At 42.6% G+C, this 60,948-nt stretch overlaps 1 long non-coding RNA gene across 2 annotated transcripts; it reads right to left on the bottom strand.

Annotated features, from left to right (window-relative positions):
- Nucleotides 1–38,043: 38,043 nt before the first annotated feature.
- On the bottom strand, nucleotides 38,044–53,639 carry LOC133369925 (uncharacterized). 2 transcript variants are annotated; one of them, XR_009759027.1, is made up of 3 exons: nucleotides 53,439–53,639; nucleotides 41,537–41,608; nucleotides 38,044–38,980 (listed from the first exon to the last, which is right to left on the bottom strand). It is a non-coding gene; the product is annotated as an uncharacterized LOC133369925 (long non-coding RNA). The 2 variants fall into 2 exon arrangements; XR_009759026.1 differs by having other exon boundaries at nucleotides 41,537–41,611.
- Nucleotides 53,640–60,948: the final 7,309 nt, after the last annotated feature.

The following is a 60,948-nucleotide window of genomic DNA, read 5'->3' on the forward strand; positions in this document are numbered from 1 at the left end:
TGCAACTTGGGTGTTTTTGCTTGGCTGGAATAGGCCCATGAACTCTGATAGTGCCTCTTGCTTGTCAGAGGACAGAGAGGGGATTGTAAGTGTGTGTAGCAACTAGCTTATGGCATAAAGCTGAAACTAACCATGGTTGCTCCCCCCACCTTTGCCTCGGGTCCTGCCCACCATTGGCATGTAGTCCTCAGAAGGCTGCCTGGAAGGGAACGCGGACCCTCAGACTAAATAAGGTTCCCCAGCCCGGCTGTATGCTAAGTATAAAATATCTTATAAATGGCATGACTATCAAGGAGGGGGTGTCAGTCAGCCAGATCTCCTGGGGCTGGAAGTTTCATAGCTGGATGCCACAGCAGAGAAGGCCCTTGCCTGTATCCACCAACCATGCCTTTGCTGGCAGTGAGGAACAAAAGTGAGGCCCTCACTTTCAAGGGACTCGGCTGAGCTTCCCTGATGACCTCAGCAGATTGGCAGGGTGATGTGGGATTGTCACCCACATCAATGGCAAGAGAAGTCAGCACATGATGACCTTATCATTGTAAACTGGTTGTCCATCCTCTCCCCATTCTCACTCGTCTGATTCCCTCTATCCAGAAAACCTGGTAAAGAAGGTGCTTGTTTCAAAGCTCAGAAAGTTTATGAGCTAACTTTAGGCAAGACACAACAAGTGAGCACAGCAACTGTTCGACACAGATTCGAAATGTAAACATGCTGTAGACAGTAAAATGGTCATAAATTCCTCCACCGCAGATAGCTCCTATCAAAGTCTGTCTTGCAACGTAACGTGAAGCATGTCAAACTGAATGTACATAGCCAATGGAACACATGTTCCGTGGCTGTCACTGCTGGGAAGCAAAATCTCATCTGGCTGATTAAATAAAAAATGTGCAAGGCAGAGACATCAAACGGGAGCAATTCTGAGCAAGGGGCTCATCTTTCTGTGCTTGCCTGTAGGTTATAGCTGGCACACATTTGCACACACCGATTACTGTAGCAAGGGGTACTGGGGAATGTATAAATGCATGTGGCATCTGATTAGCATGCAGCAAATCATTTGTCTCATTTGCAAAAGCTCCGATTCTGATTCAGCATTGTGTGTACCCAACTGGTGGAGCTACACACATATAGCCCTTAAAAAACAAAACCTGAGATCATAATGTTTGGCTGTTTGGTCGGGAAAGGTAGCAGAGGGGCCAAATCCAGCCCCAGACGGGAACTTCCTTCCTATGTATGACTGGCACTAAAATATTTTACTACCTGAAGCAAAGGATGACTTAGAGCCCCCACCTTCCACATGCAGAGCCCAGATGAACTGGCAGATAGGGATGGGTCAATCTCTCAAATTCAGTTTCTCCCAATTTCTAATTTTCCAATATAAATTTCAGTCATTCACATTGCCACATCAGTTTGTGATTTTTTTAAAAGAATAATAGCTTGCATGAAAATCTGTCAGCATTTTTGCACAAATTTCTCCCACTATGCATATTTTTTGTATGCAATTTCTCCCAGTATGCACATTTTTGCAAAATATTTTTCCCTAATTTTGTAGGTCATATAAATGGTTCCCTCTCAAACTGGGGGGAGGTAACGAGCAGGGTACCATAGGGCTCAGTCCTGGACCCAGTGCTCTTCAATATTTTTATTAATCATTTGAATGAGGAGGTGCAGGGAATACTTATCAGATTTGCAGATAATACAAAATTGGGAGGGATAGCTAATATCCTGGAGGGCCAAAACAAAATTCAAAGTGATCCTGATAGGCTGGAGCATTGGGCTGAAAACAACAGAATGAAATTTAACAGGGATAAGTGCAAAGTTCTACACCTAGGAAAAAGAAACCAAATGCACAGTTATAAGATGGGGGACACTTAGCTCAGCAATATTACATGCAAGAAAGATATTAGGATTGTTGTTGATGTAAACTGAATATGAGCCAACAGTGTGATGTGGCTGCAAAAAGGGCAAATGCTGTTTCAGGCTGCATTAACAGAAGTATAGTCTCCAAATCATGTGAAGTATTAGCTCCCTTCTATTCAGCAATGGTGAGGCCTCATCTTGAGTACTGCAACCAGTTCTGGATATCACACTTTAAGAAGGATGCAGACAAACAGCAACAGGTTCAGAGCAAGGCAACGAGAATGATCTGGGGACTGGAAACAAAGCCCTGTGAGGACAGATGAAATAACTGGGCATGTTTAGCCTTGAGAAGAGAAGACAGAGGGGAGAAATGATAGCACTGTTCAAGTACTTGAAAGGTTGTCACACTCTTCTTGATCATCCCAGAGTGCAGGACACAGAATAATGAGCTCAAGTACAGGAAGACAGATTTCAAATGAACAACAAGAAAAACTTCCTAACTGTTAGAGCGCTACGGCAATGGAACCAATGATCTAGGAAGGTGGTGGGCTCTCCAGCACTGGAGGCATTCAAGAGGCAGCTGGACAGCCACCTGTTAGTATGCTTTAATTTGGATTCCTGCATTGAGCAGAGGTTTGGACTCGATGGCCTTATAGGACCCTTTCAACTCTACAATTTTATGATTCTATGAAATATATGCCTTTATATGCACACTGCAGTATATGTATTTTTGTACACATTTACTTAGCTGGAGGGCTGCACAGCAAAATTCGGCGAAATGCAGATTCTGAAGGGTAACTGTCTTTTGGTTTGCATACTGTTTCAGAATGTGCAAATTATGTTAATTTGCCTTTCAATGTGACCTGGATCAAATTTCTCCCCTCAATCCCAGCTGGCAGTCCAAGCTTATTTCAACTGAGGATGTGACAACATCCTTCATTGTACCTGCAGGCAGCAAGCAAGGTAGCACTCCCAGCTTTGTCCCCCAACACAAGGGAACTGGTTAGGACTAAGGATGAACCAGCCTGATGTGGCCGCCTCACCTTCCTATGTCACAAACATACAAGATTTTAACATCTTCATTTGGATATATCTTTATTTCAGAGGTGTTGTGGGTTATAAAGGACGGCAGCCTCCCCCTGGTGCTCAGAGGCATTGCCTGTGGACACAGCCTGCTGCCAGGACACTGACTGGGACCTCTCTCACTGCAAACCATGGTAGATGGAGTTGTTAAAGCAAGAATGTGCACACAGAAGTGACTCTGTCATTGTCAGTCATGGCAAGCCCTTTCCCGAGGGCCCAAAATGTTAAGGATTTTTCCTGCCCCTGAGAACTTTACCGAAAATGCCTTTCCATCTACATGGTCTGTGAATGGGTGAGTGAAAGGGGGCAGCATTTTTTGGCAGAGCTTTAGAGTTAACCCTCTGCCCTTGCCATGGTCCTGATTTCAACTCACCACCACCACAGGAGTTGCTTTTTGCCCCAGGGGCAATGATTGCATCCTGGGGCTACAATGATGATGATGATGATGATGATGATGATGATGATGTCAATTTCACCCTTCCTCCCAAAGGAGCCGGGGGTGGCAAACAACAAAATGTTAAAACAATATCATTAAGAATGAATGAAAAACACATTTAAAACTTCTAAAGACATTTAAAAGCAGTACTGGTGGTGGCGGCAGTAATAAACAAAGATGGTCACAAATTTTACCACTGCAAGTGACAGCTCTCTCTTGCAATCAAAAACAGGTAGGAATACCAGAGGGAATGGCACCATCGTTTCTGAAATGAGTACCCTGGACAGAAGCCCCTTCTCCAATCATTGCAGGTTGCTCTCTTGTCTGTGCTCTCCCATCCTGGGTACATTCTGCTTTCTCTGAGGAATGCTTCAGTCAGAATAGGAGGATTCTAAATTACAGGATCATTTTTAAGAGGTGAAACATTCTGCTATTCCTACAGTACCAGCCCAGGTGCTGGGACCACTGAAGAAATTTGTAGGAAGTCCAGTGGAGCTGGGTGGTGGTGGTGGTGATGATGATGTTGATGATGATTTAGTCACTTGCTACCCAAAGATCTCCAAGCAATTTGCCACAGTGTTAAAACAAAAATAAACAAACAAAAAACAAAACCATAGAATAACAACACAGCAACAACAACAACCCCCCCAATACAGCCACAGGATGCTTTAGCAGCACAACTAATAACAGACAACGTCATCTCAGTCTATCAAATGCCTGTGTAAAAAGGCAAGTCTTAACTGGCACTGAAAAGAAGTCAATGAAGGTGCCAGGTGGACCACATATTCCACGGATGGGGAGCCACAACTGAAAAGGCCCTCTCCCTTGTCACCACCCTCCAAGCTTCCCTCAGAGAGGAGACCTGGAGAAGGACCTCAGAGGGCCCAGGCAGGGTCATATCGGGAGAGTCATTCCAGAAGATATGGGGGTCCTGAGCCGTAAAGAGCATTATAGGTCAAAACCAGCACTTTGAATTGGCCTTGGAAAGATACAGGCAGCCAGAATTGGTGTAATATGATATGTTCGTCTTGACCCTTCAACAACCAAGCAGTCGCATTCTGCATTAATGATCAGCCACATTCTGATATGATCCAGCATCTGATCATCTGTGGCATTAGGCTTGATCACATGTTACACTGCATGCAGGTAGAAGCTGTCCCTACTCATGTACAAGTGTTTATGTGACACAGTATATACTTGTTGATTTGTACAGCTTAGCTGTTGGGTACACAGGCATGTAGACTGTACATTCATTGAACATTACATGTAAATAACTGTCTAAGTGTACAGCCCAAATATTTACAGGCACACAGATTGTACACTTGTTGTATGTAACATGTGAGCATCCCCATAAACACAACATGTTTATAACATAAAAGAGTGCCTTCCCAGTATCAACCGTCTTAGATCCTATGATCATCAGGTGAAGCCTTGTTGGTGGCACCATTCGTGACGGCATTTTCAGTGGTGGCTCCCTGTTTGTGGACTTCCCTCCCTAGTAAGATGCATCTGTTTCCATCATTTTTGACATTTAGGAAGAAGTTGTAAACAGTCCTGTTTACCTAGGCACTTGATGGCTGAAGGAGACTGTTATTGGCAACCCGAAGGTCAGTGGATGGAAGAGTGTTTTTAATGGTAGCTGTTTTTAGAATGTTTTTGCTATTTTTAGAGTGCTTTAAAAATTGTTTTGTTCATGTGTTTGCCGCCCTGGGCTCCTTTGGGAGGACAGGTGGGATATAAAATCAATAAACAACATCGACAACAACTTTGATTGAGGGAGTGGACAGAGGGAGAGAGTCCCTACCCCCATTGAACTTGTCTTCCAACCACCCAATCTATTCCAGCCACCCAACTTTCCTTCAAAAAGCTCAGGGTTGCCAGTCAGAATAAACAGTGAGTTAGTTCAGTCTAACTCGGCATAAGGCAGCCTTGTATTTTTCTATCCTCTGAATTAGATTGGCTTGGGCAGTGTAGATATCATCTGAACCTATTTACAGAGTTGTTGCTTTTTTGAAGGGTTATATATTTCTGTCGGTTTCCAACCTCTGCAGAATAGAAAAAAACACTCAGTACTTGCCAAAGCAACTGGGGTCCGTTTCCTAGTGTCCCCAGCCGTCAACATGCTTCAGACTGTAGAGGCTTGGGTGGCTTTAAAAGAGGATGAGACAATTTCATGGAGGATAAGGCTATCCATGACTGTTAGCCTTGATGTCAGTGTACCACTTCCAGTATTGGATGCACAATGCCCCTGAATACCAGTTGCTGGGGAATGCAAGGGTCAAGAACGCTGTTGCACTTGGGACCTGCTTGCAGGCTTCCCATCAGGGCATCTGGTTGGCCACTGTGAGAACAGGATGCTGGACTAGATGGGCCCACTTTGGCCTGATCCAGCAGAGCCCTTCATATCTTCTTATAGCTATGGAGCCCAAGTCTATGCATAGTTGCTCAAGTTGGAATGAAATCCAACTGCTCCCAAGTTAAGTATGCCTAGGATCATTGCAGCTGTGGACATCCAGGTTATGGACTGACTCTTTATGACACAGAGATCTGACACTCACCCATATGCAGCACAGGGAAGGAGGGAAGGATGTACAGTTGAATGGAAATTGGTGGGACAGAGAGACAAGCACGGCATGACAACAGAAAGCATGAGAAAATATTTCCTTCTTTCTCTCCTTCGGCAGGAGAAGGCATGTGCAGACACATTCCTGAGACTGAGGTTACATTGCCATGCACAGCAAATGGATATGCACAACCTTATGGAAAGATGTTATTTGGGGAAATGGTGGTGATCTGGTCACAGTAAAACCCAGCTGCCCCCTACGATGGTGACAGGAAAAGTTTCACCACTGGAAGTTTGAAAGACAAGGCTGCAGCTAGGATGAACCTGCTGGGTGCACCACCTTACCTGGAGCACTCATTGGCCCCAAGTAGCCTTGGCGGGGGTGGCGGGAATTCAATCCAGTTCGCATTTAAAGCCGAACCTATTAAATTTGCACTTTCTGAAACAATATGAGAACTAAGACACTGCCATCTGTTGAAATTTGCACTTATCCGAATTTAGTGATGCAGTTCTGCAACCAAGCAGTGTTTACAAAAATGCATATATTGGGGGCAAGTGTGCATACGAATGAATTTATTTATTTATTTATTTATTTATTGCACTTGTATACCGCCCCATAGCCGAAGCTCTCTGGGTGGTTTACAGCAATCAAAAACATTAAAACAAATATACAATTTAAAAACATATTTTAAAAACAATTTAAAACACAATTTTAAAATTCAAAACAATATAAAAACAATTTTAAAACACATGCTAAAATGCCTGGGAGAAGAGGAAAGTCTGGACCTGGTGCCAAAAAGATAACAGTGTTGGCGCCAGGCGCACCTCGTCAAGAGAATCATTCCATAATTTGGGGGCCACCACTGAGAAGGAGAAATTGCTTGTAAAAATGTGTTTATTAATAGGGATGGAAAAATCTGTCTGTTTCGGTTCTCTCAGTTTCTCATTTTTCCAGTGTTAAATTCAGTTCTCTATATTTCTATAGTGATCTGCAAATTTTTTTAAAAAAAAATCCTCATGAAAATTCTCCAGAATTTTAGTGTGAATTTCTCCAAATAAACATATTTCTATAGGCAGTTTTAACAAAGGTACACGTTTCTGCAAGCCATTTCTCATCATTTCATGCCTTTTTGCATGTTATTTTCACTCATGTATTCATTTTTATGCACTTTCCCTGATATATGCATTTTTGTAAATGTTTTTTAGTTGGCGAACTGCATCCCAAAATTCTAATAAATGTGAATTTCGAAGGATGGTTGCGTTTCGGTTCTCATATTGTTTCGGAAATTGCAAATTTGATAAATTCTGCTTGAAATGAGAATCAAATCAAAATTCTCACCCAGCCCTACACATTGGTCAGAACTCCATATAAAAATATGTTTATTAGAACAGGGGTTCCCAAACTGTGGTTTGTGGACCACCAGTGATCTACAAGCTTCATTCAGGTGCTCTGTGGCATGTCTGCATTAAACACTCATATTGATTTTAATGGTATTGTATTGGTTTTTTCCTTTCTTATATTTTATTGTGTTTCAGTTCGAATTCTATGGGATGCAAACTTCAGCACAATAAAATACAATATAAGAAATAAAATAAGCCATAAAAATACAATTACAAATCACACAACATCTAGCACAGTCTGTTACAATTGCTGTACCGGCAGAAGAAAAATTCTTAAGTGGTCTGCCAAGACCATCAGCAATTTTCAAGAGGTCTGCGGGGAAATAAAGTTTGGGAACTACTGTATTAAGAGACTTTGGCATAAAAATGCTGAAACATTTTCATGAGTTTTTAAAGAAAAATTTGCAAATTGCTGCAGCAACATGAAGAACTGAATTTATGACAGTGCACTTTATTCTGTTATTCTGATTATTTTTTGCCTGCGGATTATATTTGATCTTTCACACTATGTACAAGCTAGTTCTAGAATTCTATTTATTTATTTATTTATTTATTTGATTTATATCCTGCCCTTCCTCCCAGCAGGAGTCCAGGGCAGCAAACAAAAGCACTAAAAACACTTTAAAACATCATAAAAACAGACATTAAAATACATTAAAACAAAACATCTTTAAAAACATTTTAAAAATGCTTTTAAATTGGTTAAAAACATATTTTTTTAAAAAAAAAAGATTTAAAAACATATTAAAAAGCAATTACAACACAGACGCAGACTATATTCTAGGTGATTATAGTGCAAGTTAGCACTAATTTTCATGATTAATAATACCAGAAATAATCCGTTGGCAAGCTTGGGAACCCGGAAAATCGTAAGAGTCAAAGGCACAAATCCCTTTGTTGCAGCAACATAAAGGTTGACCATTTGATCTGTTTCAATATCATCTGTAGTTAGAATGAATTTGTTCACATAATGCTTTTTGGTCATTAAATCTTGAATATATCCAAGAGAGATCTTGTCAGTTTTATTGTCGATCTCTCTCTCTCTCTGTCTGTCTGTCTGTGTCTTCCACCTTCACCCCCAGGGCTTGTCTTCTCTACCTTCAGTTCTCAAACCAGTTTTTCTTGTCATTTACAAAATGTGTCACTCTCCCCGGGTTACATATTTGTTCTGAGAGCTAGACATGTATACAAAGAACACCTAACAGAATGCTTCTTCACAAATAGTGTGTGTGTAAAAATGCATTTAAAAATGAATATGCAAATTATGTAATCAAGAAAAACAAAATCTATTTCTGTCATGATCAGTGTGATCCTATACATGCCTACTCAGAAATAAGCCTCACTGAATTCATAGGACATAGGCCCCATCTACACTATATATTTAAAGTAGTATTATACCATGACAGACATGGGTTCCCCAAAGAATTCTGAGAAGTGTAGTTTGTGAAGGGTGCTGTGAATTGTTAGGAGACCCTATTCCCACCCAGAGAGCTACAGTTCCCAGAGTTCCTTGGGAAGAGGGATTGATTGTTAAACCACTCTGACATTTGTAGCTTTGTGAGGGGAATAGGGGCCTCCTAACAACTCTCTCAGCTTATTATGTTCCTATAAGAGAAACATTATGAGCAGAGCTTGCAAAAGTTACTTTTTTGAACTACAACTCCCATCAGCCCAATCCAGTGCCCATGCTGGCTGGGGCTGATGGGAGTTGTAGTTCAAAAAAGTAACTTTTCCAAGCTCTTCCTGGATCTTTTTGTTGGGGGGGAGGGGAGAAACCCATCTGAGCTCATTTCAAGCAGAAAAATGGGGAAAGGGTTAAGTTAAGCAGGTTTTCCCTGCCTTCCCTTTACCATCTCTCTGCTCAAACTTGCAATCTTCCAGAGCTGCCTTTGGTATATTTTAAAAAATTAACAAACTGATCGGGGGAAAGATCCGTGAGACTGCACATCATGTCTACTTCAGGCCTAAATAGAAGGTTTGTACAGAGTGAGGGGAGCCCCCTTTCTTCAGGTAAATACAGATTTTGGTATGTAATACATGACCTAATGGGTTCTTCAAAAGCCATTATGCTGTATAAAGTAAATACATATTTTGGAATGAGAGCTAATTCTGAGAGTACATTATTCTGTTTACATTACATTCCTCCAGGTCTGAAATCTCCTCCGCTGAAGCGCCTGACTAGTGACTCACAAATGGATCCTTAATCCATAGCAAGGAAATCACCTTCTGAAACCAGACGGGCTGTCTATAAGTTTAATAAAGAGATAGTTGTAAAGGGAAAAGAGGAAACAGAGTTATCCCAATTAAATGTTAACCATCTGAGTGCTGAGCCTGACCAGGAAAAAGAAGTGCAGAGGGTGTGTAAAGGTGTCTTGCGCATTGGCAGCCGTGGCAGGGAGACTCAGAGCACAACAGACAAGGCAAGAAGCACCGGCTGTCACAGACTAAGGAGCTTGAGTCAGGACCCTAAGAGTCTGAGGCTGGACTCCATCAATTGTGGATTATAGCTACCGGGTGTGTAGAGGCTTCAAGACCCTTCTCAGGTGTAGAAGAGAACAGGGTGTTTGACACCAGCTCCTGCGACTGGTAGGCAAGCCTGCTGCCTTTCCTTGGTGGGAAAATGACTATAGCTCAGCGGCAGAGGATCTGCTTTGCATGTGGAAGGTCCCAGGTTCAATATCCACCAGCTTTAGATACCGCTGGGAAAGATGTGGAGCACCGCTGACAGTCAATGCACTGTAGACAATAATGAACTAGGTGGGCCCATGGGGCATGCCTAACTGTAAGGCAGCTTCCTGTGTTGGTCAATGAAGCCGTACCTACTCCTTGCTGCAACTCACACTCAGCTTCCCTATCTTCTCCAGCTTCCAATTCAAGTCACTGACCTCACAAAAAGCAGGATTTGGAGAGCTTGTCCTTCTAAGTCTGGGTTTGGGTATAGCCAACCTATAGTCCTGGCCTGACCTCAGCCAGGCTTCATTGGAGAGGTGGCTTAGAAGCATAGAATAGTAGAGTTGGGAGGGGTCTATAAGGCCATCGAGTCCAATCCCTTTTTCGATGCAGGAATCCAACTTAAATAATACCCGACAGGCTGTCCAGCTGCCTCTTGAAGTGCTGGAGAACCCACCACCTTCCTAGGCAATTGCTTCCATTGTTGCACCGTTCTAACAGTTAGGAAGTTTTTCCTGATGTTCAGCCAAAATCTGGCTTACCATAACTTGAGCCCATTATTCTGTGCCCTGCACTCTGGGATGATCGAGAAGAGATCCTGGCCCTCTTCTGTGACAACCGTTCCAGTACTTGAAAAGTGCAATCTTATCTTCCCTCAGTCATCTCTACTCAAGACTACACATGCCCAGTTCTTTTACTCTCTCTTCATAGGGCTTTGTTTCTGGTCCCCTGATCATCCTTGTTGCCCTCCTCTGAACCTGTTCCAATTTGTCTACATCCTTAAAGTGTGGTGTCCAGAACTGGTCGCAGTACTCAAGATGACGCCTAACCAGTGCCAGATAGAGGGGAACTAGTACTTCATGTGATTTGGAAACTATACTTCTGTTAATGCAGCCTAAAATAGTGTTTGTTTTTTTGCAGCCATATCACACTTTTGGCTCATATTCAGCTTGTGATCAACAACAATCCCAATATCTTTCTCACATGTAGAATTGCTGAGCCAAGTATCCCCATCTTATAACTGTGCATTTGGTTTCTTTTTCCGAGGTGTAGAACTTTACACTTATTCCGGGTAAATTTTGTTCTGTTGTTTTCAGCCCAATGCTCTAGCCTATCAGGATCACTTTGCATTTTGTTTCTGTCCTTTATCATGTGGACACGAAAACAGCCATTCTGCCACCAGATGGCATCAGATGGAGAGGTGAGACAGTGAAGCCCTCTGCCATCAGCTCACCTGAGACCATCTTCTATGTGGTTCTTCACATTTAAGAACTTTCTCCGCCTACCCTTCTAGCAGTCTGTATCAGAGGGTAAGGAGAAACAGTGAGGCCAAACTGCCATTGGATTTCTGCTCTCCCATTGCTCTCCTGCAATAGCCATGGTACCTGAAATTACTTGTCTTCCTCTTCCATCTCTAAATATTTTCCTTTTTATACCATGTCTTCAAACGGAAAGAGGGATTGGACCAAGATGAAGGAGGTGTGAAAATTGGAGGGAGAAATATTAATACTTTAAGATCCCATACTACTAGCAGAAACTAGTAATGATTTGAAACAAATGCTGATGAAAGTTAAAGAGGAAAGCACAGAAGCAGGACTACAGATGAACATCAAGAAGACTAAAGTAATGACAACAGAAGATTTATGTAACTTTAAAGTTGAAAATGAGGACACTGAACTTGTCAAGGATTATCAATACTTTGGCACAGTCATTAACCAAAACGGAGTCAATAGTCAAGAAATCAAAAGAAGACTAGGACTTGGGAAGGCAACTATGAGAGAACTAGAAAAGATCCTCAAATGCAAAGATGTATCACAGAACACCAAAGTCAGGATCATTCAGATCATGGTATTCCCGATCTCTATGTATGGATGTGAAAGTTGGGCAGTGAAAAAAGTGGATATGAGAAAAATCAACTCATCTGAAATGTGGTGTTGGAGGTCAGAGAAGAGGACAAATAATTGGGTGTTAGAACAAATTAAACCAGAACTATCACTAGAAGCTAAAATGATGAAACTGAGGTTATCCTACTATGGACACATCATGAGAAGACATGATTCACTAGAAAAGACAATTATGCTGGGAAAAACAGAAGGGAGTAGAAAAATAGGAAGACCAATCAAGAAATGGATTGATTCCATAAAGAAAGGCACAGACCTGAACGTACAAGATCTGACAGAGTGGTTTACAACAGATCCTATTGGAGGTCGCTGATTCATAGGGCCATCATAAGTCGTAACCTTAAAAAACAATTCCAAGACAAACACAGACTTGGATAGGATCTCTACTTAAAAGGCTTGTTGAAAGAGGAAGGTCTTCAACAGATGCTGATAAAATAATAGATATTTAAGGGGAGGGAATTCTGAAGTGTCGGCACTACAACACTAAAGGTCTGCTTTCTCTTTGTGCAGAACGGATCTTCTGATAAGATGGTATCTGCAGGAGGCCCTCACCTGTAGAGCACAGTGATCGACTGGGTATATAAAGGGTAAGATGATCTTTCAGGTATCCTGGTCCCAAGCTGCATATTTACAAATACACAGCTCAATAGACGCCCTGTTTTAAAAGTCCCACATGATTTATACTAGATGGAATGACCAGAGGCGCAAGGGGGAGTATGTGTGAAGCTGAAGGAATCAGTCCAAATGTTCAGAAAATGAAGCCATAAAAACCTTTGTCAGGCATTTCTTAGCTCTTCAAGCCATACGGAGCTTGACTGCTGGACCTTGAATGTTTTTCATTTTCTACTCCACCGTTCACAGGGAAGAAGCAGGAAGCATTCTGATCTCATCCTTCCGTTAACTACCAATTGTTCCTTTTGCCAACCCATTTGTTTTAAAATATCATTTTTTATGATGGATAATGTTATATGGTGGGAAACTGTAAAATAAGGGGTCAGGGAGAAAAGGATAGCCTTGGTACTGCAAAGAATGTACTTGGTCTGCAGTTTTGTGTTTATATATATACTCACATCCCTACAGGCTGTGTCCAGCATTTTCTGTCCGCTAGCACAAGGTCTCTTGCGCTAGCGGATGAATGGGTTTCAATGTTGCGCAGTGCAACAGAGGAACCCAATGCAACCATTGCACATGTGGAAACTTGTTGTACAACAGATTGCACAATTATGCTCATGCATTCTCCTGTGCAAAGATGTTCCACTACTGAAAAACATTTTGCCAGCAAAACAAGTATACTGCCAGCTAAGTGACTTTTAACATAGGGTAAAACCGTCAATATGTACACACATATGACTCATTGACACATGTTGCTCCTTCATATCTATGTGTCCCATACATCATCCTCAACAAAAAAAGTAATCATGTTAACAGTCCTATCATTTAGAAATTAAACTCAACTTTCTTTTTTAAAAACCTTTAACTGGGAAGAACAGTGGTTTTTTTTCCTACTCAGTAACTCTCAGTACATGATATTAATATTAGGTGACCCCCGAAAAACAAATGTGTCTCCATCACAACAGTACAAATGGGGAAGAAATTTGATTTTGTTTGCATTTTATCGAGAAACAATGTAATTCACAATTCTTGAACCAATCTGCAAACTGAAACGCAATTAACCTTAAAAATTTGCACTTCTCTGTATTTTGTGATGCAGTTCTTCAACCAATGTGTATGAAAATGCATATATCAGGGGAAAGAGCAACGGTGTAGCGACAGGGGGGTCAAATGAGGGCATTGTCCCCCAAATGATAATTCTGCCCCCCCAAATGAAATTTTCCAGCTCCCACCAGGCCCAACAGACATGGCCGGTGGTCAAGCTGCAGTTCAACAGATAACTGATCAATGGCACATTCTCGTTTTCCTCATGAAAGAGATTCAAAAGAGCCAATTCAGGGCTTTTACTTAAGTTGTGGCCCATTTATACCCCCTATGAATAATCCTTCAATCTCAAAAGTCTGCTACTCTGTCACATGACCATCGCATACGTTGGTAAGATATGGCTGCTTCACATCCCCTCCAACAACAAGGGGATAGTGCTGGACTGATGCAGGACAACCAGAGTGGGATCAACTACCACTTCCGAAAGATCTTTAACATCATTTCCCTCATAGAGGTTGAAACTGAGGAAAATGGAAATGTAGTCCATAGCTTTATTCAAAGAGGTATCAATAGCAGTAGTGTAGTGGCAAATTCAGAAGTGGAGGATCCTTTCACAGCTATCCCCCTTCTAAGATTATATACAAACTTCTAAGATTATAGAATAATCTGGCCAGGTTTGAATACTGCTTTCAGCTTCTCTATCCTTGTTAATGCCTTCTCCCAACAGATGTCCCTATGAGCTAATATCATGAAAGGGGTGCGTGTTAGCTGCTGAAAAGAGTCTTCTTAGTGGGTGACTCATCTTCTTTCACTCTGATTGACTCCAATCAGCAGGAAAGAACAAGGAAGCATGTTAGAAGACTCTTATCAGTAGCTATCACATTCCCTTTTCATGCTGATTAGCTCAGAGGATGCTGGAGACATAGGGACCCCCTGGGACCTGGCTCTCAAGAAAGTAAAGAGTCTAAGACCCCCTGAGACCCTGGACGACTACAACCCTGATCAATAGTCCCTTTCTGATCCATTTCCCACATTGTTTTCATTCCTTCTACTGATCCAGAATCTTAACTGATTTACAGCATGGATTTTAGAAACCAGCCCCCTTTTGTCTTGTTCTATGGAGGAGAGTAACAATTCAAAAGGTGTAAGTCCTCTAAGTGCTTGCTCTATAATATTTGGCTTCAGGATAAAGCCCCCTATTTGATACCAGGCCAACCAGGTTATCTCTGAATTCTCCATTAGATGTCTCCACATATTGCTAGAGAGCGGAAGACTGTTTACATAAAAATCTGTTTATTAAGAGAAATGCACACTAAAATCCAGATGCTGTGTGTGTGTGATCTGACTCCATCTCCCATCAGCCCCACCCAGCATGACCAATTGTCAGTGATCATGGGAGTGGTAGTGTTGGGTCTACTTTGAGTAGGACTAGTATTAAATACCACCCAATACTTCCCCCCAAAAAACAGTATTTTGCAGGCAGGGTATCATCTACTTCCCAATCCATGTTCATACCGAGCACGCTCACTTGAAGCTGAAGCTTAAAAAAAAAGATGCTGCATGTTTCACATATTGTTTTGTTGACCTCTCCCTCCCTCCCTCTCTCTCTCTCTCCCTCGTATCTGTTGCTATGTTTTGCATTCCCTCCCAAGTAGAAAGATGACCCTTATGGGATCCAAACACATATGTTCCTAGTAGTAGCTTTGCATTACAAGCCAAAAAGGGTTGGGGGTTGCAAGGAAAGGCCCCCAAGAAAGCAGGGGGATTTTTCTTCTTCAGTACATGAAGAGAACAGCATGGGCTTTGGCTAACGGTGGAATGTGAGCCATAATAGAAAACATTGATTTGGCTACAGCTAAACATCCTCGCACATGCAAGCATATGCTGCCAATGTACTTCCAAATTAAGAACAACATCAAATTGTAGGAAATCCTGCATCCTTCTCCTTATGCAGGACAGGCTTTCCTGGAATCTTTGGTGGCCCTGGCTCTATTTCTCAAGTAAAAACAAAAACAAAGCCTGTGCAAGAGCAGGGGGAAAACAAGGTTAATTCAAAAGTAATGTTTTGCCAGCCATTAACTGTGTTGTCATTAAGAAGATTAATGCACATTCCTCTGTGCATAACTGACTGCAATTTCTGCCCACCCACCCCCTTTTAAACAACTGCTCCTATTAAAACCTAATGAGCGCAACAGCACCGGTTAAAAGAAACAGTCCGTTCCTGCTGGACGAGGTGTTGCCTGTAATGCGGATAAAGCCCATTGGATTATTATAGATCTAATTGAAGGGCAGCTGAAAAAACCTGTTCTCTCCTTGGACCGCAAACTCTTGGCAACCCCTGTCTACTTTATCACAATGAACCGATTATTCTGGGAGGAAGGAGAGAGAGGCATCTGCTTTCCTTCCTCACTCTTCCCGTCCAATCAACACTCTTCCTTCATCAGACACTCCTGGGGAAGCCTACCAAGCGTTCCTCCACCCCCCTCTCTCATTAGAACCAAATCATCATTGAATTATTACCATAGATGTTAACACTTATTTGGATCATGCCAAGCGACTGCAGGAGACATGTTTGCCAGCTGCTTTGCTTGGAAAGATTCAGATCTGAGTGGCAGAATGTGGGTTTCTGAGAAATTCTCTTATTAAAAAAAAAAACACCAAACACATATCCCACAAAAGAGCACAAAATAGATTGGAAACATGCAGGACCTGTTAAAATCTCCAAAATCAAAAGGGACCCAGCCATTCTAACTCTCCCCCTTTGAGAAGGAGGCTGTGGTTGCAAGTTTGGTACAGGCTGATCCTACAGTTTATACAGAAGTAAGCCCCACTTTGTTCAATGGACCTTGTTTCCAAATATATGTGCTAAGGATGGCAGCCTGACAGCACAACTCGGTGCAGGCTTATTCAGAATTAATTCCCCTGGAGTTCAATGAGCATCACGGTCATCAGCACTGTTTCTAAGCCACCCATTAAGTTTACTCCCATGACAGTGCACATAGGACAGAAACCCTAGGCTGCAATTTTACCCGCTCCCTTTACCTGGGAATAAGTCCCATTGAATTCAACAGGACTTACTTCTGAGTAGGGATGGGCAATCCTGTTAATTTTGGTTCTCTCAGTTTCTCATTTTTTCCAATTTTAATTTCAGTGCTCCACATTTCTGCAGCAATTTGTATTTTTCTTTAAAAATACTCATGCAAATATGTCAGCATTTTAGTGTAAATTTCCCCGCATAAACACATTTTTGCAAAGCCATTTCCTCTAATATAATGCATTTTTGTATGTTATTTTTGCGAACAGATGCATCTTTATGAACACTTTAACCTGGTTACGCTCATTTTGCACCACATTACTTGGCTGAAAAAAAAATGCTTTGCAAAATTCAGAGTAGTGTGGACTTTAAAGGATGGCTGCCTTTCGGTTTCACGGACTGTTTCAGAAAGTGCAAGTCTGGCATGTTCGCCTTTAAAAGGTGAAATGAATTGAATTTCTCCCCCTACTTCTGAGTAGACATGGTTAGGATTGTACTGTTAGTATACTTAATTGCCAGTGTGCAGCCTTCCCGAATGTCCATTCAAACAACGAAACAAACAAAATGTCCTTGACTGGCTCCCTGCTTCCTCAACCATGGTTTAGGAAGATGGGGTCAATATGTCCAAAATGAAGAAGACAATTATGCCAAGGAGGGGGAGGGATAATCATTAACAACCACCACAAACAAAAATGTATGTGACTGCACACTTAGAACAAGCCAGGCTGCTGTGGTCTTTGACCATTTCCCCCCTTCCCAAGCTGATTCCTCCCCTGCCCCTATTCTTTTGCTGTCACCAAATGCATCCACCCCTCTTTAGCCAACTCAGCCTGGCTCAGGAACTCCACTGAATAAAGATGAGTTTATGTTTAAAAAGGAAACAGCTGGATTGCAAAAGCAAAAGGAGCCGGACAGCTCTAGTTTCATTAGCTCAGGGAAACTCGGGGGCCTCAGAGGAGAACAACTGGGAGAGGAGCCACGAAAGAAGAGGAGTGGGGGGGGGAATGGAGGGCTGGTAGGAAACAGAAGATCATAAAGGACTAATAATGAAAAATGGAAAGTGAGAAGGAGCCAAGAAAAGCAAGCAATAAATAGACTGAAAGGGGGGAAAGGAGGAAACCAACGTGAAGCGATGGAGGAGGAAGAGAAGAGGGCCCGATGCATGTGTTCCATTGTGCGAAAATACTAATATTTCCAAACAGGGCTTGAGAGGCTGATGGTAAACGTATAAAGAGGGGGTGACTTCTTCAAAGCAGGACCTGGTTTTAGATGTCATTCTCTGGCTGGGCAGAACAGGACCAAGATTACAAGGAACTTTCCAGTGGTTTCCTCCCCCACCCCCCACCCAGCAAGCCAGGTCAGAAACTCCCTTGCCCCAAAAGCCGGATGATTCCTCTTTGTATGCGATTCTTCCCAGCATGTGAATAAGGCATTTTGAAATCTGTGTGAAGAAGGTATAGGCACACTTTATGGAGGGGAAAGAATCATGGCATCAAACGTATTTCGTTGTTTATCACATTGATATCTCTCATGTTTAGGAATGTAGGAAAGGTGCCTTATACTGAGCCAGATGGCTGGTCCTACTAGCTCAGGGGTTCCGTTGCTTCTGAGTTCATTGAGCCCTTGATAAACGTATAACGTTATCATTGACCCCAACCCAGATTCTTAGGAACATCAATGGAATAAAGTTAAGAAATGTCAATCAACATTGATTAATCATCAGTCACCATTTCTAGGAAACAGAAAATGTGAAATTAAATCAAAATAAGGAATACTGTTGCATTGTGGAATCATCTTATTAAAAACAGAGGTTCCTCATTGGCAACAGAGGTGCACTCTGTACATGCCCATGCCCTTTATTTCCAAGGCTTATCATTCCTAATTTTTTGCAATACAAATCGTAAACTTCTTTTCCACCCCAGGCCCTTTTTGAACCCCTTTTGATCTCTATTCACCAACCGTAGAGTCCCAATGACCCCTGAAGGTTAATATCGACTGCCTACACTGACTGGCAGCAGCTCTCCAGGGTTTCAGGCAGGTGTCTTGCCCAGCCCTGCCTGGGGATGCTGGGAGTTGAACTTGGCACTTCCTGCCTGCCACTGAGCTATAGCCATTCCCCAAGGAGTTCAGGGCAACACGGTGGAATCTCCCTGGCCCTTAATTTTCTCCTGTTTATCTCTTTTCTTTTGCATTTTGAAGGGAGGCATCATCACTCAGCTGCTTACGGAGACAGCTCAGTCCTTGGTTTCTCCAAGAAAAGGCCCTGTATGCCAGGGCTGATAAGAAAACCTCTGACTGAGGTCTACGGTGGTCTCACCCCAAAAGACAACAGAGGGAAGAGATTTGTATAAAATTTCATATCCTAATAAATGTGTCTAGAGGCAAACTGAGAAAGGGTTGCTTCAATTTAAGTAGGAATGCAAGCTTCTCAGCAAAGAGGAGGAGACTGTGAGTAGGTGAGCTGTGTGCCTGCTCAATCCGCTATCCATGCATCAACTGTTATGGGCAACTCCAAGCCCTCTCTTCATAGAATCATAGAATAGTAGAGTTGGAAGGGGCCTATAACACCATCGAGTCCAACCCCCTGCTCAATGCAGGAATCCAAATCAAAGCATTCCCCACAGATGGCTGTCCAGCTGCCTCTTGAAGGCCTCCAGTGTCAGACAGCCCACTACCTCTCTAGGTAATTGGTTCCATTGTTGTATGCCTCTAACAGTTAGGAAGTTTTTCTGATGTTCAGACGAAATCTGGCTTCCTGCAAGTTGAGCCCATTATTCCGTGTCCTGCACTTTGGGATGATCGAGAGGAGATTCTGGCCCTCCTCTGTATGACAACCTTTCATGTACTTGAAGAGTACTATCATATCTCCCCTCCTCCAGGAGAAACATGCCCAGTTCTTTCAGTGTCTCCTCATAGGGCTTTGTTTCCAGTCCCCTGATCATCCTTGTTGCCCTCCTCTGAACCTGTTCCAGTTTGTCTGCATCCTTCTTGAAGTGTGGAGACCAGAACTGGACGCATACTCAAGATGAGGCCTAACCTGTGCTGAATAGAGGGGAACTAATATTTCACGTGATTTGGAAACTATACTTCTGTTAATGCCACTGTTTCCTAAGTGTAGAACTTTGCATTTATCCCTGTTGAATTTCATTCTGTTGTTTTCAGCCCAATGCTCCTGCCTATCAAGGTTCCTTTGTTTCTGTCTTCCACGGTCTTGCTCTCTTGGACTTGGACTAGCAGCCCTTCAAACAGAGGACAGCCATCCGTGATTAGCTTGGGACATATCACCGCCCTAGTGAGGCCCAGGAGATGTCTGCCTGATGGAGAAGACAACTATGTCTCTCTCTCTCTCCATCTTCATTTAGGCCCCATCTACACTATACATTTAAAGCAGGATCATGTCACTTTAAACAGCCATGGCTTCCCCAAAGAATCCTGGGAACTGTAGTCTGTAAAGGGTGCTGAGGGTTGTTAGGAGACCTCCTACTCCCCTCGCAGAGCTATAATTCTCAGAGTTCCCTGGAAAAAGGGATTGATTGTTAAATGATTCTGGAAACTGCAGCTCTGCCAGGGGAATCGGAGTCTACATAACAATGTATCATGCATAGTATACAGTCCAAATAGAGCCTTGCAGTGTAAGCCCCATGGAGCAGAGGTCTGTCTTCAGTGAATTCTGGTTCATGAAAGCTTATGCCATAATAAAAGTTGTTAGTCTTTGACTACTACAAGACTCTGTTGTTTTTGCTGCAGGAAACTAACACAGCCAACTCTCTGGAAACTCCCTCTCCACTCTACCCATGAGAGGGGTGAACTGAGTCCTTCACTGTTAGCTATTTTTAATCCAGTTTATCTGTTTACTTGCACTAGCTCCATTTATTTATACTCTGCGTTTTGATGGAGCCAATTCTCAAGGCCATGTCTGGGTTTTACCTTGGTGCCTCCAAGAGGTCTTCCATATCTTTAAAAGTTGTGCAGGGGGAAAGGAGAATTCCACCTTCTGGTTTTTCCCATTACAGTGTTGCAAGAACACCTGCACTTGGCTGACTTTCTCTTCTCCTAAAGATACAGGATCAGTCTCAGGCCCTGAACTTGGCAATCCTAGTTTTACCATTTCAGATGGCAGGTTGCTCACATTATAAACTGCACCCAACCCCACCCTACCCCCAAAACTAGCATGCCAGAGAGGAGACTGGTCTAGCTTTCTTTTCTACATGCCAGTTATCTGTGCAATATAGGAGCATTCACATCTTTCAGTCTTTCCATCTTTTGAGTCCCCCACTTTCAGTTTGAGATGATTCAGTCCAGAAAAAAGTTGACTACCTCAGGGAGAAGTAGGCCAGTTGTACCGTATCACTTGCCGCTCCTCATTTGTTTGCACCAGTGTGGAGTTACCAATATGGGAAGTGGCATTCATACATTTTTACTGTCCCTTTAAAAACTGTGATGGTGTATTGGCTGAGACATATAAAAATCTGTTACTCCGGCCATATAAAAACAAAACAGGTTCTTGTATTTGCATTTTTACCATTTGTGGCTCGCCTTGATTTGAATTCAAGGAAAGGCATAAATAATCTATTAAGTGCAAAAGGACCAGAGAATCTATTAAATACTGCAGCCCTTTAAAACACACGCAATTGGGATACAATAAACATGCACAAGGGGGTTCGGAAACAGCTTTTTGAAGATGATGCAGAGCTGAAAAATGTCAGGAGGAGAACGCTGCTCTATCTTCTCTCAGATAGGAGTGCATTTGCCCCATCCTAATGAAGGAGGAAGCCTTGAGAGTCTTCCTCCCAAAGGGAGGCGGGAGAATGGGAGCTGGTGGCCCTAGTGAGCCAATCAGAAAGCAGCTGGCCCAGGCCTATCAAGATTGACACCACCCCTATGTCATCCTCTTTCTTCATTCCTTCCTTCTGTATTTTTCTACCACTGTCCTTCAGTGAACAGAAAAGACACTGCATTTGAAAATGATCAAATTTATCAAATAATATACAAAAAAATCAGTGACATTTTCATGGATATGGCAGGTTTCCCCCCCTGTGCTCATCTTACTTTCAAGATGGCCGAAGAGTTCTGCGACTGCCATTTTTTTTTATATGTCCAGTGGTCTGCATTTTGAAGCCTGCCAGAATGTCCACACTCATCCTTGGCTGAGCTTTCCTGTAAGTGCAGGAAGCCAAAGAGGCTGTCTACCATGCTGTTCTTTGGATTATTTTTTTATAGAAAAAACTCTTTATAATTTTAATGAAATCAATGTGCACTTTGTTCAGTATGTGTCTGTTTTAAAAGAAGGGTTTCCCATTAAAAACAAAATCAGCAATGCACCGATTTTATGCACTTGGTAGTCAGCGTCTCTGGCTTCCCACACTTCAGTTAAAACCCAGGTGAGGAAACTCCTCCCATGAGCCTTTTTCTGATCAAAAAGCATGGGCAGCTAGGAAAGTTGCAGTGTGATAGAGAAATGTTAAATGGAAAGAAGCACACACATGCCACCCTCAGCTACCTCACAACAGTAAGCTAAGCTCAACCCCTAACCACTGAAATGATAAAGAAAATTTAAATAAATTCTAAATGACCCTGCAAATGAGACAGAAAATCAGAAACTTCTTTAGTGAAAGTAGAAAACTTCAGAGAAAACTGAAAGCCTGGTTTTGGCACAGCACTACTGGGAAGTGGTGGTAGATTTGTCACCTCAGACACATAGGCTGCATAGTGTACTCATCGCAAATTGAAAGACTTTCCCCAAAGAATGCCAGAAACTGTAGTTTACCCCTCACAGAGCAACAGTTCCCAGCACCCTTAACAAACTACAGTTCCCAGGATTCTTTGGGGATAAGTCATTTGCTTTAAATATATGGCGTGGCCACAGACATGCCACTTAGGACTGCATTCTAAGAAAGGCAATGGGCCTCCCTGGCTAGCATCAGAATGGAGGCTACTCATTTCTTTGCAGGCTAGTAACTCTGCAGGCTTCTTTACAAGGTTGAATAGGACTATCAATGGCTATTAATGTTGATAGTTATATGGGCCCTCAATGTTCATTTGTTCCTTTTATATGCCACTAAATCTCTAACCCTTCAAGGACCACCTGAGCTCTTATATCCCAGCTTCAGTGGAGCCTGGTCTATTAAAGCAAATGGGACACTGCCCCACCAAGTTCAGTCTGCTCTGAGCTAGTCCCCACCTGCCTGCTTTCTTATTTAACAGTAAGTCCAGGGAGCGGCCTTGGCTGTCAACTTCCTCCATCTTAGTCTCAGTGTTGCCCTTGTAGAACTCAGTAGGGAGGAGGTTGGGAAAAGAACTAGAATTAGTGAGCTCTGCCTGGCATTGGCTCTCGCTCCACCTACTGTTGGGCTCCCTGGCTTCCGAGCCCACCCCCACCAGTCCCATTGGGCACCAGCCAGCCCTACTCAGCTTGATCACTGAGACCATCCGGAGGAGTGCTATTAATTGTCCCCCATGTTACAGAGGCCTGACTGGCTTCAACTAAAATTCAGGCATGCAGCATCTCTGGTTCAATCCTATGGAATACTCTTCCCGCAGAGATCCAGAAGGCGTCCTCGCTATTGCCTCTTGAAGACCTTTTTATGCAGGCAGATCTATGCAACTGTTTAATCTTCCTTGATTAGCCAGCCATTTTAATGAATGTTTTCTATTGTCCTTATGTTTTGTTGTACTTGTGTACATTGTTGAATGACACATTGATGTGTTATATATATATTTTAAAATAATAACAACAGTAGCGTCTGCTGCCTGATGAATCAGGGGCATGAATCTAGTGGTCAGAGTGACTGGTTAGCCAGCCAGATGGGTGACTAAGAAATCCAATAAATAAATAAATAAATAAATAAATAAATAAATAAATCTTTGGCCACTGAAGTGCCTTTGACTGATTAATCTAACAGACTGAGGCTGCAATCCTATGCCCACTTTCCTGTGAGTAAGCCTCATTGAACTTGAGGGGTCTTGCTGCTGAGTAGATAGGTATAAAATTGACCCTATAAAGGTTGCAGTAATAGGCTTCTTGTCACTGTTAGAATGCCGATTTATCCTGTTTGGGTATTACTAGTCTCCTGTTTCCTTTGCAATCCTAATACCGATCTGCTCAATGGATTGGCATCCCCTGTTAGCAAGGCTTCAGCTGTTTGTGGCAAAACCCCTTTTCTTTAGACCAGAGGAAGAGTTTAAAAGGGCATCCGCCTTCCTAATAACTCTGAGCTGTTTGTGACTTCTGCTATGTAAATCTCTTTATCCAATCAATCAAACTTGAAATAAAATACACATCAACCTGGTGCTTGGATGGCATCGAATCATACGAGGCATGGTGAGCGGTAATGAAGCAGAAGACTTGCTTTCTTTTGCCCTCCTTCTGTCCCCCACCCCTTCCTGGTCTTTCCACCCCACACGTTTTGCAAGACAATCACTGCCAAACTCATTAGAGTGAAAATATTGGGGGGAGGGGGGCTTTCAGTAGCACACTTTTGGATGGACCCTTCCAGAGCTAGTGTAGAATACTGGTATAAATTGGTCTGGAATGAAGCATCGTTAGATAAACTAACACAAAGACTTAAGAGTCTCTAGTGGTCAAAATAAAAAAGATACATTTATTTTGACTCGGAAGGATTTTGTACAATACACGAACCAGGAAGAACATGATAGAGTTCTTTTGCCAGCATATGAATGGATATGGTTTCTTCAAGTGGGCCTTTCTTCCTTTCTTTTCTGGTTTATCCCATACCCAGAAAGAAAACGGGAAGAGTAAGCACAAGTAAGGTAAGCATCATGAGAAAAACTGTAAATGAAAATATCCTGGCTTTAATAGCTGAATTCCATAAATGCACTGTAACACCAACCAATATGAGTTTATTTTCAATTATTTTTGAGTGTTTAAGTTTGCTAATGTTGTATGATTTATATATGGTTTGATTATGTTTAATAATGGTGTAAAATTAGTAAAGAATGATTTTTTAAAAAAATTGGGGGGCTGTGACACATCCTTTCTGGTTGTGCGAAGGAAGTGTCTGTGGGTGGGTAGGGGGAGTGTGTGTGGGAGGGAAGGTTTCAGCAAAACGGTTAACACAGCTCATCCGATGACATTAGCTTTGTAACTGCATTCCATCATGTCAAGGGCACAGTGGAGATTACAGAGGGATTAAGGTCTTCTAGCAGAACCAAGGCATCACAGTAAATTGACTTGACTTGGCAGCCTGCAAACTCACGTTGGCAAGTTTTCACTAACTAATCATATGAAATCCAGGTTGGCAGTATGAGTTAGGCCAGGCTTTTCCAGAGGCCAGAAATATTAAGCTCTCAAGGTGGGAGGTTTTGCTGGAGGTTCAGAAAGCAGGGAGGGGCAGAGGTTTGAAAAAGCCTTTGGCAGTATCAAGGTGAGAAAGGGGGCGGGTGGAATAACTGTCAAGGGATGTTCTCCCATTGTACTTAACAGCTACAGAAGCCTCTCTTTTTTTTAAAAAAAAAAGTCATTTTTAATTGGAGTGAACACTAACATATTACCAAAAGGGAAAAATACATCATCAAAAAAAGAGAGACAGAGATGATCTATTTGCATATTTTGCACATGCTAGTGTGTGTGTGTGGTGTGTGTGTGTATACACACATATGAGAAATAGAGAGAGAGAAGCATCTGCACGGCACATTTAAAGCAGTATCATACCACTTTAAACAGTCATGGCTTCCTCCGAAGAATCCTGGGAACTGTAGTTTGTTAAGGGTGCTGACCGCTGTTCGGACACCCCTCCTCCCCTACTCACAGAGCTACAGTTCTCAGACTTAAGAGGGATTGATTATTAGATCACTCTGGGAATGGTAGCTCTGTGACGGGAATAGGGGTCTCCTAACAGCTCTCAGCACCCCTCACAAACTACAGTTCCCAGGATTTGGGGGGGGAAGCCACAAATGTTTAAAATGGCATGATGCTGCTTTAAACATATAGTACTGATGGGACCAGAGAGAGGGAGAAAGAGAGATGCAAATTTAGAAACAATTACTGTAATTTAAATAAAAATATATCTCACAATTGTGGGGAATAAGATTGTGAGCAAGTGGCCCAGGTGTTTGTTCAGTCTACTCTCCAGGTGCTGCGCACTATTGATGGAGCACTTCAAGGCCCCCCTGTTCTCCCTTCTTTTAGACTCATAGAATCATAGAGTTGGAAGGGACCTATAGGACCATCGAGTCCAATCCCCTGCTTGATGCAGGAATCCAAATTAAAGCAGACTCAACTGGTGGCTGTCCAGCTGCCTCTTGAATGCATTCAGTGTTGGAGAGCCCACCACCTCTCTAGGTCATTGGTTCCATTGTCATACCAATCGTTAACATTTAGGAAGTTTTTCCTGATGTTCATCTGAAATCTGGCTTCCTGCAACCCATTGTTCTGTGTCCTGCACTCTGGGATGATCGAGAAGAGATCCTGGCCCTCCTCTGTGTGACAACTTTTCAAGCACTTGGAGAGTACTATCATATCTCCCTGCAGTCTTCTCCAGGCGAAACATGCCCAGTTCTTTCAGTCTCTCCTCATAGGGCTTTGTTTTCAGTCCCCTGATCATCCCTGTTGCCCTCCTCTGAACCTGTTCCAGAGGATTTTTTTTTATCTTTAAATCAGATTTGGACTGGGCAGCCCATTTGGACCTCTTCAGGTAGAGGACTATCTTCTGTAAAGCAGGACAAATGGCATTCTGTTCAATGTTAGTCCTACTCAGTAAACCAATTGAAACTGTTGGACATGGCTAACTTAGTTTCATTAATTCCATTAGGTCTACTCTGCATAGGTCAGACGCAACCCATGTCTCACTCTGTCTGTTTTGGATGTAGATTTTATTATTATTTTAAAATGTTTTATTTTTATTATCCTGTCCTTTGTCCAAGAAGCACAGGCAGACATGCATAATGATCGGCCTGCATTAATCTTCACATCATCCCTGTGGGGTAGACCTATTCAAGGTGTAGGAGCCCTGTACTCTTTCACATCTGTAGCAGAATGAGTTGGGAGGATACCAAGGTAGTCAATTGGAGTGCACCACTTCAGGATGCAACAGGAGATGCCATTTAGGAATGCACCTCTACATTTAGAGTTGGGCAAATATGCCAGTTTGGCTTCCTCTCAGTTTCTGATTTTTCCAGTCATAAGTTATGTTCTCCACATTTCTGCAGGAGTTTACATTAAAAAAAAACCCTCAAGAATTTTCACCAGCATTTTAGCCCGCATTTCTCTGAATACACGTTTTTGATGCAATTTTGCCTGTTCATATTTCAGCAAGCAACTTTCTCAACTACAATGCATTTTGTATGTCATTTTCATTAATATATGCATTTTTATGCACCCTTCCTGTGATATACTCATTTTTGTTTACATGCTTTGGTTGGAGAATTGCATTACAAAATTCAGAGACCTGCACATTTCAAAGGGTAGCCGCGTCTCAGTTTGTGCATTGTTTCAGGATGTGTGAAATAGCCAGGCTTGCAATAAGATTTGAACCAAATTGAATTTCTGCCCCATCGCTACCTACATTACAAAACAAACTCCCTGCAAGTAAAAAAACAGCACCACAAGCTAATGGCTGGGCTAGAACTTTTTCTCTTGAGATGCTAATTTTCTGTTTCAGGGAGTATGCTTATGTGGAGGAGAATTCAAAAGTGGTATCCTGCCATCTAGTCCTGAGAGTTGCAGTCCATTCTGGCCCCTCATTCTGCCATATGTTTAGATCAGCCAGGCCTTCATCTTGAGCAACTCATCCATTCAGGCTTCCAAGATGTTCCTTCCCCTTTCCTCAGCTGAAAGGAATGGCCCTGTCAATCAAGCTGAGGCACATTCTGACAGATTAAGGAATCCCAGCTCCCCTCAGTGTCCTGAAGAAACTGATCCTACCTGGAATTTCACTCACAGTCCTCAAAGATCTGTGATCAAGCTCTCAGGGAGCCCAGAACATATCAGCTGTATCATGTTGGCTTTCAAGGTTATATGGGGAGTCTAAGGACACCAGGAACTGTCCATGTAACCTGAGGCCACATCCACACCAGACATTTATTCCACTTTAAACAGTCATGGCTTCCCCCAAAGAATCCTGGGAAGTGTATTTTGTGAAGGGTGCTGAGAGGAGACTCCTATTGCCCTGACAGAGCTCCAGTGGCCAGAGTGGTTTAATAGTCAGCCTCTCTTCCGAGAGAATTCTGGGAATTGGAGCTCTGTGAGGAGACTAAAGATCTTCTAACAACTCCCAGCATCCTTCACAAAATACAGTTCCCAGGATTCTTTACAGAAAGCCATGACTGTTTAAAGTGGAATAAATGTCTGGTGTGGATGTAGCCTTAGTCTGCTGGGAGATCCCCAAATCAGGTATTGCCTCAATAGGGAACCCTAGCCAAGTGACAGGCTGAGTACCCTATCTACAATAAGGGGTGGGGAAAACAAATACATGCCTGCTGGCAGAGTTATCCAGGGCCTAACTTCACATTAAACCCAAATATATGTAACAAAACCCAGACAGGAGCGGGAGATTTATAACAGAAGCAGTGACTGTGGGAGGAATCACCATTTCTCAGACCACCACTTGACCTCTCCAAATGGCTTCTCCAAACTGGGCTCCATATTCCATGTTTGGAGCCTAGAGGAGAGGAACCTATTTGGAGAGAGGGTGCTACTTGGAGTGGGGGGAAAGTGCAGAGCTTGGAAAAGTTACTTTTTTGAACTACAACTCCCATCAGCCCCAGCCAGCATGGCCACTGGATTGGGCTGATGGGAGTTGTAGTTCAAAAAAGTAACTTTTCCAAGCTCTGGGAAAGTGGCAGGTAGAGAAAGGGTTAAGCATCTTTTCTATGTTACACACCCCTTCCTCCTTCCCTTTGAATTTAAATTGCCTTCCAGAGGGAAATATCCCAGTAATCATGTTATTTATTACTATAATCTATATGCTGCTTATTATTTCCTGGGAAAGCCCCCTGAAGTGGTTCACACAGCCATATAATCTCAATAAAAATACAATTTAAAGCAAATCAATAAAACAGTGGGTCCCCTCTGGCACTAGGATCCCAATCCCAGGAGGTATAATAAGCCTCTTACCACAGCACTCATCAATGAGGGCAAGGTGGCAAGTGTCATGCAGTCCAAACAAACTAAGGTCAAGTGCAAAAGATCAGTCTGGGTCCAAAATGTGATCTAGAAGCAAGGTCAGGAAACAGTTCAAGGACAATATCAACAGGGATCACACATAAGGTACAATACCTCAAACAGGGGAAACAAAGCCAGAGCCCTGTGTGGTTTCCTGCAACTGGAAGGTTCCATCTCCTCATCCAACAACTCCATGGGTTCTTCAACAGAGCTGCATTCAGACTTGGGGGTTCTTGCATTAGTTTTATGGCTTATAATGGTAGTGCTTCTATCCTGATTTCTAAAATTCATTTCACACTGGAGTACCTGTTGCATTATGGAACTGCGACTTTTAAACTAATATGCCATCACATTGTGTTAAATTTCATTCACAGCAGTGGGCATGGCATGACACAACAATGAATGTCATTGGACATGTTGCTACTCTCCCACCCTTTCTGCACATGAGCACTTCTGTTCTCCCATGATTCCCCCATGAAAACAGCAGGGAAGAATCATACGCTAGTATAATGCCCCAAATGTCATCACTTTACTGCAATTTTCTGGGTTAATGGGATTGCAAATGGATTTTTTTCTGAAACCAATTAACACAGAGATAAACACTAAACTTCTGCTAGATTTCCAGAAGTGGCTTTTACATTCTGTGAAAAATCAAACAAAATGCTGAAATAATCAGGTAAGAAAATGTTGGGAAAATGGGATAAACAGCCATATGAATGCAGCCCAGGTCTCCGCCTGGAGGGTCCTACAAGGGAATCCCTAGCACTGGTGCAAGGGGGCCCTGCCTGTTCCTCAAAGTGTCTGGTTCATCCTCTGAGGACTCCATGGTTGGTACCAAGTCAGTGCTAGGCATGACACCCAACCAAGAGACATCCAGAATCAGCATTATTGGTCAGGGAAATGCCTGGGTCAAGAGATATATGTTTAGTTGTCATCAGAAACACCCCAAAGTCAAAAGGGATCTCAAAAGGAAGATCATTCTATGTGCTAGGTGTCACCACAGAGAAGGCCCTTTTCCTACACACCGCCATCAAGTGAACATCTGTAGGCCTTGGTAAGGCTAAAAGTGATGTTTTGGACTGATGCTGGATCCCATGGAGAAAGCAGCTAGGCTGGTCAATGGTTACTGGTTCATGGATAGCTCCAAGTAAGCAACTCACTCTTGACAAATGTTGGGACAGACTGAGGCCTTTAAGCCTTTGTCTCCAGATTCCCTCCTCCAGGCCCCTTTGTAGAGAACTTCAGAGCCTTAATGGGCCAACACTCTAGCCTGAAGATGGGCACTCCTCCGCTGCCCCATAGCCTCCCGCCTGGTATAGTCTGAGAGCTGCTGGACTGGTAAGTTCTCTGGGAAGAGGGATTGATTCTTAAGGCACTGGGAATTGCAGCTTTGTGAGGGGGATGCGGGGGGTTTCTAACATCTCTCACAAGCTACAGTTCCCAGGATTCTTTGGGGTGAAGCCATTACTCTTTAAAGTGTTATGATATTGCTTTAAATGTATAGTGCAGATGGGGCCTCATTTCCAGCAAAGAGTAGTTAGGAGTAAATATACACACATGCAAATCACATGTAACTTTATTTGGGGAGCAGGTCAACCCAAGCCATTTTGCTGCCTGCATAGCTGCCAAGGCTGGCCAAGTTATTTTGGCACCTGAGGGAGAAAATCCCACAAGTGCTTCTCTCCCTCACTGAGTGATAGTGTAGAAACAATAAATCAAATAACTAAGAATTTTCTGCCCTTTCATGACACTCAAAACTAGCTGAAGCAGCCACCTCACTTTGATGCTCCTAGTTGGAGCTGTTGTTGATAGTACTGGTTGGGACATGAACATTTGCTGTTGTTGCTGCCACTGTTGCTGTTTGTCTGTTATCTTAAAGGGAGTTATAGTTCATATGGATATGTATGCTGCTAATGTAACTGTTTTTATATGTATCGATGACTGTCCAATATTTTATTTATTGTTATTATGTGATTGCATTTGAAATTTTTGTATTTTATCTCATTTTAATGTACGTCGCCTAGAGTGGCTAATTGCCAGATAGGCGACAAACAAATTAAATATTATTATTATTATTATTATTATTATTATTATTATTATTATTATTATTACTATTTTAATTGCAGATCTTCTCTGTTGTAAACACAAATTTCAATAGATATGTTTGTAGCTGTTTCAGAACCATTTTTCATCAAGGAGTTTCAAAGGAAAGAAGTCTAAGTATATAAATACGTGCATGCATTGCAGATGGAGAAATCTGTCATTGTTGGTTTCCTCCCGTTTCTCATTTTTTTGCGATGTTAAGTTCACTTCTCCACATATCTGCATCAGTTTCCTCTTTTTTTTTTTAATGAAAAGCCCTCATGACAATGAATCAGCATTTTAGTGTGAATCCCTCTTAATGTGCACATTGTTGCAAGCAATTTTCCTTAATGCAATGCATTTTTGTCTGTTATTTTCACAAATATATGCATTTGATGCACACTTCCCCTAATGTACACGTTTGCACGCATGTGGTTGGAGAACTGTGCTGCAAAATTCAGAGAAGTGCGAATTTCAAAGGATTGCTGTGCTTCAGTTTGCCTATTGTTTCAGAAAGTGTGAATTAAGGAGTTTTGTATTAAAATGCAAACCAAACCAAATTTGGGCTCCTTCTGGGAGAAGGGGTGGGATATAAATTTAATAAACTAACTAACTAAATAAATAAATTTCTCCCCTATCCCATTATTTTTCTTGAGGGGAAAGAGAGAAAGGGGATACACTGACAAGGAAACCAAATTTTTCTTCGGGAAAAACTTAAACAATTATTTAAGTCAAATGACTGTGGGTTTTTTGGGGTGGTGGTGCAAGGTTTTCTGTAAGTCATCACTGATGAACCCCATGACACAAGATCTCTCTACCCCTTCATTTGGAGAGGTCTGAAGGAGGAGGGCAGCCTGTGATTTCTGAAATGAATGGCATTGCATTGTGGAGATCTTCCACAGCCAGCACCTGTGCCTGCCATATGATACAGGCATTTATTTTCCCTTCCTCTCTCCCCTCCCTCCTTCCTCTTCCACGCCTAAAAGAATGGCTATATCAAGCAAGCTAAGAAGCATTCCAACAGATTATGAAGTTCAACTATTCTGGCTCCTGCTGCTCAGAAGTAACTGAACCTGATAGGAATTTCACACATGGTCCTCATAGACCTTTGCAGATCATGGGCTGGGGTGCGCAATGTGGGGGGAGGGGGCAACGACCCACCAACTCTAAGTCGGTAGTTCTTCTGACAGATGACGCGCTCCTGCTCATCTGTGACCAGGGCTCAACATGGGGCTTTTAAATGCTATGATTAGGTCAAGGGGTAATGATAGCAGCAACTGCTAAGAGTAAAACTGTGGGTCAGTGAAATGGCTAGAGCTGTTGGGACAGGCAGAAAAAAGGTTTTGAGCAGCCAAAGAGACACTTGGTGGGTTTTACTAATCCATTTGAGTGGCCTAGCCATGTCCACCCACTGAGTTTGCTGCGGAATGATGCTTTTTTTTTTGGTTTGGCTGGGTGTTGTATCTCCGCCAAGGAAAAATCTAGAGACAGAATGCCAAATTCTGCCAATGTTCCAGCCCAATGTTGCTGAATTTTAGCAACATTGCTAAAAACATTGCATCTGATGTTCATGTGAAATTTGACCCTCAAAATTTAGGAGCCATGTTTCAGAATGGGTAAAAATGACACCAGAAATTGATTTTTTTTAACTTATTCAAGTTATTTTGCAATTGGATGGATGGATGGATGGATGGATGGATGGATGGATGGATGGATGGATGGATGGAGTTAAGATAAAATTTGCAAACTTTCACTGCAAGTCATCTGTTAAATACAGACTACTATTGCATAGTCACATTCTGTCAAAGGCTGACTGTTGCATGTCCAATGTTGTTAAAAACTGAATGGGTGCATGTATACACCTTGCATGTATCCTAAAGCTTTCCCATGGTCTAAGCATTACCCCACCTTCTAACTTTATTCTAAATATTCCATGAAACCCAGGCCTCCTTTTATGAAATTCAGATGTTCCACACACAAAAATCCAAATGAACTGTGCAAGCAAAACATGCACAAATTCACCTAAATTGTGAGAAGGATTTTGGAATTCTCTGTTTCTCTCTCATAACAAAAATTTGGAATTTACTGAGGTTTAAAAACTTAATGAGTCTGGGAAGCTTTGGGAGAAGATTAGGCCACTTATGATTGCTGGATTGAAGAGATCTTCTGTGAAGTGACTAATTACATTAATTGCAGTTGTTGTTGTTGTTAGTAGTAGTAGTAGTAGTAGTAGTAGCAGCAGTAGTAGTATCTTAGTAGTAGTACTTTATTATTAGGAGCAGGAGGAGTGGAATAGCAGCAGTAGAAGTATTTATTATGTTAGTAGTAGTGCCAGTGACAGCAACATTGTAGCAGTAGTAGTATTTATTGTTTATTGTATCAGTAGCAGAATTATTCATTTAGACAATTTATATACCGTTTATATTTAAATAAAACTCTAAGCGGTGTATAACATAAGTTAAAAGATCTTAAAAAGCAGATACTAAAAAACACCACACAATCTATAAAATACAATTTATAACTGAAAAGAACATCCTCTTTAGTATCAACATTTAGTATCAACATTGCATATATTAAAAAATGAACTACAAAAAAAGACAAGGAAAATCATAACAAACATAATATACCAAACAAAATATTCCCGAGGCTTTAAGAAAAAAATAAAATAAAAATCAAGTTAGTGAAAGATCAGGACTCCAGAGTCAAATTTGGCACTAAGGACACAGATTTCCATATGGCCATTATCAATCTTATCCAGGATGGAGTTCCAGCCGTTTCTGTGGAAACTTGAGTCTTACATGCATGTTCCTGATTTAAGTCTGATCCCAGATAATTCTTGGATTACTGTCCAGGAAAGAAAGAGAAAAAAATGCCCGTCATGTTGATAGAACTGGGAGTACACACCATGGTGCCCAATTAAAAGATGGGTCTTGCAATTTAGTCCCATTACTATAGAAATTATGCTCATGGCATGAACTGCACTATTTGAGTGCAATATGAGAGCAAGAAAGAGGAGGAGGTGGTGGTGGTGGTGGAGGAGGAGAAACAAAAGGCATGATGTGCCCCCACAATGCAGGGAATTTCATGTATATGACCTACCTCTCAGGGGGAGGGAGAGAGTAAGCTGTGGGGCTTTGCAGCAATGAGCAGTGCCCCCCTACAGCTAGACATGCCAGAAAATGACACATGCCATTTTTCAGGAAATATCTGCAGGCTTGCTCTTGTTTGCAGCTGGGCTATTTTATGTTCCAGTGTGACCTTTAATGGCACTAGGGCACTCATAGGCTTTCTGGCAATGTAAACACACTCATGCATCCACCGAGAAGGAAAAGGTCCTTGCTGTGCAACGTCTTAATTGTTATTGTGATTGGGAATTGGCAATACCTTGGTTTCCACAAGTATTTGCAAATAATAATAATAATAATAATAATAATAATAGAACTAGTGGTTCTGGCTGGCTGTGTATTGCATGGCCCTCTGCTTGTGTGACCTGGGAAACAGAGACAAGCTGCAGCTGATTCCTCCAGGCCACCACCGTTCAAGTAAGGAATGAGAGGAAAGTCATTCCTTTCATAACGCGGCTGACATTTTACAGGTCAGGAGCAAATGTATCAGCGGGAGCTGCAGCTCTGAGAATCCTGTCTCTTTGGCTCAGGCTCGGACCAAGGCTCCATGATCCCCCATGCCTGCCGGTTGCTCTCATCCAAGAGCAGAGCGGGTGATTTGCTCGACAGCTGAGAACAGTTGGAATCAGAGCAAGGGGGGACAGTTTCAAAGTCATTCTACACTTGGCTGAAGGAGGGATGGGCGAATCTGTCCATTTTGATGTCTCCTTTTCCCCCAGTCTTAAGTTCCGTTGTCCACATTTGCATATCAGTTTGCGATTTATTCATTATTTTTTTAAAAAAATCCTTATGGAAATTCATCAGCTTTTTAGAGCAAGTTGTTCCTAATATATACATCTTTGTGTGCAGTTTTGCCCAATGTAAGCATCTTGCAAAGCAATTTTCCATAATGGAATGCATTTTGTATGGTATTTTCATTAATATATGCATGTTTGCACACATTACATGGCTGGAGAACTGCACTGTAAAATTTGAAGAACTGCAGATCTTGAAAGATGGCTCTGTTACACTTCACATATTGTTTAAGAAAGTGCAAATTAAATGTGAACTGAATCTAATTTGTCCTCTGTCCTTAGGCTGAAGGCTTCAACTTCAACTGGCTGCCCATTTGCTACTGGGCCAAGTTCAAGGTTCTAGTTCTGGTGCACAAAGCCCTATACAGCTCAGGACCAGGATACCTGAAAGACCATCTTACCCTTTATATAACCAGTCGACCACTGCGCTCTGCAGGTGAGGGCCTCCTGCAGATACCAGCTTATCAGGAGGTCCATTCCGTACAACATAGGAAGTGGAGCTTTAGTGTGGCAGCACCTACACTGTGGAATTCCCTCCCCTTAAATATTAGTCAGGCGCCATCTCTGCTATCTTTTCGGCGCCTTTTGAAGACGTTCCTCTTTCACCAAGCCTTTTAAGTTGAGACCTATCCCAGTCTGCGTCTGGGTTAGAATTGGTTTTAATATGTTTTCTTTAACAATATGTTTTTAACCCTTCTTTTAAAAAAATGTTTTCAAAGCTTTTTAAAAAAATGTTTTCAAAGCTTTTTAAAAAAATGTTTTTGTTTTGTTTTAATGTATTTTAAGGTCTTTTTATGATGTTTTAAAGTGTTTTTAGCATTTCTGTTTGCTGCCCTGGGCTCCTGCTGGGAGGAAGGGTGGAGTATACATTAAATAATAAATAAATAATAAATAAATAAAACTTCCCCGAGGATTTGAGCCACAACATAAAGGTGTCATTTACTTTCGGGACCTGACCCAGCTGCAGCACGATCTGTGGTGTTTCTGAAACTGTGAAACAAACAGGGATGTCAGAGGATTTTGATCCAAGCCATATTTTGCTCCAACTCATCCTGTCAAACCAGTACCTTATAAATGGGTTGTAGATTCATGGTTTAGTCTGCAGAAATATGAACCCTTTCAAGGGCTGGTTGAACCACTATGCTTATGAGGTGAACCAAGAGATTGCTCTCCTCTCCCCCATCTCCGGGTATTTGTTTGTTGTGTTAAATATTTATAAATTGCACCTTCATAGAAATTATAACATGGCAATGTACAACAGAAAAAAACATGATGCTACACTAGCAACAGTAAACACTTCAAGAACATATCAATGTAAAAACTGGCTGATTAAAAAAACACATTCCAAAGGCCTGTCTGAACAGTACGGTTTTTAAAAGGCATCGGGGAGGGGAATCAGGGATGACTCCTGCCAAATTTAAATTGGCAATGAGTTCCACAGGGCTAAAGTTTCAGCCCCTGGTAAAGGCCAACTGAACTTTAGGGGCATGGGGAGGGAACCACCAAAAGAGCCTCATCGGATCTCAGGGATTGCAGTGAAGCATAAGGAATCAGGCAGTCTTTCATGCGTCTTTAACATTAAGCTGCTTAGAGAAGCTTCGAAGCATGGCACCTCTGCCAAGGGGGGGAACTTCTTTGAATGGTGCAGGAAGTGACTGCATGCCATTTCCTGTGTAACTGCACATGCAAAAAGTGGTTGCCTATGTCAGCACAACATGGGCAATGGTGTGCAGTTGCTTTCCTGTGCCATTATGAGGCTGCTCCAGAGAGTTTTACAATGTTAAAATGGGGGGGGGCAGAGAGCAACCCTACCCTTCACCTTATAAGTACTCCTCATGGTGTGTGTGTGTGTTTCTGACTATTTTTATGCATGGATTTCCCTGGAATTACCTTTAAAAAATCTGCACAGGAACGGGGTGGGACATACTTTAACGCATCCAAATGTGGAACCAAGATAGTGGACTGGGAGAGAGGGGTCCATCCCAAGAAACAGAGAGACCATTTTCCCCCTTTTGCTACATTCTCTCTGCCTCCTCTGCCCCCCAATCCATATACTTTAGGCAGGTCTTGAAATTGGGGAATGGGGGGCTGAAGGGAGAATTCACACAGTTCAGTCCCCAGAGCCCCACCTTGAGTTGGGTCCAGACTACCCCATACCCCGATTGCTTCAATATCTGCCCCTTTGTCCTGTTTTCTCTGTGCGATGCCAGTTCGCTCTGTTGATTGACAGCTCAGGGGCCTAATGGAACAAGTTCCTTATTTTCTCAGCATTCTCCCCCCCCTTCCATCACTTTTCCAGTGTCACTCTCTAGAAGAGTTTAATGAAAGCCAATGGCCATGCTGGTCATGGTCCTTTGCTTTTCTATTGATTTCCCCTTGCTCCTGCTTCTGCTGGCTCAGTGGGCAGGAATAGCTGAGTAGTCTTCATTTTATCTTAATTACACTCAAAAAGGCATGAACCATTTTCTTGTTGACGTGCGGAGACTCTGCACGAACAAAAAAAAGGTTTTTAAAAACTCGCAGCTTGGGGGGGACGGTACCACTAACTTACACATACTCTGAAGCCTCCGTAGCTTCCTAGCACCTAATGAGTGTGAGCCCATTTGTGTTGCAGGGACGCCTTTGTGCTTATTTAACGAGTCAATTAACGAAAGATAACCTTCCATTGTGCAATCATCAATAAATCAATTGTGTTAATACTATCTTGAAATGTTCGCTATTATTTACCTGAATATTGTTGACTCTAGCCACTTAAGAGAGGCAGAGTCCTCCGCCGCCGTCGTTGAGAGTAAATGGATTTTGGAGTAGCAGCTAATAAATATCAGTTGCTTTTTCGACAAAGTTTAGGTTGGTTAGAACTTAGTTACTTTTAAAAGAAGAGAGGAAAAGGTGCACTTCTGTGCATGTATTACCGAGATCTTCTTCTGATGTGGCATTTTTGGTGGTTCTTCAGCCTCTTAAGGTTTGTATTCACCAGGTACCGAACCTTTGTTGTCGCACGTCCTGCCCTGTGAAACTCCCTACAATAGAGGCTCAGCCAAAATAACCTTTCTCTTCTTTCAGATGTCTTATGAAAACAATATTGCTTGTAGTTTCATTTTTTTCTTTTCTTTTTAACCAATCTGTATTTTTATGGATGTTTTACTGATGTTTTCATTTTTGCTTTGTTGTACTCAGCCTTGACATGTTCTTATGAAAGTGCAGATTGTAAATACGTAAATAAATACACAAATAAATAAATAATTACACAGACACGTTTATATACTGATGTGACAACATACCAGGGCCCTGATGCATGGAAAGGACATTGCAATCAAGTGCTGTTGGAATCAATGGGACAATTTAGTTACATCTCAGGATGGTAGTCCACGGCCACCTTGCTTGGTAGTCTCACGTGGGGCTTTTTTTCTGAGTAAACCCAGTGCAAACCTCCTCAAAATCCAAGACACTGAAGACATGTGGACAATCATATTAAGGTCCCAGACCTTGTGGGAAAGAAAAGTCTCGACAGCAGGAGTGGGGAATCTCAGGTTCAGTGGCCTAAAGTGGATTCTCCCCAGGCAACACCACTTTCCCAGCTGTACCTCTTACTGACCCTGCTTTCCAGCCCCCTGAAGTGATTTTGTCCAGTTGGACTGAGCCCTTGAACTGTGATAATGCTTCTTGCTTGCTTGCTTGGGTGGAGAATAGAGAAGGGTGTGTGCAGGTGTTGTGGACTACAGTCTCATTAGCCCCAGGCAGCATGGTCAATGGTCCAACATGGTGACCTCCTGATGTTGTGAGCTACAATTTTCATCAGCCTCAGCTAGCAGGGCAAATAGCCAGAGATGATGGAAGTTATAGTCCAAAATACCATGCTGGCAACCCCTGCCTTAGAAAATTGTGGATGGTGTGTGTTCATAGGCTCCTTGCAAACAGCACCTTGAAGCACATGGAAGTCATAGGCGTCCACCAAGTATAGCCCACCACAAGTTCATTCATATCCAAATTAGTATATATATAAATGCCGTTAAATGACCCCCTACAAATACATAAGTTACTTGCAAACTTTCCCAGTCTCAGGCTCTATCATTTTGAAGCCAAGTTGACTTTGAGGTAGGAAATCAATTCCTGCTCTTATCCTCCTTTTGCTTCCAAAGTCAGCAGCCTTGACCGTAAATTGAATATTACGCGGCTGTGGAGAGCTTCTTCCTTGTCAGGCCTGTAGTTGCATTCTTCCATTGATGATGATTGGTGGCTTTAAAACTCACATGACTGCTAGATAAAAAATGAGAACTGTCATTGTGCATGGACTGTTGTTGGCTAGATATTCTTCTTTGTATTTTCCTCTGACCTCCATGTGATGTATGGTTTACTTCAGGGTGTTTTCAAAATAGTGAGAGAAACAGACAAGGACTTTTAAAGAAAAAAATTGAGAGAGGGAGAGAGACCTCTAATTGGATATCTCTCTCAGACTCTCCACTGACCCTGTGAGGATGGACTTTAATGGATGAATTCATCATGCAAGATGGTACAAGTCAGGGCCAAATTTTCCCCTTCCATGGAGACTGAAGCAGCTTTCATTCCCAGAAGTTCTCCTAAAGTATATTTTCTCTCAATTATCATGGTTTCGGTAGTGTTAGGAGTAGGTGTGGGGGATTCAATTCACATTTAAAAGTGAACCTGCCTAAATTCGCACTTCCCGAAACAAAGTGTGAATTGAAACACAGCCATCCTTTAAAATTCACACCTCTCCCAATTTTGCCATGCAGTTCTCAGACCACATAATGTGTACAAGAAAAGCATACGCTAAAGTATAAAGTGTCCATAAAAATGCATATACAGGTGAAACATTACATTATGGTAGGGAAATTTGCTCTAAGGAAATTTGTGTATTAGGCAAAATTGCATACAAACATGCAGTTAGGAGAAATAGGAGAAATTCACTGAAGGATTTTTCAGAACAAATTTCTTTTAAAAAAAGAAAAAAAATCACAAATTGATGCAGAAACATGGACAACTGAATTTAAGATTAGAAAAAAGAGAGATAGGGACATGCTGAAATTGACTGATTTGCCCATCCCATAGGACCCCTCATGCCTTGGCCGCTATTAGTCATTCTGATGGACAGTGGAGGGAATTACAGACTCTCTTTTTCTTTTTCTTTTTGAAAGTCACTCATGCCCCCCCCGACCTCCTGGAATGGTCCCAGGGGAGGGAAGATGGTGGCCAGGCCACTGAGAGGGGAGCTGTGTTGTGCACAATCATTTTCTTAAAAAGACAGAAAGAAAATATTGCTAAAGGTAAGCCCCCACCATGCTTGCAAACTTCACTATGCAGCCAACACACACACCACCCCTGAACTCATCCCCTATTTAGAGCTCAAGTTCTTGACAATGAACATAATCAGAATGTAAGTAATATTTGTCTCAACCCTAGCGGGATGTGGGGGCATTGCATTAGCAGGTGTTGCCCTCTGTTCATTGCATTCAGGTTTTAGCATCACTTGGGTAGCTATCAAATGTAAGACAGCAGCAGAGAGCCCACTACCAATCCTTGGAGCTCCCTTGGGGCTGCCTCACTTGCTGTTTGCATGCCCTTTCTGTTCATGTGAGCAGCACAAGACTAAGAAGGAGAAACAACCCTCCTTTGTTGCGCCCTCTCCCTCTGGCCAATGGTTCATAATAGGAGTATAGGGAGAAATAAGAGGAAGGGCCACAGCTGAGCGGTAGAGCATCAGCTTTGCACACAGAAGATCCCAGATTCAATCCCTAGTATCTCCAGGTATGCTTGTGAATGTTCCCCAGCCCTACCTAGAGATGCCAGGGATTGAAGTGGGGACCTTCTGCAGGCAAAGCAGTTGCTCTGCCACTGAGCTATGGCCCTTTCCCTCAAACCTGGAGGCAGTCCTGTCTGAGACATTACAACGAACACATGAAGTCTGTAAATGCACAAAGATCATCTGAAAGGGGTTCTCATTTCATCAGTGTTTACATTAGCAATGTTTTTTGAAAGGCCTCCTCTAAAGACAATGATTCAGCAAGGAATATTAGTCATCCCTATAAGGTTTGACGACTAGGGATGATAACGGATCTTATTTAGTCTGCACTTTAATGCAAAGCAGCCTGATTCACACTTCCTGTGAAATGGAGCACAAGTCATTCTTCAGTTTTTCACTTTTCTGAATTTTGCAGCACAATGAAAAACGTAAGAAGAGTGATGCATGACTCATCATACGGCAGTTTCCTGTGTCCTAAATCAACCTTCCCTGTGGGATTTGCTGTGGTCCATAAGAACTTAAGAAGAGCCTGGCTCCTGGATGAGGCCAAAGGGAGACCATCTAGTCCAGCATCCTGATCTCACAGCAGCCAGTCAGATGCCTCTTATGGGAAGCCCCAAGACAGCACCTGAGCTCAAGAGCCTTCAAGAAAGCATTTTTTCCTCAAAGAAGAGCGCATCTAAAAATGTCTACTCTAGGATAAAATAGGTCGAATAATCCATATTTTGTGAAGAAAAAAATTCAAAATAATGGAAACTACTCTCTGTGTCTGGGTGTTTGTTTTTTAAAAAATGCTGTTAGATGCAGAAAGAGGATGGAACAGACTGGTGAATGTACTCATGCATATGTGACACAAACTGGAAAATAGGTTCATCCATCTCTACCATATACTACCTCCTAAATAATACTCTGGATTGTTTAACATTATTGATGTATTTATGTCAGAATTTCTGTGCTTGCCCTTCCTCCGGATTTGAACAATGGCTTAGAACACGGCATACAATAGAAGCAGTGATATAAAATGTAAAATAAAACCATACATCATCAACACTAACCTGTGATGGGAAACAACAGCAGGACAGGGATATTGTTCCTTGTGCCCTATCATCCTGGAGGCACCTGATTGGCTGCTGAGAGAAACAAAGGGTTGTAGTCAACTAAGTCCTACTCAGAGTAGACCCATTGAAATTATTTTAATTGCCTTTATATCCCACCTTCCCTCTAAGGAGCTCAAGGTGGCGTACGTGATTCTCCTCCCTCTCCATTTTATCTTCACAACAACCCTGTGAGGTAGGTTAGGCTGAGAGACAGTGACTGGCCCAAGGTCACCCAGCAAGCTTTATGGCTGAATGGGGATTTGAAGCCTGGTCTCCCAGGTCCTAGTCCAGCACTCTAACCACTAATGAATTATTCCAGAAATTAATGAGCCTATGTTAGTCATGTCTATTAACTTCAGTGAGTCTGCTCTGAATAGGACTAGCATTGAATACAGAATGCTGGACTAGATGGTGAGATCCAGCAGGGCTCTTCTTTATTTTATTTAACAAAATTTATTTACCGCTTGTTAGAAAAACACCCTTTAAGCAGTTTCCAAGAAACATGAAAATCATCAATGAAAATGGTTAGAACAAGGAATTAAAAACCTATTAAAAACCTATTAAAATTGCAGTAAACTAAAAAGAGATTAAAACGCATGTCAACATCTGTGTGTCTGGATAGGTTTGCTTAAACAGATATGTTTTAAGCAGGCACCAAAAGGAATACAGAGAAGGTGCCTCCTGCATGTCACTCGGCAGGGAGTTCCAAAGAATGATTTCTTTCATGTGCTGAATGAGCATTGTGTGGCACCTGTAACCATGCCAGTTCTGGAGATCAAAGCAGTCGAGTGGGGTAAGACAGTCCCACGAGTTCTTATGTTCTCATCAGAAGTATCAAGTTGTGCCATATAAATAGAGGATAGTTGGGCCTCAATCCTGAAGTCTGTCACATTAAATCCCATTCACGGTCCCGGAATAGGTGGTTAGCCTAGTTTCAAAGTGAATGGGAAATGAATTGAGAGGACTACCAGCATAAGCGGAGTGAGTGGTGTAGTGGAAAACAGAACATGAATTCTAACACCTTAGGGGGCAGTCATTCCAGAAAGTTTGTAAATCCATATTAACCTATGCTAGCCTCCCTCTTCCAGGTCGTTCTACTGAAACTCCGACAGACATGCTGCTGAGCACATTTTTTCTAATCTTTCATAGAGCTTTGCCTTGAGGTCAGAGCAACAGCCGTAGCTTTTGCCAGCTTTTCTCATGTTTCATTGCAGCGTTATTTAAACACAGGTCTCCACATTTAATTTGACAATCTTTATGTAGTGGCTGGCATGGTAATTCCACCTATTTGTCTTTTCCAGGACACCAGTAGATCTAACTAAGTCAGAATGTCCCTCTTCGAGTTCGAGATTTCTATTTATTGCTTAGCTCACTGAGAAAGACAAGTTGAGTTATCATTCAGTACGTGGAACCCGAAAGGCATTTATATGCTTGAAGTACTGTATAACTGTCCTGTATAGCAATGCCATGTATCAGAAAATATGCTACTGCACAGACAAATCCCTCTGTGGGAATATCAAGCCCCAATTGTCTCTGCCATGGAGAGCAGAGCTAGAAAACTAACTCCCCCCCATCCCTGTTGTAAGCCCCCGCACCAGAGGAATGGCTTCCAGCTTCTCATAGGCATCTGGTTGACTACTGTGAGAACACGATGCTGGATGAAACAGGCTACTGTCCTGATCCAGCAGGTTCTTGTTATGTTAGATAGCTTCCTGCTATGTGCTGCTGATATTTGGGATGGCCACTTCAACAGGTTGGGTTCCAGGCATTCTCCCGAGTTTGCAGTTAAAACAACTCATCATAGCGAACTTGGAACAAATGAGATCATCTAAGAGGGCATTTAGGATATCATAAGAACATAAGAAAAGCCCTGCTGGATCAGGCCAATGACCCTTCTAGTCCAGCATCTGGTCTCATAGTGGCCATACAGATGACTATGGGAAGCCCACAATCAGTGCCTGAGTGCAACAGCACTTTACCCACTTGTGACTCCCAGCAAATGGTATTCAGAGGCTATCTGCCTCCAGCAGTGGCTACTGATAGCCATAACCTCCACGTATTTGTCTAATCCTCTTTCAAAGCCATCCAAGTTGGCCGTCATCACTGTCTCCTACGGGAGGGGATTCCATTGTTTAGCTATGCGCCTTTTGAAGAAGTACTTTCTTTTGTCTACCCCAAATCTTGCAACATTGAGTTTAATGAGATGGCCCTGAGTTTTCATATTATGAGAGACAGAGAAAAATTAGAAGGCCAGAAGGCAAATAAAAATGTATCACTTTTGCATTAATACAGTTGAGAAACAATCTCATAGTAGGAAACGTTACTATGTGGTAAGATAGTTGTCTACATTCATCCACTTTTACCATTAAATAACAAATCATTTCCAGAGATGACTGAAGTCAGCATTTCCAAACATCGACAGCAGCGGTGCCTAGTATTTAGCCAGGAGAAGCATGGAACCAAGAGGCACAAGAGGCATTCGGGTTAATGGAGAATGACTGACTAATGTGAGATAAATCCCCCGGACTTGTGGAAATGCGTAACGCTGACATTTTGAGAAAATGTGTTCCATTCCAAGGACTGGGTCACAGTCGTCTGGGTATTTTGGAAAGGCAAAAAGAGAGGAAGGAGTTTAGAGACAGGTTACTCCAAGTGGATGCCCCCACTTTTAACTATCTGGCTGCTTTTGTCTCTCTCTCCCCCCCCCCAGTCTAAGTTTTAATCCTTTGCAAGCAAATGGCACTTTATCTGGGCTTTCTCTTTTCAAGATGGAAATCTTGTAGGGGCTGATTAGACAGTCAGAATGTGCAGTGAGCATTTTAACTATTTAAAAAATGTTTGACATTTATAGGCCAAGAGCCTGGCACTCCATTGCAAAGGTCATCATTGTGTAAACAGATATTAATGGTTAGCTGGGTAATGGGTACATAAACAGGTCACATTAATAATTAACACAAGCGGGAAGCTGGCAGTTTGGACGAAGCGTGAGGAAATAATGATAGACGCCCTTTCTGGAAAGGGCAAGGACTACTATTAAACAGGCATCTCAGGAATCAACCTACGGTGGGGTGGTTTCAAGGGAGCAATTTCTCACCCTTTCCCTGTCTTGCCAATAGAAATGTGAGAAGCCACACGTAAATGATCCTTGAATCATGAAGAAAATGAGATCCACACGTCTTGCGCTGATGCCCAGCATAGACCCTTGCTATCATCTTGTTGGCCATATTGAAGGTGAAAGATTGAAAGAAAATATGTTGCCACTGGAGTAGGATGTGTTTTCAAAAAGGATGGTCCCTGCAGCTGCAATACTATACCTACTTCCAAAGGAGTACGTTCCAGTGGACACTGTGGGGCTTACTTCTGAGTAGGGATGGGGGAAGAAATTTGATTCAGTTCACAGTTAAAACCAAATCTATCAGATGCGCACTTTCCGCAACAATATGAGCAATGAAATACAGTCATACTTCAAAATTAAAAAGTTGTCTGAATTTTGTGACACAGTTCTCCAACCAACCGATGTTTATAAAAATTCATGTATTAAGGGAACGTGTGCATAAAAATGAATATATTTATCAAAATAACATAAAAATGCATTATATTAGGAGAAATTGCTTGCAAAAATGTGTACATTAGTCAAAACTGTACAAAAGTGTGTTTATTAGGAGAAACCCACACTAAAATGCTGAAGAATTTCCATGAGGATTTTTTAATGCAAATTGCTGCAGAAATGTGGAGAACTGAATTTAAGATTGGAAAATTGAAAAACTGAGAGAAATGAAACTGATAGATCTTACTTCTGAGTCAACATGTGTAGGATTGCACCAGTAGTGTGCAAAAATGTGAGCAAACTGGGGTTAAGATAAGGTTTGCAATTGCTAAATGCTTATATGCAGAAATAAGTGTATTAGTCAGGCCTTGAACCCACAAAAGATCTTGAACTGGTGGTGACCTGAGGGGTGTCAGGTAAAGATTCAACCTGCGCATGCATGCCGCTTTCAGAGCTTGGAAAAGTTACTTTTTTGAACTACAACTCCCATCAGCCCAATCAGTGGTCATGCTGGCTGGGGCTGATGGGAGTTGTAGTTCAAAAAAGTAACTTTTCCAAGCTCTGCGCTTAACTCTGGCAAAAGGAACACAGCTCAGGGTGACCAGCCAAGGAAGGGTTGTGACTCAAAGGTACAGCCCATGCCTTGTGTGCAAAATCACCCCAGTTCAACCCCTGGCATTTTCAGGTAGGCCTGGGAAAGACTCCTCTCTGCAACCCTGGAGAATTGCTGCTGTCAGTCATTGTAGACCAGGGATAAGGAACCTCTGGCCCTCCATATGTTTTTGAACTACAGCTCCTATCATCCCTGACCATTGTCCATGCTGGCTGTAGGTGATGGAGTTCAATGACTTTTGGAGGACCACAGGATTCCCCACCCCTGATGCAGATGGACCAATGATCTGACTTTGCGTATGACAACTTCATGTATTCTTAAGGAAGCTTTCTTGCGTCCAGTGAGTCAGGTGATACCTGATAAAAAGCTTCTGGGTTTGGGTTTGCTAGTGTGAGAAGCTAGGAGACCCTGATCTTACTGTCTTCAGCCCTTAGCTGCACAGGGTTGGATCTAATTTCCATGATCCTGATTGCCACGATCCTATAGTTGCACCCTGGAAGATCAGAAAATGATGTCGAGCGCAATCCCCAACATGCTGAGAATTTCAGGTTTTATTTTAAAAACAAGTTTCTATCCCATGAGACTGTTGTTGACCAGCTTGAAAGGGTATTTGTGTGCAATGCCTGATTAAATTTTTGAAGCCTGATCTGTGAAATAGGATTCTTGGTAGAGATGGGACAGGGCTTGTGCCCTGTATAACCCCATGTCCTTCCCCATGCTTGAAGGAACCAGGAGGGATAATAATCCCATATATATGAACCTGAATAATGTTTATAGGTAACAAAATCCAGGTGTTTCCCTGATGCAGAATTTTGACCCCTTTTAAAGTGCAGAATATGCACTGCTTATATTGAGTACGTAACACACTGAGTTCCAAGATACATAGGAAGGAAAGGAAATTTCAGCAGAGATACACAAATGAATGGGCATATAAAATGCCCAGTAAATCCAAAAGCTAAACATGCAAAAAGACATTTTTGCAAACCCCTTTAAAAGCTTTTCCCCCTTCTCCCCTCCCTGCTTCTCAGATAGGTCTGCTATTACAGGGTCCTTAATGCACAAGGATAGTGTTCTTGAATAAATCTTTAAGTAATTCAAAAACAAGGCTCTTCAGTAAATAGTTGAAATTAAAGAGGGAGTCAGAGTCATCTGGTTTCCATTAGGATGATAAAATAGTTCACTTGAAACCTTTTACAAGACGCTTTGTTACTGGGAGGTGTCTGCACGTCTCACTCCATCACTAGCTGGTTGACACAACATAAAAAGTCTTCAAAAGGCAGGCTCTGCCTCTTAATCAAAAACTAATTGTAATAGATATTGGGGAGTGTTAACACAGTGACCGCTCGGTTGTATGTCTGGTACGTAAGCAGGAGTGAACATTAAACACAACCCTCGTTTGATAGAGCTTATCGGCAACTCAGAGTTAAGTGCTAAGCACTATGGGCTGGTATCGCCAAGCGATTGCTTTGTACCACTTTGGGAGTTAATTGTACCCTCAGACTTCACCTTCCTCACAAAATTTATGGTGTTGTCAGGGAACATGGAAATACATTGGAGATACCATCACGATGCCCAGGAATTCATCAAAACTACAGAGAGTTCAAGACAGGGAAGAAAAGCAAAAAGAGCCTGTGGAATGCACTTTATCCCCTAATGAAGTCTTTTTCAAACTTTCTGCCTTGAAGGAACTCTTTCTACGTCGATGTCTCTGCCCCAGAAAGACCTTGTGCATTGCAGAGGGTCCTGAGACATATTCATGGGTGAACATTCGGCTTACATGGGGCACTGGTCAGGGCTGGTGCTGGGGCTAACGACTGCTTTGGACTAACTGAGGGTACATGCTAGACTACGCCAAACAGCCTCCTAGGAGAAGATTGGTAAATTGCTGAAGCTGTCATTCAGAGAAGGTCCTTTTCTAGGGCCCTGGTAGTGCATCCTTTCCCACCAGGGACAGTTACTGGGGAAGGGGTCTCAGAATCCCCAACAGGCACATCATTTCTGCTGAGAAGAGAGGCTTGTATCATGACCTTGGGGCTGGATTCCCCTTCTTCAGGGGGTGAGATCAAAGAATCAGAAAGGGAGTTGCATCCAGGGCTAGCCCCAGAAGCACATCTGCAAGATGCGCCCATGATGCCAGTGCTGTTTTGTCCCAAGATGTTGCATTGCCCTCCTCTAATCCAGCAGATTCCATTGCAGGAGCCCCAGTACATCCAGAATCTGTCCTCCCCCAACTCCATCAGAGTAAAAGATGCTGGAGTGGGCGGAGCCTCTTTAACTGAAGGTGGAGCTTGCAATTGGAACCAAGCTATAGAAGGTTCAGTATAAGATTCCCTGTGGCTGAAGTAACATCAGAGCTCTGTGCTCTTGTAGAGATCAGCCTGACTTCCACGTGATGCCGATGCCTCCATTCTGCATGTTTCTATGGTCATATATTTGTATGGCAATTTATTACTTTTCGAAGTACTTTTTTCCATGTAGATTTCACAAACTGCTCTGAAGATGGGGTGGGAAGGTAGCCAGTGGAGGCTAGGGGCTCCGATGTCAGTGGGGCAGTGAATCCGTTCCGGGGTTTTGTCTGAACTCTCAAGGAGCTGTCCAAGATGGTTTCAGTTTGGACTAAAACCCGTAGCGGATTCACTGCCCCACTGGCATCGGAGCCACCAGCCTCCACTGGAGGTAGCTTTGTGACTGGCATAAGGGCCATCCAATTGTTACTATCCCTTTTGAACCAAACTTGAAGAAGATGCTTCCCCTGCATTCGGTCTGGAGGGGAAGGTTGTACATCTGCCAAAAAAGCACTGAGCATGCTTCCATGGTAAGCATAGGGCTAAATGTTTCACATGATCCCTTCACCAACAACCAAATAAATAAATACATAAAGTTCAAGGAAAGGTCACTGTGCACAAGAGGGGCTGGAATGGCCCATCAAAAGCAAAATGATTCCAAATATGGTTTCCTTATCTTTATAATTAACATTCTGGGATTCTGCAAGAACTGCTTGTGGACACGCTGGGGTGGCATCACAGAGGTGTTAGGACTCATGGGAACATACCAGGTTGCTGAACATAAAGTGGATAAGTTCTCTGTAACATGTTGGAGGAAGAGGAATATCAAAACATTGAAGGAAGCCCATCAGAACTGCTTGGGCTGAGAAGACACAGAGATGAGAGGGGGTTGCAAAACAGTGTGAAGGCTGCTGTCAATCAGACTGCTGTCCCGTGATAAATATCCCACCAACAGGAAGTCTTGGACCAATATCTGTCCTGCAACATCTTAAAAGCTTCCTTTTGCTAAAAAATCTGCACTGATTTCCTTAAAAACAAAGATTTCATTTTCAAAAAAATAAACAGCTGTGGGGCACATGTTAGGCGGTCTCTCTCCCTGCTTACAGGAAAAACCCAGCTGAAGTTGTTGCCGGGTTTTTAGGATGCGCAGCCAGCCAAGAAGATTGCAGAGTTCATACTCCCAGAGCACTGATTTTGGAATGAAAGAAAGAGCATTCACAAACACTTCTTGGCCATCTCAAATGGAAGCAAAGTGCAACAGAAATTCTGCACCCCATGCATGAGAATTTTGCTGAAATATTATCTCTTTGATCATTTCTGAATTCTCCCTTTCTTTTCTCATTAATTGATGGAGAATAGCGGGGGGGGGGAGAAGAAATTTGTGGCACACCATTAGCCAGAACCAGCATGGGTGAGTATGAGAAAGCCCTACCCTGCAGAACACCTGACATGCCCATATTCTTCAAGCTGCATCCTCTAACTCACGGGTGCTGTTGCATACATTTCTAACCTCCTCTGGTTTAACATGCATAGAGGCAAAAGCTGAAATTAAGCTTGCATTCAAAATTGGGCAGAATATTATTTTTTAAAAAATAAAAACCTTTATTTTTTTGGAAGAAAACCTAAGTGAAACAAAAACCACATGTGGCCCAGCACAAAAATGCATCCTCTATACCATCAGAAAGAAGAATTAAAACAATCCACCTGTGCCAGCCCAATATGTCTCCACCTTCTCCGACCCCTTCCAGATCACACCTTCCAACTTCAAAAAAAAAAAAACCCTCCCTCCAGGCCTCAAGCTGCAGTCCCAGGACACCACTCAGGCAGTCAACTAGGCTCACCTCTGTACTGCTGGAGGAGCATGGTTTTGTTCCAGATAGTGCAAGAAATCTGTGCCATATTTCACAGAATTTCCCCGGGTCTTCTTTGAGTCTCAGAACCCTAAGGTGACAGCTCAGCCTTTCAGCCAATGCTATAGCCCATACCTTGCAATTTCACTGATCCAGATCCAGCCTCTCAAGCATGCAATGGACAGACATATTGCTTAACAGCTCCTTAGCTTTGATACCCAAAATATGACCCTTGAACACTGAATATTATTTTTAATGCAAAAAGTATCACATGTTGCTTGATCTGGAGGACTACTTTGAAAACCGTGAAACTTCCTACTGCAGTTAAAGACTGCTATAGCCACAGGTCTAGAGAATGTTGGCAGCAAAGTACCAATGCTTCTAGCAAGTACAGAAGATGTCAGCTTGCATTCTGTATTCCAAGAGAATCCCGGATGTTGATCAGAGGTTAAAGTGAGGCAGCACAAGTAAGGAGCTCGTAGTGAGATCAGAGTCTTTTATATGTGTATGCTATGTATGTATATTTTTCATTTGTTAACTTTAAATCCTGCCCTTCTATGTGAGAGAGATGGCCAACAATAAGAACATAAGAACATAAGAAGAGCCTGCTGGATCAGGCCAGTGGCCCATCTAGTCCAGCATCCTGTTCTCACAGTGGCCAACCAGGTGCCTGGGGGAAGCCCGCAAGCAGGACCCGAGTGCAAGAACACTCTCCCCTCCTGAGGCTTCCGGCAACTGGTTTTCAGAAGCATGCTGCCTCTGACTAGGGTGGCAGAGCACAGCCATCATGGCTAGTAGCCATTGATAGTCCTGTCCTCCATGAATTGGTCTAATCTTCTTTTAAAGCCGTCCAAGCTGGTGGCCATTACTGCATCTTGTGGGAGCAAATTCCATAGTTTAACTATGCGCTGAGTAAAGAAGTACTTCCTTTTATCTGTCCTGAATCTTCCAACATTCAGCTTCTTTGAATGTCCACGAGTTCTAGTATTATGAGAGAGGGAGAAGAACTTTTCTCTATCCACTTTCTCAATGCCATGCATAATTTGATACACTTCTATCATGTCTCCTCTGACGCGCCTTTTCTCTAAACTAAAAAGCCCCAAATGCTGCAACCTTTCCTCGTAAGGGAGTCGCTCCATCCCCTTGATCATTCTGGTTGCCCTCTTCTGAACCTTTTCCAACTCTATAATATCCTTTTTAAGATGAGGCGACCAGAACTGTACACAGTATTCCAAATGCGGCCGCACCATAGATTTATACAACGGCATTATGATATCGGCTGTTTTATTTTCAATACCTTTCCTAATTATGGCTAGCATGGAATTTGCCTTTTTCACAGCTGCCGCACACTGGGTCGACATTTTCATCGTGCTGTCCACTACAACCCCGAGGTCTCTCTCCTGGTCGGTCACCGCCAGTTCAGACCCCATGAGCATATATGTGAAATTCAGATTTTTTTGCTCCAATATGCATAATTTTACACTTGTTTATATTGAATTGCATTTGCCATTTTTCTGCCCATTCACTCAGTTTGGAGAGATCTTTTTGGAGCTCTTCGCAATCCCTTTTTGTTTTAACAACCCTGAACAATTTAGTGTCGTCAGCAAACTTGGCCACTTCACTGCTCACTCCTAATTCTAGGTCATTAATGAACAAGTTGAAAAGTACAGGTCCCAATACCGATCCTTGAGGGACTCCACTTTCTACAGCCCTCCATTGGGAGAACTGTCCGTTTATTCCTACTCTCTGCTTTCTGCTTCAATAATAAAATATATAATGAAAAAATAACCAATTAATATCCAATTAATATCCCAGTAAACATAAAAAACACTAACACAGAAAAAAATATATAAATTAGTTAGAAGCAGATAAAAAGTCAGTCCATGACAGCCCATTACAAACAATTGAAGATTAAAATACAGATCAGTGGAGCAAGTCTTTTGGGCCACACTTTAGTTCAGTGGCAGAGCACCTGCTTTGCATGCAAAAGGTCCCAGGTTCAATATCCGGCATCTCCAGTAGGGCTGGGAATGTCCCCTGTCTGAAACTCTGTAGAGCTGCCAGTCAGTGTAAACTATATTGAGCTAGATAGATTAATGGGTCTGACTCAGTATAACACAACTGCCTATGTTCCTATACCACAGGTGAGGGGAACCTTTGACCCTCCAGATGTTGTTGAACTACAACTCCCATTATCCTTGCTCATTGACCATGCTTGCTAAGGCTGATGGGAGTTGCAGTTGAGAAACATCTGGAGAGCCATAGGTCTTCAGAGAAGACTGAAGGGAGATATGATCACACTCTTCAAGCACTTGAAAGGTTGCCACAAGGAGGAGGGCCAGGATCTCTTCTCGATCGTCCCAAAGTGCAGGACTCGGAATAATGGGCTCAAGTTGCAGGAAGCCAGATTTCAGCTGGAAAATCAGGAAAAACGTCCTAACTGTTAGAGCAGCACAACAATGGCACCAACAACCTAGAGAGGTGGCAGGCTCTCCAACACTGGAGGCATTCAAGAGGCAACTAGACAGCAGCCTGTCAGAAATGCTTTAAATTAATTCCTGCACTGAGCAGGAGGTTAGAATTGAAGGCCTTATAGACCCCTTCCAACTCTATGATTCTGTGATACTCACTTCTGCTACATTAATTCATCCCAATGGGTCAAATTCCTGCTTAAATAAAAATATTTTTATCTGCCAGAAGAAGATTCAAGATCCAGGATTCTAAATCATGTGGGGAGCCTCCTACACCAGGGTGGGGGGATCTCTGGGCCCTACAGTCCCTGTTTGTCTGCATTGCCTGTTTGCTTGATTTAACATGTGAAAAGGCTGAAGGCCTTTTGTAGTTGCATGCCCTACCCATGATTGTAAATAGGAGAAAGGGTGCACTTATGTTTCAGCCCCAACCATATTCTTTCTGTTGGCCCTGCCCAAAAGCAACAAACTATAATGATTTGCATCACTTACAGATCTGATCCACAGTCAAACCATCCTTTGTTCTCCTTATCTAAACAGACTGTTAAGAACATAAGGACTTAGGGAGAGCCCTGCTGGATCAGACCATCTAATCCAGCATCCTGTTCTCACAGTGGCCTACCAGATGCCCATGGAAAGCCTGAAAGCAGGTTGCACTGAGGTCCTGCCCTCTTCACATTTGTGATTCCCAGCAACTGCCTTCCAGAGACATACTACCTCTAACAGTTGAAGTAAAACATAGCTATGGCTGGTAGCTTTTGGTAGCCTTAAAAAAGGTAAAGGTGTCCCTGCACTTGTAGTGCGAGTCATTTCCGACTCTTAGGGTGACATCTTGCGACGTTTACTAGGCAGACCATATATATGGGGTGGGATTGCCAGTTCCGTCCCTGGCCTTTCTTTACCCCCCAGCATATGCCGGGTACTCATTTTACCGACCACGGATGGATGGAAGGCTGAGTGGACCTCAACCCCTTTCACCGGAGATTCGACTTCCTCCTTTCATTGGAATCGAACTCCCGCCGTGAGCAGAGCTTTCGGCTGTGTTACCGCCACTTACCACTCTGCGCCACGGAGGATCTTATTGATAGCCTTACCCTCCATGAATCTGTGAAATCCTCATTTGAAACCATCCAAGCTGGTGGCCATCACTGCTCCTTGTGGGATGAACTCCACAGTTTGACTGTGCACTGTGTGAAGAAGCCCTTCCTTTTTGTCTGCCCCGAATCTTCTTGATATTCCTCCCAAATGTGGCAGTACAACTTCCAGTCAGCTGTTACCTCCTAGCCTGGTTTTGCTCCTATTTCAAGCAATATAATTAAAAAAGGATTCGTTGTAATGGAGACACATTCCCCGCCCCATTTTCTCTGGACTGCTGCTACTATCAAAGGTTAGCTAGTCTGTAAATACCAGATTACTATCTGTAAAGGGGTATGTGTTGTGTGTGTGGGGGGGGGAGCTCTTCTACAAAAGAACATTCAGAAGGGGAGAAAAAACTCAGTCTTTTTCTTGCTGAAGAATAAGCTGTATTTGTTTTTTTAAAAAAACGTAATTATCTTTAATGTTCAGAGAAAGGCTGCGAGAGCGATGAGTTGAGATGGACCGCAAGGCCACATTTTTGCACACTTAAATGGAGGCTGACGAGAAAGGATGGCTTTTTCTCCTATTAGTTTACTATATAAATGGGAAGACATTACATAGTTTGAAATTTAATTAAAGTAATTGACTGGATTGCGTTTTGCAGTCGTTACTGTCATTAGCTGCCCTGACCCTTCTGTCAAAAAGACGTGCATGAGATTATTTCTAAGGGGGTATTTATTAGGAATATTAACCTCTTCAGTAAATGCTATCAACAGATTAAAATTCATTTTAAGTGTTATATGGCAGACAAAAATGCCCAACCAACTGCTTAAGACACATAGAATTTATGCAGGGATGAATCACCTGTTATGCTAAGTACTCTACAGAGTAGGGTTCGAACCAAGCACCTTATGTCACAGGGACCATTTGGAATTTCTCAGTGCAAAAGCCTATCTTTGATGCTAATTTTCCTTCCAGGTATATACAACAGCTACTGATCTGTCAAAGACAAGACATCAGCAGCCATTTTTCAGCTGTAAGTACATATAAAGTATTTGACTAGCAGGAAAAAATATTTAATTGACCCTCGTTTGCTGTAGAAGGTAAGGATAGGCAAATACATCAAATCTGGTTTCTCTGCATTTCTCATTTTCTTAATCTTACATTTCCACACCGGTTTACGATTTTTTTAAACAGAAAGCGTTCTCGTGAAAATTCCACAGCATTTTTGGGCTAATTTCTCCTGCTGTGCACATTATTCTGTTCATTTCCCTCTAACATGCACATCTCTTCAAAGGAATTTTCCCTAATATAATGCGTTTTTGTATGTTGTTTTCACTGGTGTATATATTTGTAGCATCTGCATTTTTGTACGTGTCACTTGGCTGGAGAGCGCCATTGCCAAATTAGGAGAAGTGTGAATTTTGAAAGATGGCTGTATTGCAGATTGCAGATTGTGAAAAGTGTGAATTAGATAAGTTCACCTTTAAGTATGCATGCCCTCCCCATCCTTAGTAGAAAACATAACATGCAGCTGGCACGTTATCATCATCATCATCATCATCTTATTCGTTTATATCCTGCCTTTTTCCTAGAAATGGGACCCAAGGCAGCTTACTCAAGGCAGTTAAAACAAATACAGTTAAAAACACAAGTAAAACGTACAGAAATCATAATTAAAATGTAATTAAACTAACTATAAAATTAAACCATTTAAAACACAGTGATTAAAAAAAACCAAAATAACAAATCAATAAAAACAGCACCCTATTTTATAGCCCTTGCAGTCAGTTCCCCAAAGCCTGTCAGAACAGAAATGTCTTCACCTGCTGACAGAAGGACAGAAGGGAGGAAGCCAGTCAAACCTCCCTAGGAAGCTTGTTCCAGAGCCTGGGGGCAGCCACTGAGAAGGCTCTGTCCTGTTTTCCGATCAGAGGTGCCTATGAGGGTGGCAGGACTGTTAGAAGAGCCTCCCCTCATGATCTTAGGGCTTGGACAGGCTCAAATGGGAAGATACAGTCCTTCAGATAGCCTGGACCTAAAGGGTATAAAACCATATAGGGCTTTATAGGTCATAACCAGCACATTGAATTGTGCTCGGAAACAGACCAGTAGCCATCAGAGCTGTTGTAACAAGGGAGTTGTGCAGCAAGAGGAGTGGGAGCCACACTTCTGCCCCCGCGCCCAATACTACATCCTCTTCACCATGATTTTACATGATGAGCACAGAGGTTTGAAAAAAGGAGCATGTGTGATCAACTGCTCGTGTAAAGGGGCTCCACGTGAACAGGACACCCAAACAACTGGGTGAGCCATACCTCTGCCTGAAAAGGTGCTCCAACAAAGGGTTCTCTTTTCAGACCTCTGTACTCGACATGCAAACATCAGGAGCACATCTAGAAGCGCAGCCTTGCTTCCCCCACTATGGATGAGGACGCACACATGACCGAGAGGATCAATAGGGCTCCAGATACACACAAAAAATGCAGATAAGGAGGTGCCAACGCTGCTTCAAGGCTGCTAGAATCCTATTAAGTGGAATATAATGAGGCAGGCGTCATATTATTTTAGAAACTTGCTAAAAACATTTTTGTTTCGGCAAGCCTCCCTTGATACATATTTTAGCTAAATTGCACTGATTCCGTCTTTCTTTATCATGATGATGGTTTTATGTATATTTGTGTATGTTCTATACGGTCAATAAATGCTACCCAAGATAGTCACGTCCATTCACTTCAATGGGTCGACTCTGAGTAAGACTCGCATTGAATACCACCCATAGTTATAATCACATATGGTTTTCTTTAGCTGGATGGTGAATTTTAGTCGAGTTTCCCTCCAATTTAATTTGGAGTGCTTTTTTTAAAAAAACACAAGTGATTTATCAAATTTCCAAATAAAATAAATAAATAGGGAGAATAGATGCCAGGAAGGCGGGTTCTCCCTGTCAATGGTGTGGTGGTTTTCCTTTTTCTTTTTGAGGTTTGTGTGGAAATCGGTGACACACATACCCATTCCTGCCTGTACTGTGAGGTGGCACAGTCTGTGACTGGCTGTTTCTGGAGGCCAGGCCTGAAATTGCAAATTGGTGGATTGTAACGACACATTGACGTGTGGTTCAGGAGAGCCCTCCCACCATGTCCTGTCATCTGGACCCAAGCTTGGAATGTTCAGATTTGGGTGACCACAGGCCAAGCCTATACCACTTCAGAGACTCATCCCAAGCTGAGAAGTCCCAGCCAACCATGCACAATGTCGCACCAAGCAACAGTGGCTGGTGCCTCCATGGCAGTGGGGCAGTGGGGCTGAAGTGGTTTGGACAGCTCCTTGAAAGTTCAGACTAAAACCCCAAGCGGATTCCACTGCCCCACCGGCATGAGCACCAGCTGCTACTTCCACCAACAGTTCAATGAGTCACTTGGAGGTTGTCTGTTTGCCTGCTTTCTGGAAGACCACCATACATGGGGAGTGGGCTGCATCCAGATTGGTGGATCACACATGGTATTCAGAGGAGGTTTGCAGGGTCAGGCAGAAGTGCTATGCTAGCTTACTGTTGGGGGGTGTCACTGCTGCTTACCAGGAGAGTGAGAGGTGAGACATCAGGGAGGCTGGTGCAGTGCAAATGCACCGATGGAGATAAAAGAAAAGTCAGGTTGATGTGTTTTAATATTTTTCAGTCTGTTGCTGTTTTAATTGTTTTTAAAATGTTTTTAATTACTAGTTTTTACTTGTTTTATTGATAATTTTTGTGGTTTTTTGTAAACTACTTAGAGGGATTTTTTTTTTACAACCAACCAGTATACAAATTTTGTCAAATAAATGAAATAAAAACAAATCTGATGCTCTGGCTGGTGCATTTGCAATGTGACTACCCCACAGAGTTCTTGTGAGGATAAAATTGAGAGGGAGGAGAATCATGTACACTACTTTGAGTGACCTGGAGAAAGGTGGGATATAAATGTAATAACAACAACAACAACCTCCCCACTGTCCCCCCATGTCCCCCATCCTTCCAAGTAAGCAATACTGACCCATTTGCCAGAAGCTAGCATGATGGCTTTTCCTAACCTGAGGAACCACTTCTGACTGTATTGATTTTCAGGTGAAACCAGAAGAAAAGGTTACATCGACAGGGACGTTTGGTACATTGGGAATGTTGTGAGGGCACATAATGCACCCAGCTTTCTGAATCCAAGTGGGTCTGAGTCTGGCCAGTGCCTGGAAACCCAGTGTACTTGGAGGGTGAGAGGGGCAAAACAAACTCAGTTACAGCCTCCCACTATGGTTCCATTCTGGTCCTCCCCATACCACCCTCTGCCCAAAGCAATTCCCAAATACCTGCAAAACAAACAAATTTGCAGTCCCCTAGGTAAATCACCCCCACACCTCGAACACTGTGGAAGCTGTCTTGAGTTCTAAATGTAGTATGTGAACGATCCTGTTGTGAAAATGTATTAAAGGTCCATTGCCTTGCAAGGGCTGCTTGTCAATCAGCTGCCCTGAAGTACAGATTTGGAGCGTTTTGCCATGTATCTCCTTAAGGAGCTGGGGGGTCATTATTTCTCTTTGCATTTGTCTCCTTTTGCAGACTGCTTGGAGAAAGTGTGTAATTGTATAACCAGAGTGGGCCACCATCGTGTACAAAGGATCCGGTTCACAGGTGTTCGTCTCCCTTGTGCAACTTGTATACCCACAACAAACAATTCAGGCCTGGCATTTGATACCCTAAATTTTATCAGCCACACACCTGTCTGAAGGGGGAGCAGGAAGGGAGAGGAAAATGCACCTTTTCATTACTTTTTCCAAGGTGCACGACAGGCTGTGTAGAATTACATCATTCTCCGTGATGTAATGGAAGCTTGTGACATGATTATGGGTCCCTTCTCTCCCCTCTTCAGAACAGGCATTTTTCTCACTGTGTTAAATAACAACGCCACGATGAAATGTGGAGATAAGAGAAGACTGGGAGGGGAGACGATGGAGAGCAGCGGGGCAGAGAAAGAGAGAGTTTGGGAGTCTTCCAGTCTCCCTCTATTTTAATTTGACCCAAGGTAGGTCTGCTGTTTCATCCACCGGCCTGTAAGATTTCTACACTAGGCCAAAGGCATGATGTTAGCATGGGACCTCAATCCCGTTGACCAGGGGCAGGGGGACTTTTGCAACCCAAGGCCACCTTCCCTCATGGGCAACCTTGTGGAAGCTGCATGTCTGGGGTGGGCAGGCCAATGAATGTGCCTCTTACTTTTGTCCACTGGCCATATTACAGCCACACAGGTCTCTACACCCCATATCTCCATTCTCCAACCAGGCAAGCAAGAAGAATTGTTACACTTCAAGGGCACGTTCCAGCCAGGCGACACATATTTGTTTGTTTATTTATTAAATTTATATCCCGCCCTTCCTCCCAGAAGGAGCTCAGGATGGCAGACAGGTGATAAAACACTAAAATCATCTATTGTTATGTGCCTTCAAGTCCATTACTACTTATGGAGACCCTATGAATCAGCGACCTCCAATAGCATCTGCTATAAACCACCCTGTTCAGATCTTGTAAGTTCAGGTCTGTGGCTTCCTTTATGGGATCATTCCATCTCTTGTTTGGCCTTCCTCTTTTTCCACTTCCTTCTCTTTTTCCAAGCATTATTATTTTTTCTAATGAATCATGTCTTCTCATTATGTGTCCAAAGTATGATAACTTCAGTTTCATCATTTTAGCTTCTAGTGATAGTTCTGGTTTATAAAACATCTTAAAATCAAAACATCTTTAAAAAAAACTTAAAAGCATCTTTAAAAACAAAACATCCTTCAAAACATCTTTAAAAAAAACATCTTAAAAGAACAGTTCCAACACAGATGCAGACTGGGATAAGGTCTCTACTTAAAAGGCTTGTTGAAAGAGGAAGGTCTTCAGTAGGCCCCGAAAAGACAACAGAGATGGTGCCTGTCTAATATTTCAGGGAAGCAATTCCAAAGGGTTGGTGCCACCACACTAAAGACCCACTTTGTATGTTGTGTGGAATGGACCTCCTGATGAGATGGTATCTGCAGGAGGCCCTCACCCACAGAGAGCAATGACCAACTGTGTATATAAGGGTTAAGACAGTCTTTAAGGTATTGGGGAAGTGTGGGGCATGGCTGGTGAGGGATGTGACCTAGGTGATGAGTGTTGTCTGGGCTCTGGAGACAGTCCTGGAGAGCTGCATTTGGGCACCAGAGCCTGAGGTTCCCAACCTTTGCCACTGACAATCATCACTGCATAACAAAAAAAAAAAAAAAACCCATAGGCCAAACCCAGACCTGACATCAAAGGTCCATGATCTGGTTATCTAATGTTTGTGGGCTTTTCAATATGCTAAGGACAGAGCTTGGATAAGTTACTTTTTTGAACTACAGCTCCCATCAGCCCCAGACACCATGGCCACTGGATTGGGTTGATGGGAGTTGTAATTCAGAAGCTCTGGCTAAGGATTATTATGAAGTATTGTTGGCTTGAATCATCTGACTATATTGGTTCCATTATTGGTGCAATAAGACCAGCACTAGCAGTTGGAACTTCCAGAAAGTTGGGGCAGGGAACTTACCATCTTTTCCCTCCCCGGCATTTTCCTTTTTGCTGCTGTTGGTCTCCTCTGGAGGAGAGATGAGGGAGCCAGTGATAAGTCATAGCCTGGCGAGAGGACCCCTCCCCTCTGAACTATATCTAAGCCAGGCTGCTGGATCTAGATTTAAATACATTCTGTATGTACAAAACAAAAATGAAAGAAAGAGAGAAGGCTAAAATACAAGAGGGCTCCAATTGCTCTTTGTTTTGTACATACAGAATGTATTTAAATCTAGATTATTACTTTTGCAATTATGAATTTATTTTATGTGTGTTCAAGTGTTTGTTTTTGTCCTGCTTAAATTTATTGTTATGTTTGTAAACTGACGTCTCTTCCGTGCCCCAGTGCTTTGTATTCTGATATTTTGAACATTTGACGTCATTCACTTTGCTATGGAAAGGCAGCATATAAATAAACTCAATCAATATATAGGAAGCTAGCATTGGATTTCAACGTCAGCAGGGGTGGGGGAAGGCACTGAAGGTAAACAGATAAAGTAAGTCACCTGGTTCTTTCTGCTGAACAAGTTGCAAGAAGTAGAGTTCATGTTAACATGGGAGGTCAAATATTGATCATAGAATTGATATTTCTATTTTGCCTCATGTATATTTTCAGATATTCCACTGGTGGGTGTTGTCTCAGAAACAGGTCTACCCAATTTCTGACCCACCAAGCCACATGGGGCCCACTGGCCAACTTCCTCTGTTTCTGCAATCCCAAGAAGACAGAAAAGGCAAGAGATTTATCAAGTCCTAGAAGATCATCATGCATAGTCATAGGTTTTACAAACTGGATCTAGAAAATCATGTTTTGATGTGCAACCCAGTAAGAGAGTGAACGGACTGGTTGTCTCTCATTTTGAAGTGACTATACCAGGGCATATATTTTACGAAGAATAGAACCCACCTCCTTTCAAAAATCCAAT

This window comes from Rhineura floridana, chromosome 14 (genome assembly GCF_030035675.1).
Source record: "Rhineura floridana isolate rRhiFlo1 chromosome 14, rRhiFlo1.hap2, whole genome shotgun sequence".
NCBI classification, from domain to species: domain Eukaryota; kingdom Metazoa; phylum Chordata; class Lepidosauria; order Squamata; family Rhineuridae; genus Rhineura; species Rhineura floridana.